The sequence below is a fragment of the Protopterus annectens genome, chromosome 8.part0, assembly GCF_019279795.1.
Source record: "Protopterus annectens isolate FY-2018-M chromosome 8.part0, PAN1.0, whole genome shotgun sequence".
Classification (NCBI taxonomy): domain Eukaryota; kingdom Metazoa; phylum Chordata; order Ceratodontiformes; family Protopteridae; genus Protopterus; species Protopterus annectens.
The window spans coordinates 1,274,391,048-1,274,463,136 of NC_056741.1; positions in this window are offsets into that span (position 1 = coordinate 1,274,391,048).

Below are 72,089 nucleotides of genomic sequence, written 5' to 3' on the forward strand. Positions count from 1 at the left end.
AATCACTCATCTGGCAAATGGTTTTATGTCTCTCACAAGAAGAGAATGCAACAAGCAATGTTGCAAACAGATTTGTAAAAAAAAGCTTATTTTGCTTAATGATATGAATGTAATCAAAAAAGCCATATTCTATTGAGTCACTACGGAATTTGCTGTTGGTTCAAGGCAAAGGTCAGATCCAGCTACAATGAGTTTTAAAGTTCTGTAATTTAGGATGTCTAGTCCTCAACAATGTGAAGCAGTTGCTAGGATACCAAGCAGACCTTGGAGACTTTTATCATCTCATGTTCTGGGATCTTTTTGTAGAGCTTGAAAAGAATTTTGTTATATGGTGATTTTTTTTTTGTTTTGTATTTATGCCTTGGTGAGTGCTGACATCAAGATAGTTAATTTGAGACAGCTCTACATTAAAAACAGTTCGGACATAATCAAATGAAAAAGATACATACAGACTAAGCATTGTAATAAAGTCAAAACTTAGATTTAAGATCAAACATCAGAAATACCCTGGTTTTATTTGTATTCCACCTAACTAGCACAAAATATATATGGTTCCCTATTGATATTTTGAAAACAATGTGAGCTTTGGATTAAAAAAAAAACTATATAACAACAAATATCAAGCATTCTCCTTTCAAAAAAATTTAAGTGCTACAAGCTTATGCCTCAATGCACCCCCACTGTCCTCTACTACTTGTATACACAAACTTCAAGTCTGCCATACCTTCTAAAACAGGAATACTCAAACAATGATATCAGACTTGAAATATGTAGTCCCTACATTTGCACATTCAGTGTCATTATTCCAGGGCTTGCTTTTAAGTTTCAGAATTGAAAACTGTTATGTATATCTATATATATATCTACTCCATAACATTGAAATTTCATAATGTTGAATTTCATAACACTGAGACCATAACATTGAAAATTCAAAACATTGAAAACTCAGAACACTGAAAGTGTGCTTTATAACACTGAAAACTGCATTGCACAAGTAAATAATATCACCTACACCTACAACACCTAACTAACAAACACACTTTCTTCTACATTTCTGCAGGGGGGGCAAGCCCCCACTTTTCATCATGCCCACTAATTTGAGTTCTATCATTGACTGGATTCTTGTTTCTAATCCTTACCTCTAGCACTACCCTGAATCTCTATCAGATTCTTTAAGTGACCACAGTCCAATTTGCATCCAAAGATTCTCCCCCGTTACTCTCGACCTCACAAATTTAAAGATGCCGTAAGCTAACTAACTTTGACCCCGTGACTTTTAACAACTCCCTCCTAGCTATAGATTGGTCCTACCTCTAGATGAAGCAGTACTTCAATTTAACTCCATCTTCTTTAACACACTTAACTCTCTTGCCCCGCCCAGAATGGTCAGAGTAAAATCTCAGTGCTCTCCTTGGCTCTCTAACTTTACTAGGTCTCTAATAAACAAAAGAGATAATGCATGGGAACGTTGGACCTCCTGATAACTTCCAAAAACATAGGGAACTTCTCAATCTGACTAAAACACATTATCAGTTACAAAAAGAACTTCTACTACACATGCCAAAGTATTACACCCAGAAACCCCAAAAAGTTTTGGAATACTGTCAGATTCTCCTCCCAGGTAATCCCTTTACACCCCACCCTTCCCCCAATAATACTCCCCTTGAAACTGCAATCATCTTTAATTCATTCTTCATTGATTACATCAGTTCTGTTATGTAGACTTCCAGAACACCTAATCTCTCACCCCCCTACCTCCCCACAGCGACACAACTCACCCTTTTCACTGAAACCACTTCCTACCAGTCACATCAAAAAACTTCTTCTTAAACTAAAACCATGTTCCCCATCAGCTGATAAATTGACACTTCTCTTCCTAAAGACTGCAGCCAAATATATAGCATACCCAGTCTCCATCCTCATAAATCACTCCATTAGGGAATCCACTGTCCCTACTATTTTGAAAAAATTTCACATAATACCAATCCATAAAGGAGGAAATTCCATAGAACTGTCTAATTTTTATCCTATAGCCATACTATCTCCTCTCTCTCCAAAATGCTTGAGCATTGTGTTCACAGACTATTAGCCTATCTTACTCATCAGAACCTGATCACCTCTACCCAACATGGCTTTTGCCTCCACCATAATACCACTACTCCTCTCATCTCCTTTGCTAACTCCATCTCCCTTGCCAGAGATAACAATAAATTAATGTCCTGTCTCATTTTAGACCTCTCTAAAGCCTTTGACACAGTTTACCACTCCATTCTTCCCTCCATATTGTCCCAACTTAACCTGTCTATACAAACTGTCCCTTGGTTTAACAGCTTCCTCAAAGACAGGCAGCAATCTGTCAAATGGCTGTCTGCACTCTCTCCCCTTCTTTCCATAAAAATGGGTGTCCCTCAGGGCTCACTTTTAGGTCCCCTTCTCTTTAACATCTTTACCAACAAACTGCACCAATCCTGCCCCCAGTCCTCACTCATTCAGTATGCAAATGGCTCCACTGTCATTTCCATTGCTGATAACCCTACTGACTTGCTCACCCTCACACAAAAATCCTTCAACCTCACTGAATCTTGGATGAGTAACAACCATCTTATACTCAACCCCAGAAAAAAACTCCCTCTCTTCCTCCCTAAATCCCACCACCTTCTTAAATTATCTTTTACCATCTCTTCATTGAATAACACTACCATCACTCCTGAAACTCACACAAAGCTCCTTGGTGTAACCATAGATGACCAACATACATTTAACCTGCATGTAAATCACTGTATTAAGAAAATGCACCAAAGCTTGGCCTACTATATAGAAACAAAGATTCCTCACCCCTGACTCTAGTACTTTACTTGCACAGGCTTATTTGCTGCCCAACCTTTTCTATGGTTCTCAAATTCTTACTAACTTACAATCTTTACTTCTTTCCAAATTAGAAATCACCTAACACAAAGTAGCCAGTTTCACTGCTAATCTGCCTTCAGAATCTCACCATTGCCATGCTCTGAGAACATTCAGATGGCTAGAGCTTCCTATCCAACTCTTACTTACTGAACTCATTATTATCCACTCTATCCTGAACAAACCCTTCTCCTGCCCTAGTATCTCTACACTTATCTCCCTGTATAACCCCCCCCCAATCCCTTAGAAGCTCTGACCAATGTTTATTACAGGTTCGTAAAACTAAAAAATTTATTGGACGAAATCTTTATAGCTATTCTCCTGCCACCCAATGGAACAAGCTTTCCATGTCTCTCAGAAATATTACCAATGTCCATGAATTCAAGAAAACACTCAAACAACATCTAAACATCACCTGGTTATGTCTCTGTGACAATACTTACCTGGACTCTGTCCCTTCTCCTTTACTACGTTCTCCCTTCTCGTTCTCCATTCCGCCATGCTCTCTGCCGTTTCTCAAATTTCTCTTCAGATATTGCTGTTTCCATTTTTTATCTACTGTTAACTATTATCCTCATTCTCTGTATATTTCTTTTCTCTAACTGTACATATGATCATTTTCTTGTTTCTGTTACAATATGTAGTTTTTCTAAGGTACATTATTTTTGCATGTAAATTATCTTTTATTGCTGTAATCTGAAGCTTTCCTCAACAGGCCTCTGCTGAAAAAGTGCATTTGCCAAGTCGGACCATCCTGGTCAACAAATGTCAAATAAATAAATAAATAAGTGTAAGTAGAAACTTGAGAGTTAAAACATTTACAAGCAGGGACCTGGAGAAGAACCATTTACAGGTTGCCTGTGTCTATATTAGAGACATTGTCAGTGGATGCTATGTAGGTGATAAACAATTGTGAGAATTTTCAAGTGAGTGCTTTTGCTGAATGGGCATTTGTGAAAAATACTCTGGGGACCCAAGTAGGAGAACATATATAAAACTACAAGAAGGGTAAACATAGAAGAAGAAAAAAGCATGTACCCATTTAACAGAGTTCTCTAACAGGAATGTCAGGTCATTTAATTTTTGAGCTTTTTTCTGAAAAGATTATTGGTAACTATAGCCCTAGTAGCAACATTTACTCATCAGCTTCAAAACAGCAAAAATCAAAGAAATTATTGAGAAAAGTAAAACATGTCCAAGAAATGGAAGCCACATAGAAGAAATTTTCCTGGGTCAGTCAAATAGTGACAAAGTTATATCCCTGAACTCAAAGCAAAATCTGAAATGGCAAAAAGAGAAAATGCACATTTTCTCACTTTAACTCTGTTCATAATCCTCTGTTGGCTCCTTAATGAAACTGAGATCAGTGATGTTTTGTAAACTGCACTGATGATGATCAGACTCTCAACCATGAGCACAGGTATCAGTGGCTTAGGCAGCAGACTTCTCCTGATTCTCTAAGACAAGACGGTTGTGAGTACTTTGCTCCCAGTTACTTGGATCTGCTTTCTTTTACTGACACTGCTACACTCGAGCACATCTTTCTTTGGTTGAGACTTTGATCCCATGTCCCATTTGCCAGTGTTGATGGTAGCTCAGATGGCTTTAAATGATCCTGCATTACTTAGTTAAAAGAGCAGGTGTTCTTTATTATAAGGGGAGTTTTCCCAGCACCTTGGTGAAATTTTCCTAGTCAGTATGAATGCATCTCCTGTCCCCCTGAAAAGAGGCATCTCAGTAATATTGTTATCTTGGTCATCATCACCATCAGCTCCCTTTTTTCCAATTTTTTCTACATGGGGTCAGGGTAGCGTGTTAACTGTCGCCAACTCTCTCGATTCAGTGCCACACTCCTGCCTTCTTCAATACTCATGCCTGACTGTCGCATATCTTTTTTCACACAATCCATCCACTTCTTTACTGGATGTCCTCACTTCCTCTTACCTTCTTCTTTTCTGTCCCAAATCTTCCTCAACAGATTGTCTTCTGCTTTTCAGCACGTGTCCAAACCACCGTAATCTGTTGTCTTTGATCTTTTCTGAAATTGGAGCTACCTTGGCTTCTGCTCTTATGTCCTCATTTATTTGTTTGTTCCACTGTGTGCATCCTACCACCCTTCTCAGGCACTTCATTTCCATCACCCCTAGCTTCTTCAATTGTTCTGCCTTTACTGCCCAAGTTTCTATACCATACAGTAGTACTGGTCACACCACTGCCTTGTATACCTTACTATTCAGCTTCTTTGGCATTCTTCTGTCATAGACTACACCAGACACTCTATGCCAGTTGGTTGCAGCCCCTCTGATTCTAGCTTTGACCTCTTCATTCAGATTTCCCTTCTCCTCAACCACCCCTCCCAGATACTTGAAGCTGTTTACCTGTTCCACTGTCTTCCCTTCTATCTCTATTCTCAGCTTCTTCTGATTTCCCCAGTTTGCTGCCATTACCGCTGTATTAGCTTTGCTTAGTTCTCCTATCCTTTGCTGAAGTTCTAGCTCAGAGTCTGCCTATTATGCCACATCGTCTGCATACAGCAAATTTGTTGATCTGCCCCTTCCGACCAGTTTGCTAATGTAGTCCATCACCAGTATGAACAGCAGTGAGCTCAGAGCTGAACCCTGGTGTACACACACTCCCACTGGGAATCCCTCTGTGAGGCCAAACACTGTTCATACTTGAGCCATTGGGTCCTTGTACATAGCCTGCACTAATTCTACCAATGTTTCTGGGACTTCAAACCACAGCAGTACTGCCCAGATCATCTTTCTTGGGACCTTGTCATATGCTTTCTCCAAGTCTAGGAATGCCCATTTGGACTCTCACCTCATCTCTAACTTCTTCTCAAGTCTCTGTCTCACTGCAAACATTGGGTCAATTGTGCTGCATCCTGACCTGAATGCAAACTGCTCATCTCCCATCTTACATTCTACTGCTCTGTGTATCCATTTATCAATCACACTCTCCAGAACTTTCATGCAATGTGATAGGAGTTTGATGCCTCTGTACTGCCCACAGTTGTAGATGCCCCCTTTGTTCTTGTACACTGGCATGAGTATGCTTATTTTCCAATCATCTGGGATACACCTTTCTCTCTACACTGCCATGACTATCCTCAGGAACAATTTTTCCCCTATCTCACCCAGCATCTTTATCATGTCTGCTGTGACCTTATCTGAGCCTGCTGCTTTTCCTGATTTCATCTTCCTTGGTGCTGTTCTTACTTCTTCTAGGGTGGGCTCCTCTTCTTCTCTCATCATAGGCTGTTTCTGGGGCAGTACAGCTTCTGTGGGGTTTTCTTCATTCAGAAGCTGATGGAAATACTCCTTCCATCTGCAGATTGTCGCTGGCATCCCTTATGAATGGTGTCTGACTATTTTCTTTATCTTTCAGTCTTTGCCTTGCAACCTGATATAGTTTATTTGTGCCACTTACTGAGTCACGTTCCAGAAGTTGGTAGAGTACCTCTGATGCCCTATTCTTTGCTATTGCAACTTCTTTCTTAGCTTCTTTGTTAGCCAACCAGTAGTCCTTCCAAGCCTGGTCAGTTTTTTCTATCTTCCACTTCTTCCTACACTCCTTCTTTCTTTTGATGACTTCCTGGACTTCTGCATTTCGCACCAGCTTTCCTTATGTACCTTATTTCCATACCTATCTTTTCTGTAGTCCTGACACATGCTGTTTTTAGGCACTGCCATTCTTGTTCAACTCCACCTGTTTCCTCCTCTTCTTGGGGTGCTAGAGCCCTGAGTAATTCCTTGAACTGTTGTACCTTCTCCACAGTCAACTTCCAGGTCTTCAGCCTGGTCTCTGTTGACCTTAGAACATTCTCTGACCACTGCTTGCAGCTGATTATGGCAACTAGTGGCTTATGCTGTGGCCCATATGTTTCATTGGGGATGATTTTGCAATCATGGATTCTACCCCAGCGCCTTTTCCTTACTAGGAGGAAGTCTACCTGAGTTGCATGTTGGCTACTCTTGTATGTGATCTTGTGACTCTCTCTCTTTCTGAACCATGTGCTGGCTACTATCAAGCTATTTGTCAGACAGAAGTCTAGAATGGCTTCTCCTTCTTTATTCCTGTTGCCCCACCCATGTGGACCCAGGCAGTCCTCACATCCTGTTTTGTCTGTATCAATATGTGCATTCAAGTCACCCATTATAAACATCAATTCATGTTGGTCAGCTTTATCTAGTAGGTCCTGCAACTGCTGTCTGAATGCATTCTTTTCCTCACTATCACACCCCTGCTGTGAGGCATAGGCTGAGATTATGAATAGTGCACCATCATTACACTGGAGTCTGACTGCCATGGGTTTGTAATTCTGATGATATCCTTCACTGCCTTCTGAAGCCTCTCTCTCTCACCACAATTCCTACACCATTTCTAGCCTGTCCCCCCTCCTGAGTAGTAGAGTCTGGATCCCAGGCCAAGTGGCTTTGCTGCACTGCCCTTCCTCATCTCTTGAATACATATGATGTCCAGCCTCAACCATAACATCATGTCATGCACTTCTAAGCTGCATCCTGTCAATGAACCTACATTAAGCATAGCAATTCTCAATTCATGTTTGGCAGGTTGGTTTTATGTCCAGTTTTCACTCAGTAGAGCTATCCCAGGTAACCCAAGCTGAGCAACTAGACACCGACCGGCAAATAGCTTACTGACTCAGGGCTGCTGGGCTTTATGGTAGGCACACACTGGCCAATAGGGACACATATACCCCTCCCACCATTAGCAAGGGTCCCTGGCATAGGTCAGAGTAAGCCTGGTCCTCAACCTACTTATCATTGGTAACTACCCTTGCCTTTTTTGGCGACATTAGTCAACATGACCCAATCACCTCGAGACATATTTTACACCATCGAGTGGCTAGGCCTGCCACAGTGCACAGTTTGTGATCTGTGATCTCCTATCTTGAGGATAATGTGCACCACAGTAGATGCCCATAGTGGTTGGTCTTGTACAACTCTTCCCCCAATAATGCACCATGCAGAGTCTGTACTGCTACCCACAGCTCCATTCATTGGTGAGTTTGAGATGGAAACACTCAGCATGTTTTTCGAACGTGGAAGAAACCCCACAGAGACACAGGGAGAACTTGCAAACTCCAAACAGGCATTGGTTGGAGGTCAGGATCGAACCTTGTACCTTCTGCATTGAAGGCAAAGACCTTAACCATTATGCCAACTGGTCTCTATTATCCTGGTCAACAAAACATAAATAAATAAAAATCACTTAGAGAGAGAAAGACAATCACCCCATACCCAAACTATTTATATATTTTATATAACTACAATATCAGTTATCTCAAGGAATAGTGAAATCCCTGAGACACAGCAACCTCCATCCTTAAGAATCCTGTTTTCCATATGTTAGTGATCCCACATAAGAGAGCCAATTACTAGTGTGGTTAACACAAAACTGATACCCCACCTGTTCTTTGTATTATGCAAAATGTTGACAACCCAAAATAAAGATGTAATAGGTCAACCAAGGTCATGGGCATTCGGAAGCAATGTTGCTAAAACATGCTCTTAAAGGGTAATTTGCATATATCCTATGAGCCTCTACGTTTTATGGTATTACACAGTGAAGACTCGAGCATTGCTGAGTCTTTCTTGTTTTTTACAAAATTGTTTCTCCATGCGACCTTTTTACCATTTGGTTTGGAAGATACAAAGTATAAGACAGAAAAAAAATGTCTATCTGCAACATTGTGTTGAAACATTTCCTCAGAATGTTGTTTTTCCAGCTAAGCTAAAATGGCAATACCCTACATAAGCCATTGTGAAATATAGTAAAATTCTTAAACATCGAATACGATGTGACTGCTGTTTGGATTGCAGATGTGCTTGTGTCATGATATAAAAGAGTTGACACAGACCAAAATTCAGTACCTGTGGACTATTTGGATACTAGATACCTGAAATGCTTTAAAAGGGTTATGAAGTTTTTATTTTGCTACATAATCACACATGAAATACAGTAGAGGAGTTATTTATTTATTTGTATTTGTTTACCGGGAAGATCCATTGGGCCGAGGTGAGGCCATTTTCAGTGGAGGCCCGGAGAGAAAAGCTCCACAAAGGTTAAGTAACAATCATAATATGAGCAATCACATGATATTAACAAAAAACAATACAGGAGTTTTCAGTGTGATGTAACCACTAGATAAGCTAAGCACACAACAGATTTTTACATTTATAACATAAACAATGAAGGGTATACAGTGTTATATAAACGCTAGTCTAAGACAGGCACACTAGATTACTTACATTTATGGTATTACACAGTTCATAAGAAGAGGATGGGTTGCAGATGAATTAGTACATATATAGCAAATACAATCATTATGCAGTAATTCATGCAGTCAGTATAGTTATTATGCAGTGTTTTTTTGCAGTACTGAGTGAACAAGTTCCTAATTCAAAAAGTCAATATAGTCATTATGCAGTGTTTTTGCAGTAGTGAGTGAGTAAATTCCTATAAACAGAATATTAATTTATTGATGTGCGAATTTTTATTAGGAGTAAACTGATAGATTTAGAAAGAAGTACAAGTGGTTAGTAGAGATGAGAAAGGCTAAGGAGTTATAATGGGGGGAAGTCAGGTTTTAGGGAGTGTTGATTTAGCACATGTGCAGAGTCAGAGAGAAGAAAGATATTGTTTAAGGGATGTTTTAGAGAACAGGATTACTGGTGGTTCTGACTGGTGAGGGAAGGGACTTCCATAGTTTAGAAACAGTAAAAGAGTAGAGCATTTGTCCAGGTGGAAGGTTTGGTTTATGACTCTCAGCATAAAGTGAGTTATTTTCTTCTGTATACAACTAAATCTCTGCATTAGTCTGGTAGGTGTACTGAAAGTGTAAAGTAACACACTGAGAGCTTTACTAATAGGCATACACCAGACTAATGACCACTAGGGCCCTAATAAGCCTAGCCTTGTAACCCAAATGTAACCCACAGATTTTATTTATACAGGAGAGATGTACTGACTGCATCTGTCCATCAGAGACATGGGCGCTAGACCAGGGGTGAATTTCCAATTATCTAGTCACTCGTCCACGTTGCACTTAAATAAGGTTAGAGAGAAGTCTGCTTTACATGAACAGGGAGCATGTTCCAGAGTATGTGAAATCTTTGAGAAACATATCTTTCTCTCCAAAATATCATATTTATGTCACTAGTAGTTCTGAAGTGCAGGGATGCCTTTAAGGATTAAGTGGTTGTCTTTAAATGAGAAAACTGCTACATTGTCTCGAGATGCCCATATCCACCAAGCTGGCTATAGAGAAGTTAGAAAACCACATATCCTTACTGTCTATCTCCTTTGACTGGGGAACTAGAAAAGGGGTAGTGTGTTGGGGTTAGAAGGATATTATTAAGTATGTTTTCCTGGAGAAGACTAATAGAGAGTGCTTTATTAGGGTAGAGTATGCTAAACTGTACTAAATTCTCCTAACGTTTACTGAAACATTAATCTATAGGTATTGGCACTCGATGCCCAACTAGCTGCTCTAAACTGATTGGCACACAAGGTATTTGCTTTATATTTACTGCTTTACAGGGTACAGTTTTATTGACCATTGTACAAGGAAAATCTGCTTTCTAGGTGTTTGCCACTGTACAGGGCACTGCTAACTGCTGCTGCACAGGAAAAATAAAACAGAAAAACTAACTAATGAGCTCTCTGGCCAGTAACATGAATATACAATGAGTCATTTTGTGTGTTTCCCAACTCAGATAGACCAAGCAAAAAACTCCTTCCACAGCATGAATAGACACAGTCCTCCTAATGTAAAAACACAGTAGGAGAGGCCAACAAATGCAATGCTACAACAAATCAGTTCAAGAATTAGCTGGAAATCCTTTGCTCAAGGCAATTTCAAAACAATCAGAGCAGAAACAGGGAGAAGTTTTGCTTTTTGTTTTGGTTTTTACAAAAATACAATGAAGTGCACAAATAAAAGCAGGAAACTCAAAAATAACTCAATCAAGCCTGTGGCACCCTTTATTCTTCCAGATGGCATCCATAGCTCTTCATGGCATCCAGGTATGTTAAGGTTCTTCTTCCTTAAGTAAGTGAGCCACTAATAATTATAGGCAGTATTAAAAAGTGCAAGATGTAATTAACAAAATGATACCAAGACTGTTGGCCACTGATGTTCTGCACTGGAGAAATTAACCACTGATTACCCACTGTTTTTAACATTTTCATATTTGTCTTCATATTTTCACAACTGAGACACCTACCTGTTATTGATGGGTATGATGTGAAAGAAGACTTTTTCCTGATAACATTACTGTTCATACCATGTTAATAGCTTTTATTATTCACCAAATATTTACATTCCTTTGTCTTAGTCTTCTTAAGTTGATTTTTAGAAAATGCTTTGGAATGTAAGGAAGTCTGTAGACTGCCAGATGCAGGACACTCCACAGCAGATAGGTATTAATGAGTTAAGCAAGTGCAATGAAGCAATCACAAGTGCTTAGCTTTGACTGGATAGCACTACATACAAGTAAAACACTTCCAGAACACAGATTAGGACACCAAGTTTTGCCATGATCTGGGAAAATGAGCAGGAAACAATTTGTAGTAAAGAAAGTTTACACAACAGCAATACTGATTTGCTGGGTGGGTACTCATTATGATGGATCTATGGAAAACAATAGGTGAGAAAAGTATTTAAATAGGTTATACAACAGACAATAGCATAGAAAAAAAGGGAAGGCAGAGACCCTCAGCCCATTATGGTAACCTGATTTCCAAAGACACAGCTAAAACTATAACAGGAAATAAGTGGTAGGGTTGGGAAAAAAATCAATGAGGAAACAGGCTAGCTAGAGAAGGATATCAAATAAAGCCACTATTGGAGTTATTTCAGAAACATTCATTTAACATCTCATATGAGGGTAGGGCAAGGCAGTGGCATGCAACTTTAAGCAGGTAAATGATAAGAATATAAAACTGTAGGAACAGAACTGGAATATCAACAACTGAAAAAGCACAGAAGCACAAATCCTTGAGCAGAAAAAAACACAGCACTCCCACTGCTATAATTCTACTACAGATTCAAGTGTCAGACTATGCAGAAACTTATCTAACACTGTTTATGTAAAAATGCAGTAATAAATGACATAAATGTCTTTCTCTGTGACAACTCTGGGAAATACTGTGAAATGATTGCATTCATTACCCTTGCCTGAGGGTTCAAATGCAAACAGGTTTCTATTGCAACATAACTTTAAATGTAAATTTTACAAGTTTAACCAAAGTATTTGATCTGCAATATATATCACTGAAAGAACACAGGGTGTAAGTAACATGCCCTCTGCAGGCTGCCTCAAGGCTCTATCCCTTTATTCTGTCTCCTACAGGCTGAGGTGAGATCTATGCATAGCCGGCTTTAGGCATAGGCCAACTAGGCGGCCGCCTAGGGCACCACTTTAGTAGGGGCACTTTTCCAGTATTTATTTGGTATAGGTATACCAGGATGGGGGCACTGGGTGGTGTGGTGGGGAGTGCCATGGGGCCCTTTTGCCTAGGGCACCAGTTGACCTAAGGCCGCTCCTGTATCTATGCCTGGCATACAAGGCATTGTCAGACACCACTCGGAGGGATCTCCAGCATATCCACAAAATAGTGCCAGAATTACCCATTCTCAAGACTTAAAACTTGCCTGCAATACAAATAGGACCTGCTGGAGGGACAGGTGTGTATCCCAGAGACTACCCCTTCAACTGGTTCTCCATCCACATGAAGAGATCCTCCATAACCCAATTCAAGTGTAACTTGGACAATTGGATGGGGAACAGGAAAATTATCCCTGGTTTGGCACTTATGTCTCTAATGGACACAGGCAGCCTGCAAAAGGTTCATCTTCCAGGCCCTTGCTTGTAAATGTTTCACCTCCCAAGCCCCTGCTCACACTTATCAAGGGTACCAGAACTTGTAAGAGATTTGCAATGCATGGCTAAGATTAAAAAGGCCCTTGTGCAGAGATTTGCAATGCATGGCTAAGATTAAAGGGACCCTTGTGGTTGTTAGCCTAGTAAACATCTAGGAACTGATCAATTAAATAAGGCTCAAATCACAGTAGTTCACAGTTCTGCCACTTCTGTGAATGAAACTTTAAGACTATGGCCCAGCAGGGTACTTATCAGAACTAGACACCCTGGCATACTGGGAAAGCATCCAACATTTTTAGCAGACCAACTTCTGTGCCACATACAATTAAGTCCATCATCTTATGTTCCTGCAAAATTGTCTTGTCATCCCTTTATCCCTGGTGAAAAGGGACTCAGTTCTGAATGTTACATACATCAAGGCCTCCACTGGAACATGTTAGAAGTACTCTTGTCTTTTGGTATGTTCTTATGTATCTATTTTGTTTAGCTACCATTTTTTTACAGATTTGTACTCATAGTAATAAGATGCTGATGTGACATTACAGATATGCATTCTATCCACATACCATTGCAAAACTGCATATGATACAAGTCAATCTGCAGCTCATTTACTAAACAGAAAAGGATCAGATTCTGTTTGTAAGAAAAAAGATTTAAGGTAAAAAGATATGCACTTTTGTAATAAATATAAAGGAGGGGTGACTATCAGCTGACCATTAACACAGCTGTTAGTCATTTCTTCACTGTGAACCAGAAGTCTAGTATGCCAGAGATCCAGAATCAACAAGTTCACGGTGATGAGGAACTCCAGAATCCAGTCACAGTGAACCAGATTTCACAGCAGTTTAGTATTTGTTTGTACATTCTACTTGTCTCTCTAGCTCTCTCTGTCTCATCTGATCAGATGCATTTTATTTTCTCATAAAGATAAGAATGAGCTGGCTTATAGTGACAATCAATGACAAATGCATATTATATAACTGACTCTGACCTCACCATCCCCAGGTTTCAGTAAAATCTATCAGCATCAGTGGCATACATGTAGCAAGGCCTGGCATTTGGTCAAAGGTCAGCAAATCTGGAAATGTAGCCAGCAAGGAAAAGCAAACCACTCAAAAAGTTTCCATGGTAACCACTGGTACAAAAATAAAACCTAGAAATGATAGAAAGACTGCACAATTCTTATTTAGTAGAAATAAAGAAAAAGTATATACAACTATTTGATGCACTTCTTCCATTCTGTGTCCGTTGCTGTTTAACTAGTAGGTCTGCTAGGGTAGGTGAACGTGAACCATGGTATCACCAAACACCTAAAAAGTACAGCTCAAAGCAATAGCCCTCATATTCACTCCAACAAAACTTTCTAATAAAAATCCAGTTCTAGTTTGACATACTCTGGCCCTGAGAGAGACATGAATAACTTATAAAGTGACCATAGTGGTTTAATGGCAATTTAAATCCATCAGTACTTGGTCATAGATTATGCCTTGTAAACACCAGTCTTCATTCAGGAATTACTCTGGAAATATCAGGCATGGTAAGGGGGGGGGGGGGGGGTTCTTTTCAACACATCTGTAGTACATGTAGTATTTTCAGGCATTTCCCGTTTCTAATGTCCACCGAGGTTAACAGTGCACTTACAGTACTTAAATATGTAGAGATGCTATAATTGGAGCACTGGTTCTATCTGTCTGAGCAAATCAGATTTTTTTTCAGCAGCTAGTCATTTTCTGTTGCTCTAATATAAGCCTTGAAATATTTCACTATGAATGGTGAGTGAGCATAAACTGATCTAATTGAAAGTACCTTCAGTTCAGGTGGTTATATGAAACGTGTTGCCATACTTTGCAAGCTCATTATTGATGAGTTTTACTTTAAGTAAGCAGGTTTGAGTTATGCCTCCTCTCACTCCAGAGCACTTAAAAAAACTAGATCTAGTACAAACTGTATCCTTCCATTCCCTAAGTCCCCCAAATGATGTCCACAAATTCAGTGGACCCACTCTGTGTCTGTTGCTTGCCCATGTCAAATTATTGTACCAGAAGCATACTTTACTCTGTTACATTATATTGGACAGTTATTGGGGTTCAAATGCTCTTTTTTTTCTTTTTAACCTCCCTTTGTAAGTGTGCAAACATATCTAAATAAGACTCTGCTTGTGTAAATAAACATTTCCATTCAGATATGAAGCCTTAAGCATTCACAAGCAGATAATGTTGATAAAGGAGTGGATAAGACAAAGTTAAAAATTAACATTTTGTTATTTAAATTTACAGTTATTTCCATTTTTGTCTTGAATTATCACACTAATGTGAGAAGCAATAAACATTTTAAAAATAAAACAAGACATACAGAAATGAAATGCAAGTCAATATTTCTCACTGGTTAATATGCACAGCGGCATATTTATTGTTGATGCAGACTGCATTGTTAAATACCATAGATATTTTGTTTTGCAGCTGATATCCTGAGGTGAAGACAAACAGATGAGAAACATTGCTTGTTATTGAGGTGCTCTTGCTGATGTGGCTTGGAGGGTCTGATGCTCATATGCTGCAAATTATCACAGTACTGTAGTATAAAGCACCAGTAGAAAAGAAACAAAAATACACGAGTGAAAAAGTTATTAACCCATCAGAATGCTTCAGCTGTTTCATTTCTTAACTTTTTTCCATGCTGCCCTCCACCTCTATTCTACGACCTATACCAGCCACTGCTGTCAGAAACTACACATTTGTTACCATATATGATTGTGTTGGGCATCTCTCTCTGATTTCCAGCTGTCAAAACAGTCCATTGAATAGGGAGATACCAGGGGAATCTCTTGTGCCAAAATAAAATACTAGATCTTTAAGATGATTATCTCCTTTGCTACACATGCAGTACTTTATTAATTGCATACTTCGCACAACATTCAGATTTTTGCCTCATGTTTTTGGTTGTTCCTCATAAATATTTTGGTTTTCTGAAAAATCACTGAGGATTAAAGTCACTAAATAATGACCAACATTTGAGTTTCAGACTTTATATCATTCAGAAAATGTATGCTAACATAAAACTTGTTATTCTAGCAACTTTATAAGTTTATAAGAGGAATAGTTAAATATGTCCATAGTTCTGGTCCTTTGTCCTTCCACTATTTTAGGCTTTGTCCAGATTTGTTCAGCTAAGAGGATGAAAGGGATGTGTTTGTCTACCTTCATTTGTGAAGTGCAGCATTACCATTGAGACAGTTATTTCTTGGGTTTTTAATGTTCTCATTTCTTGTTACCCCACCCCCCCCCCGAGTCTGGTCCCATCCTTAAAATGGCAACTGCACTGACCCAACATATTCAATTTCTTTTTCCGAACCTTGTCCTTACCACTGTCCTTGGAAGATCCTAGAATGCCAATACTCTGCTCTGAAGTCCTTTAAGGAAGTAAATATGTGATGCCCTTAGGGGCAAAATTATATACATTTGTCAATTCGCATGTATTTGATTACCACCTTACTCAAGCAGAGACATATCAGAATGTGCAAATAATATAACATACATGTATGTGTGCCTTTTGTCCCTCCACATCTACCCAACATCTTCATTCACAGTGGAATTATGTATTTGTTCTTAAAACTGTTTATATTTAGGCTATTTGTTAAGCAGCTATACTTTAACTCACAAACTCACAGTATGTTGAAAATCAAGAAACATTAGTGCAAAGAAATTAACTTCAAAATACTAACTCATAGTTCATTTGACCCAGTATGTCCCAAAGGGCTTTGTAGCAGATTTTAGAACTTGTTGTCGATATAAATTGGTAGCTACATCGGTCCAGTTACATATTACAGAAAGTGAAACACAAGCAAGCAAACCTGTGCAGCTTGTGGTGCAGTGTTCATGGTCAACTAACTCAAGCTACAGCACATTAAGTGCAGTCCGCCCAGCGGAAAGCCACAACTATACAAAGATGCCCATTCTCTGTTTTTAAAGTCTGAAAGGTGTCCTTTTTCCAAGGATATACCTCGACAGAGTAAGATGGTAAGAGAACACAGAGCATATGAAACAAAGAAATTGCTGGAGTATTATGGCATTACTAAGGAAGACTTGGTGGTGATACATGAGCTATTAGGGAGACCTTAAATGAAGACAGGTTTCAGATCATAGAGGTGCATGACTAGTCACCACAAACTACTGTGTAGCAAAGAAGAGAACCAGGGTCCAAACAGACTGCTGTATAATGAACCTAGCCTGACCATATGAACACCTATCTGAAAAAGCAGATGGTCTTGAAAAATGGAGTGAGACACAATAACCTTCATTTTCTAGGTCTTTTTAGAAGGCAGAAGAGACAAGTGACCCAAAAGGGTTCACAGCTACAACTTTAGGCAAGATTTTAATTCCCAAATAGCTTCTGCATTTAGATTGCACCATATTAGTACATATAATATGCTAGGCTAACTTTTGATTATACTAACAAACAGGCAGTGTTCAGAACCACCAAGTCCAGCAACTCAGATGTGGTTCTATCTCATTTGACACTGACCCTTCATAATAATTCACATACTCTGTATCAGAAGTATAAGCATTTTACTAAGAAAATGTATAACAAATGGATTTAAAGTCCAGCTGAGATCCCCTTTCAGCTCACACACACACACACACACACACACACACACACACACACACACACACACACACACACACACACACACACACAGCAGATTTTGCTTTCCTATTCCTTTTAGGAGGTTGTTTTTTTCTCTGATTCTGTTACCATGAGTGGACATAAGCAGCGATCAAGGTGCTTTTGTTTCAATGTACAGCCAGGTTGCAGATCCAAAAGTCCAAAACAAAGGTGGCTGTTTACCACACATCTTGATAGAGAGCTGATTATAATCTGCTTTTCAATTTGTGGGAGAGACAGAAGTCCAGTTTCTTGACATATCATGCCGTAACTCTGATGACTTAATCCTAGGGTCCAACCCATAGGACACTGATAACATACACTAGGCCATTTGCTTTAGTTTAATTTTTTTTTTTTTTTTTTAAGTAAGCAGCCTTAAGGGCTTCTCAACTAATTTAAGGAAACAGTACCAGAGGTAGAGAGAATAAGAATTCTGCACTTCAATTTGGAAAGGTTAAAGAGGGTTTAGATGAGAATAATAAAGTCAGAAGAAACAACAAGATTCATATTATAGGGCTTGAGAACTATTTGAATTGGAAATTTCAGATCAATTATGGCAACTGAGCAGTACAAGTGGTAGAGATTTGCAGGAAAAAAAAAACAAGGATAGGTGTGTGTGTGGGGGGGGGGGGGGCTAAAATGATCCAAGTTAAGTAATTCATAGAAATCAGATATAGGTATCAGGTTTTTGAGCAATTTAATACACATACACATTTCAATATATCTATAGATACATCCATATCTATAGATAGATAGATATGAGGCATGTGTCATTTGATTGAACTTATTTAGTTATTTATTGATTGACATTTGTTTATCAGGAAGGCCACACTGGGCCGTAAGTACCCATTTTCAGCAGAGGCCTGGGGATAAAAGCTCCAGATATATAAAAATATATCGTTTACTTTGTACAAAAACATCAGGTACATGTATGTGTAGCATGGCAAATACAATAGATTTAGAATTCATCATTACAGGATTGCAAACATTGTTTTATTGTCTTTGAAGACCATTAACTACAGTACAGTCAGGATTGTATTACTGCAATGCATAATTAGCAGTGCTAAGTAAAAGTAGAAAGGAAGATGAAAGAGTATACAGATGGCTTAAAGAGAGGGACAACTGTCAGAATATGGTCAGAAGTGAAGGAAGTGAAGAGGATTGGATGAGATGGAGGGTTTATGAACATATTAGCAACAGGAATGGTTTAGTAGTGAGTAATAGTCTGGGAATTAGGTTAGACGTAGATGGTGTGGGTAGATATTTTTCAAATAAGGAGTTTAACCTGGGTTAGTACATGAGCAAAGCCAGAATTTGAATAAGAATTCCTTAAGTGTGTGTTTGAAGTTTGATCTCATGCGTAGTTGTAAAGAATTCCAGCATTTAGCTACAGAGTAGGAATACAGGCTTTATCCTGATAATCTATTGGGTTTATGTAGTGTCAGAAAGTGTTCATCTTCTGATTGGAGATGTTTTGGGGAGACAGGGATTCAGAATGGAGCTGAAGGCAGGGCAGGCTGCAGATTTATGAATGATATTGTGGGTTGTAAAAGTCAAATGTAAGTCAGTTTCTGCGGAAGTTCAACCCACTTAAGTGAATGAAGAATAGTACAGTGATGGGTGTAATGTGATGCACTGGTTGGAAATTTAACAATTTTATTACAGCATGTTTCCAATTTTACTTTTAAAGGTTGGCAAGGATTGGGGATCCATATAAAAGAGAGGGTAAATGGCAGGTAATGGTAAGGGTAATTTTGGTAGAGTTGTTTAGAAAGTGTTATGTTTGTAAAATATTCTAAGTTTCAGATTGGTTTTCTTAATACTGTGTTGGATGTGAAGATCAAATTTAAGTTTCTCATCTATAGTCATACCTAGTAATGTGTGCAAGACTAATTCTCCTTCTGAATTGTTCAGAGAAAGGTTCTTCAACTTGGTTTTGTCTGGAACATAAAAGAAGCTTAGTTTTTTTTTTTTTGAGGATGAAGAAGAAGTTGAGCGTTATTAACCAGGTTTCAGTGGAAGTAAAGCTCCTGGTTTTATTTTTTGGAGGTGTGGGAGACAGTTTGATTTATTGTGGAGTCATCAGCATACTGAATAAGGGAACCTTGGCAAGCAGAAGTTTGGAGATTATAGATGAAAGTATTAAAAAGGAGAAGACCAAGAATAGAACCTTGAGGGACACGAGTAATGTTTGGCAGGTAGGGAGAACAGGAGCCTTGGCATTTTACTGTTTGTTGTTTGTGAGATAATCAGTGGAGAGTGGTAGATGATAGACCAAGTAAGGATAATTGATGTAGAACTTTAGAATGAGAGACACCATGAAAATCCTTGGACAGATCAAGAAATACTGCAGAGATAAGTTTGCCAGAATCGCTAGCTCTGTTTACAATTTCTGTTAAGGATAAGTGTGTGCAATGATAGCCATGCTATGCTGAAGTTAACAACTGATTGTGAAGGAGATAATTTAGAAGATGAATATAAATGCATTTTTCCAGAAGTTTTGAGAGGGGACAAAGTAGCAATGGGGACGAAAGCTTGATGTGTCCATTAGAGTTGTCTTCCTTGTACAAGGTAATGATGAAGGATCTTTTCCATAAAGGTGGGAACATAAGACTCCAGAATAGATGTGTTGATAAGAATACGAATGGGATAGGCTATAGCTTCTGTGGCTACTCAGGTATTTAGGAGGGACGTTATCTGCTGAAGGTGAGCAAGGTTTGAGTTTAAGTTTTTTTGTTTTATATATATATATATATATATATATATATATACATTCAAGGATAAAGGAAGGATTGTTGTTGGTGAAAACTTGGTTATAGAGTAGTAATAGCTGGTTGTTTTAGGTGTGGAGAAAGAGGTAGGAGATGGGTTAGAAGAGTTTTGGGGGAAGAGGTGGAATATTTTGTAATGATTTAAGTGATGCTGGTAATACTTTCTATAAAGTAAGTGTTAAACATGCTTGCTATTTGAGTAAAAGTGGAATTAGGATATAGGCTCGTCTCTTTTTGGATGCTCGTTAAGTAAAGAAGTTATAGAAGTCCAGAATTTTCTAGGGTTGTGTTTGTGTTTATTTTGTAGGAGAGAATAGTTTTGTTTTTTGTCCTTGAATATTTGTTTTTATAATGGGATTACAGAATTGACGGATTGGTTTTAGGTTTGTGTGGGTTTTATGCTTTTGACACTCATTCCATGCTTTGTCACTTTTAGTCATGAGATCTTTACATGATGTTGAGAGCCATTTACAGTGATTATTTTTAATTCTTTTTGTATACTGTGGGGCTAAGTTTTAAGGATGTCCAAAAATTGAGTTACAGTGATGTACAGCTTCATCTAAAGAGATTTTTTTAAATGTGGACTAATCTGTGACATATAATAAATCTTTGAATGATTGATGGTTAAATCCTGGCAGATTATGGGTTGTTTTAAAGATATATTCTGTGGGCACATGAGTAATGGCTCTATGGGTGTAAGCAGGCAAATGGTCAGTATAGGTGTAAGCAGGCAGATGGTCACTTTGACTTAATGGAAGTTTATTAGCTTTGGTAAAATTACTAGGATTAGAAACTAGTATCCAGTTGAGGATGAAACCTTGGTTGTTAGTGCTATTCTAGCTGGTTAGTTGTTTTATAAGTTGTGTGAATCCAAACAGGTTCATAATGGAAGCTGGGAAGTCAAAGTTTAAGTTATTTAAGTTGATGTTAATATTGCCTAAAAATAATAATTTCATTAGTTATTCTGCTGTATATCCAGGATAGTATATCTTTGAATAACAGAATGTTGTTCCCCAGAGGGATGTAAATTATGATAATACATACATTTTGGTCCTATTTGATTTAAGAAAGGAGATAAAGGTTTCTGAACTGACAAATTTAGGAATGGTATTTGAGTACAAGGTTAGACTGTAAGAGTTAAGTTAGAATAAGGCAATTCCACCAGATTTCTTTTGTAGTCTGTCAGCTCAGATTATATTATAGCTAGAAGGGGGAAATTCAGAGTCATGTATATAAGGTTTTAGCCAAATTTCAGGTGGTGGCTTAAATATCTGCTCTATAGAGAGTTATCCAGGCATGTAGGTCTGTAATTTTGATATGTATGCTTTAAAAGTTTACTGTTATAAGGTTTAGGCTTCTTGAAGGTATTGAATGGGTTAAAGGGAGAGTCAGTCCTGGATTTGCATGAGTATTACCACACTGAATGATATTGGAGTTAAACAAATCGTTAATGATGCCAAATTTAGTTATTATGACAATTATATTTATTCTGTTGTTAGGAGGGTGCGAGTTAAGTATTTTTGGTTTGAAGAGATGGAAGGGATTTATGTTAAATAGGCTAGATGTGATTTCATGGGAAGGATTGGTAGGAATTTTGCTAGTCAAGAGGATGTTATACATGTTTGATGTACTGTTATTGCTGAATTCTGCAAGGCTGCAATGTGTGTTAGGAGAGTTATGGTAAGGAAGGATGGTAGCAGCATAGTTATTGAGGAGGAGGTTGAATGTAGATGGCTAATCGTGGTCTGAAAGTATTTAGATGCTTTCAATTGTGGAGAAGGAGAGATGGATGGGTTTAAGGTGGCGTTAGGTGAGTACAGAGAGCAGAAGAGGGATTACAGTCATGAGAAGCAAATGATGTTAAGATAATGAAATGACACAGGGGATTGGTGGAAGGTAAGTTAGGGGTGGAGCTTTGTATATTTTAAAAGTAGATGTAGTGGGGCTGGATGGGACTTGGGGTGTTGGGTAGGGGTGTGCAATAAGCCTGAGCAGAGCAAGGATAAATGGATCTGGTCCAACTTATGCTCTGAGGCCAAAGAAAAATCAATAAAGTATGTGGCTTTTTGTTTGGGTCAATGCAACTTTGCTAAATAGGGAAATGCATAATATGGCTAGAACTGAAATTAACTTCAGTGTATAATTCATATTTCATTACCAAAACTTATTTCTTCTCATTAAATGAAGCTGTTTTCTAGACACTTAAATATGGGTTAATTCACCTGCACAATGTAGTTTAGGAGGAAAATATCTGTGTCAAAGAAATAGCAGTTAGATGAGAGAGGAAGGATAGTTTACAATAGGGAAACATCAAGACAAGAAGTGCTAACACACACATGCACACAGACACACACACACACACACACACACACACACACACACACACACACACACACACACACACACACACACACAGACACACACACACACACACATCTTTCTACTGAGTATAACATCAAAGATGTATTTAGAATACACCTACACTATGTTCCGCAAAGTCAAACCCAAATGGCTTGTTGATTAGCCTTGATGGCAGAGTGAGAATTGTGAGATCTTGCTTGAAAGTCAGGAGGTGATTTGGTCTAGCAGTTAAGAAGGTGACTGGAAATTTTTATGTTTGTGGTCCAAGACACTGGGAAGGAAATAAAGGAGAGAAGAAAGGAAGAATAAAGATCTATTTAGCTACTTAGGTCTGTATGGCATGCAAAAATCATTTAGTAAAACATCATTCTGCATAAAAATAGATAATATTTATTAGTTATAATGGCCTCCATTCCACACTTGAGGTGCAGCTATAGATAATTAAAATATAGTTGGCTCCCTTCCAATAATTCCCATGGCTCCGAGAGGCTTGTTGAAGACAAAACAGTTGCAGAACACCAGGATGGAATCTGGTCAATACGCCCATTTGCAGTATGTGTAGGAAGGTGTAACCACAGCTAAGCACTGAATTAGAAGTACCTATAGGTGTAACAACAGGCTTAACAAAATATCAGCATACAAATCACACATCCGTTTTTTTAGAGCAAATACTTTCTGTCCTGCTTTTCTGATTATACAAAATGTGTACTAAATTCCAGTTCTGTGTCTCTAACACCACATAAATACACGTTATTGTGATTATAATTCAGGTAATAATCAGTCTATTTCACATGTGATATTGCAGGCAAGAACCGATGTGGCTATGGTTATACTATTATGCTAGTTACATAGAGTTTAGCACCTTAGCATTTAAAATAAGATCTCTACTTCATGTTAAACAATGAAATCTGGACGAGCATCCAATCACTTTAATGGCATACAGTCTATATGTTCGTTGACGTGCTTTAAACTATTAAGCAATCTAAGGAGAGTTATTTAGGTGAGTGGTACAAGAAGAACATGGCAAGCGGAAACACATCTACATTGATATATTATATGGTCACTGGTTGTTACAAACAACCATTGTCAAGAAGAACAATTAGTTGGAAAAGTATAATTTCAGCACATGTACGATACCATCATGATTACCTTTGGTATGAAGTACAACATGGTGTGAGTATGACTGCGCTATGCTGTGCTGCTGTATCTCAGGGGACAGGGCTATGAACAGAGTTAAATTATGGGAATAAAGTATTTTTGTTTTACCAGAGTAACACTCCACTAAGGTATGCACATCCAACAACCCCTGTCCTATGCTCAGAGGCCAAAGTAAATCAATAGTATGTGTTTTTTTGTTCGGGTCAATGCAAATTAACTATGCAGGGAAATGCACAATATGGCTGGAACTGAAATTAACTTCACTGTGTAATTCTTATTTCCATTGCCAAAAACTTATTTCTTCTCATTAAATAGCTAAATGTATTTAAATTCACCTGTGCAATGTAGTCTAGTGGGTAAATATCTGTGCCATCAAAGAAATGGCAGTTAGATGAGAGGGGGAGGATTGGTTACCAGAGGGAAACCGCAAGGCAGAAAGCACTAAAACACACATGCAAAGGGCACATACCACTGTCTTTCTGCTGAGGATAACATTAAAGACTTATTTAAAATACACCTACACTATGTTCTGTACAATGAAACTCAATGGCTTGCTGATTAGCCATGATAGCAGAGTACAAAGTGTAAGAACTTGCTTGAAAATTAGGAGGTGATTTGCCCAAGCAGTTAAGATGGTGGTTGGAAATGGTCTAACCCATTTGATTTAAAAATCATTTGACTGAAAATTAATTTGGCTAAAAACTCATTTAATAGAAAAATAATGTCCTCCACCCTGGTAATCTTCCTACCCCCAACCCATTCCCTCTCAATATTGCCTCAGAGACTGCTGCTCTTTTAAATAATTATTTTATTGAAACAATCCAAAAACTAACTCCAAATAGCTCTACTGTCTCCTCTCTACCTTTACATCCCAGTCCTCCTTCCTCCAGTACATTCTCCCTACAACCATTTCCCATTGCTTTCATCAAATCCCAACTAAATAAATCTATGCCCTGCTATCCCTCTGTTGACAATCTACCTTCATACTTTCTTAAAATTGCTGCCAATGCTATCGCTTACCCTGTCTCTGTCCTTATTAATCATTCTATTATTGAATCTCTTGTTCCAGATGTATGGAAATCCTTCTACACAATCTCTCTTCACAAAGGAGGAAACTCCACTGAGCCATCCAACTATCATCCCATTGCTATACTATCCCCCCTTTCCAAAATTCTAGAAAACTGTGTGCACACTCAGCTACTTAAACACCTGCTATCTAATAACCTTCTTACTCCCACCCAACACGGCTTCAGACCCCACCACAGTACAGCTTCAGACCCCACCACAGTACATCAACAGCTCTACTCTCATTCACCCAAACAGTAGCAGAAGCCCATGACAACATTCCTTGACCTCCCCAAAGCATTTGATACTGTCCCTCACTCTAAACTGACAACTAAACTCTCTGATCTTCATCTCTCCACCCCATTTTTAAGCTGTTTTTCTAGCTACTTATCTAATAGAAAATAATCTATATGCTGGAACACTGTCACCCCCCCGTTTCTTCCTGTTTACACTGGTGTCCCCCAAGGTTTTATATTGGGTCCTCTCTTGTTCAATATTTTTACTAACAGTTTATGCTCTGCTACCAGCCTCTCCACACTTTTACAATATGCCGATGACTCGAGCCTTATTACCACTGCCCACAGCATCCCAGAACTCCTTGCTCTTACCCAAGACACGTTTACATCCATTGAAACCTGGTCACTGATAACTAATTCTAAATCCAAAAAAACTCAACTTCTACTTTTCCTTCCTAAAACACTGGCAACACACAAATCCACTTTCTCTATTACCTCCCTCAACAATACCACTATCAGACCAGAACCCCATACTAAATTACTTGGTATTATAATTGATGATGAATTAAAATTTGACATACATATTCATCATTGCATTAAAAAAAACACCAGAAACTTGGTCTCCTGTACCATAACCACAGACTGCTTTCACCCTCCACCAAACACTCCCTGGCCCTGTCTCTCCTATTACCCTGTCTTTTGTATGCAGCTCTAGTTTTTACTAACCTTCAGTTTTCACTTCTCTCTAAACTAGAGCAAACATACAATAAAATAGCTAGATTTGCCTCTAATCTCCCTTACAAATCCTACCACTGCCTCGCCCTTAAATCATTACAATGTCCTGAATTCCCTAAACAATTGTTTCTTCCTCAACTGCATATCACACACTTGGTTCTTTACAATCCCACTTCCAGTCCCTCCATCTCTAATATCGTATCTCTATTTAACCCCCGACATCAACTTCGTATATCTGACAAACATCTTCTTGATATTTACAAGCCATCAAAAAATATTGGTAAGTCCCTATATAAATACTCTGTAGCTCACACCTGGAACTCACTTCCACTTAAAATAAGAAGTATCCCCCATAAGTTCCATTTCAAACTACAACTCAAACACTGCCTTCTTAAGATATGGTCCTGCCCTTGCCAAGTTCCGACCTGATCTCTAACGGATTTCTTCCTAAATGCTACTTTTGATTACTCTAAGTTTTTCTCTTTATCTGCCTTTCTTTCTTGCTCTTCTTTGCAGTATATCTACAATCAGGTTTTGTAAATATTCCTACTCGGGGATTATCCTGCTGCTATTGTATTGGATTTTTTGAAATTTATATATAAATATATTGTCTTTATTGATTTTATTTTATGCAAATATTTATTGACAATATTACTATTGTAATGGTTAGTCTTTGTATTAGTTACTGTTTTTTGACATGTCTGTAATTGTAATTGGAGCTTTTCTCCCCGGGTCTCCACTGAAAATGGGCCTTTGGCTCAGCTGGACCAACCTGGTTAACAAATGACAATAAATAAAAAAAATAAATAAAATAAAATCTTCTCCACAGTAAATATATCATAAAATGTGTATATATAGGTCTATGTCATTTGATGGAATGCTCACTTAACTGAATCCCAAATGGTCGAACCCATTTGACTCAAAACTCATTTGAAAGTTAATTTGACCAAAAACTCATTTGATAGAAAAGCTTCTCCATAGCAAATATGTCCTTTACTTATATATATATATATATATACACACACACACACACACACACACACACACACACACACACACACACTAACCCCATGGTAGCATAAAACAGGGAGAAAAGAAAAAAAAAACTCCACACACCACAGTGAATCAGTGCTGGAGTACAAACACAAACATCTACAGATCTGGGGGTATAATATGATGTTGACCTTTGCAAACCACAGATACTCTGCTAAGCATACTTCCCTAATTACTTCTATGACAAGAAATTATACCATTATTTATTTTCTAAAGATTTATATTCTTCTGTCAAATGAGTTTTCAGTCAAATGGATTTGACCATTTACTTAAAAAACAGCTAAACATCAGAGCCTTCCAAGAAACTCTCTCCCCCGCAATGCCACTGGCCTGCTGATTGGAGCACTGCATATAGGGCTTAGAGGTACTAGGGTCCTTCTACTCAGGCTTCAGTTGTAGTGAAGTGGTATGTGGTGCTATCCTAGTCATTTAGTTAGTTACAGGTTACTTTAATGTTGCAGAGGCCTATAGATTTCAGGCTTCTTTGTCCACTGAGGGTCCGTGAGTGGTCATCTGATAAGTATTCCTGGTGGCAGGCAGGACTGAGTCAAGCTCTGGCTGGTCAAGCCATTCCTTTGGCTTTTAAGATGATGGGTACAGTGATGCTGGGGTTCATTAGTAGGCTAAATTCCTCTCCTCATGGGTCTGTGGGTGCAGTGATGCTGGAGTTAGTGGACTAAATTCCCTTCCTCATGCAAATTGATCCCAGAGCTTCAGCTACATGGATCTCCTTTAACCTCCTTCTGGAATCAGATTCTCCCTACTTTGATCCCACTTCTCTTGAGAAGGCATTTTGCTTCTGTCCTTGAATTAATCCATTCACAGGTGCATAACAGAAATCATGAAAACTTGGCAAGTATACAGTAGTACCGCACAAACTTACCTAAACCTGCACCCATTGTCAACCAGAAATATTAACCCCTAACAAATATACTTTTTTTTCCCTCTTGAAGGTATCATACATTATTGGTATAACAAGCAACTTTGCAAAATACATGCAATACTGATATAGCAAAAATCATTAAAACTCGACACACTAGTGATAGTTCACCCTATTAAGCATGGACTTCGTAATCTAATATGAATGTTTGTTAAACAACTTGTAAGGTATGCACCCCAAAATTTCACATTACATTTAGTAATTATTGCTTCAGCATCAGAAAGATACAATAAATAAGATATTAAAACATTCATGTTTGACACAAAGTAACAGTCAGATTTTTATTAAAATTCCACAACTTTCAAATCATTCCATTTTATCTGTAGTGTGGCTCTTAAATGTGCACTTCCATTTAAACATCACAATACATCTGATGAACTGCACAGGCTCAACAATTAAATAAATAAAATATAGCTGCCCAAGCTTTTAAGTGTAATGCTGTTTTGATTCATTTTGGTGCAGTTCAAACTAACAGCCATTACCCATAAATGTAGCAACTGAAAATCTAATGCATCAAAATGACCAAACACAACACCTCCTAAACACAGTCACTTTGGTTAATATTGCTAGGCTTCCTGATTCTGTTAATCTTGTTTGGTCTTTCTAATTTACTTATTGCTTCTGTGAGCAACTGGAAATATAATGCATCAAAACTACTGAACACAGCCTTTGCAAGGGGGTGTATATGCTGGAATTTACCAGAGATGCCAAAATACTAGCACTAGTCCTGCCTAAATTGCTTATTTCCAATTGGGGAAAAAGTGCGTTCATTTTCTTGTCCATACAAAGACAGTAGCTATGATCTGGTCTTCTAGTAACAGTACAAAACTACTGCGCTTTGCTTGGATTGACAACCTGCATTGTAGAAAGTATCAGCACTAACTGAATGCCTGGGCTGTATTCCAGCTGTAAAAAAAGTCACAGACAGACAGACAAACAATATACCATCTTTTCACTTTCTGCTACTATATATACTTGTGGTATCCGTCCATCTCTAATGAGATGGTATGGGCACAGAAAACCTTCTGGCTGGGGATAACCCATCCATCTCTAGTGAAATAGTAGGTTCTCAGAAAATCCATCTCTAGGAAGGTGGCATAAGCCCAGAAAATCCCTCTCTAGGGAGGTGGTACAGGCCCAGAAAATCCCTCTTTATGAAGGTAATATAGACGCAGAAAATCTATTTCTAATGAAATGGTATGGGTCCAGAAAATCCTTCTCTAAGGAGATGGTATGGAGACAGAAAGTCCATCTCTAGAAAGGTGGCATGGAGACAGAAAATCTTCTGGCCAAAGATACTTGTACTCTTCCCCCTCACTTTGAAAGGCTGTGTGCATAGTTTTGTTCTTATACTGTATCTTTTTGAGGTATAGGAACCTTCATCAAGCCCATCATGGGAGTAAATGATTGCAACATTCTGTTCCTCCAGTGGCTGTACATTCATGATTCCCCCTCCTGTAGAGGGGGTACCTACAGTGCTCCTGCCCTAACAGCAGTGGTAATCCCCATGCCCACAAACTGGGCACTTATTTTCAGTTTCAGAAGAGGGTGAGCTAGAGTGGTACTTACTGGTAAGAGGAGTGCCCTTACTGACTTGTATGTTGAGAAAGGGCTTACTTTTTTTGGTAACACATTACCTTAGCAACCATTGCACTAGGAAATGTATCGCTACTGGTCTTTTCCTACTGAATTAGTACCTGCATGATATTCATCTTAAAGGCGGGGTATTTATACAGCCCCTGTGCAATACAAATGGTGCTTACACTGACCCCATTTTGGGAAGTATCCCTTATGCTTTCTTATAAGTATAGAGCATCTGCATTGACCCCGCATGGAGGAAAATGGTGTCTGATCATCTTCTTTGCTTCCAAGAAGATATCAGCACTGCCCCTTTCTTATTTAAAGGGCAATACACCATCTCTCTCCTATGGTAATAGTACTTTCCAAGAAGATACCAGCACTGTCCCTTTCTTATTTAAAGGGCAATACACCATCTCTCTCCTATGGTAATGGTACCTTCCAAGAAGATACCAGCACTGTCCCTTTCTTATTTAAAGGCAATAAATCATTACTCTCCTATGGTAACGGTACCTTCCAAGATGATACCAGCACTGTTCCTTTCTTATTTAAAGGGCAATAAGCCATCTCTCTCCTATGGTAACGGTACCTTCCAAGAAGATACCAGCACTGTCCCTTTCTTATTTAAAGGCAATAAACCATTACTCTCCTATGGTAACGGTACCTTCCAAGAAGATAGCAGCACTGTCCCTTTCTTATTTAAAGGGCAATAAGCCATCTCTCTCCTATAGTAATGGTACGTTCCAAGAAGATACCAGCACTGTCACTTTCTTATTTAAAGGGCAATAAATCATCTCTCTCCTATGGTAATGGTACCTTCTGGGTAGATGGTGCCTGAATGTTTCTATCTTAGGAAAATATCTAAATGGCACCCCTCTTGGAGTGCAAGAGCTTTATCTGTACTGATCCTGGAGAAAACTACACATGCGGCATTCATCACCTCAGGAGACAAAGTGACAAAATCTGCAGTGCTCTCCGTCATCATCACCCACCTGCACCTCACAAAGTGAATAGTCCTTCTATAGGAGAGGATATTATCCATTATCTGTAACAAAACGGCAGTAGGTTCAAGGAGAGTGAGGCTTGGTGAGGGACTTTAAGTAACATGGGTAAAAAAATGTAAAACATTCAGCAAAACACACCTGTACCATTTAATATATTAGAATTAGCAGCAAAGCAGACTTGTGATAAATTTATTTATTTATTTATTTATTTATTTTACATTTGTTATGAAAGTTGATATGATTAGAAGTTAGGGAAACAGTAATTATTTACATAGCTGCTTCATTTTCTTCATATGTATAGATTTATTTACTTATTTATTTATTTGAACCTGGCTCAAACCCCAAGATTTATTGTTATGTTTTGTAGCATGTTTTTGTTTGTTTGACTGTTTGTTTAAGGTCTGAATCCTGTTACTGACTAATACTTTCTGCACAGGCACCACTAAAACACACGTATATATAAAAAAAAAAAGACATTCACCATAGCATTCATAGCCATACTTACACTTACTTCATTTTTAAAAATTAAAAAAATGTGTACAGTTAGCTTGACACATCTGTTGTGTAGCTCCAGTTGTTGATACCTTTTTTGGATCAAATTCTCAATCTCGGACACTTATATTACACTAAGCAGTACAAATGATACAGCTTGCCAGCAATTGTAATCATGCAGAACCTTGAAGGAATAATGTGCAGTGCCTTGGATTTTTTACATGGAAAAATGCTATTGTGCTATACTGCATACAGAGGCATTTTGAACAAACATGCATTAATACTGTTAGATTTCTGCATCCTGCATATGTCTCACAAAACTCAACCTGCTTTTAAGCTCACCACCATAAAAAGAAACCACCTTACCTTTTATAGCATGTAGATAGATGGGACTTGACCATCTCTCCTAATGTTTAATTTCATTTTCTTGCACATATGCATACACAAAATCAGAATCACTCCCAGGCAGTAGCCTGCTATGGGAATAATACGCAAATCATCACTGGTCATTTTACACAGCAGTTTCCTTCTCTTTCTTTGAGAACCAAATATCTTAAAGTCCTTAGTAACATCTCCTTTGGGGAATTTACCATTAGTTGGAATGCCTTACATAATTTAATGCATCAGGTAAGAGCATGGGGAGTTGGTAATTAGATCTCTCACTCTTATTTCTAAGTGGCCACTAGAAATACTTCAGCAAATGAGTGAACTCAAGTGAGAACAAGGTAATATTAGAATGTTGCCTTAACAGTCTACTCAGCTGTAATTAATTTACATAGTGCAGACCCTTTGTTTTGCAATCCTCCACCCAAGAAACACCTGTCCCTATACAAATAATATATCTAGATGGCATAATTTAATTTCTGAAAGTAAGACAGCAGTTACAGAAAAAAAGTATATTTACTCATTTTTCTGAATGCTTAGCTTCATATTTTAAAACAACCCCTTTACTATCATAGTTAGCTTCCCTGATTGTTCAAAAGTATGAATACTTCCATACTCCTTTTCAATAACTGCAGTTTAGGGTGAAAAAGAAATTATAAGATTCAATAAAAACTGAGTCTAGTATGACAGTTGGTGCAGAGGGTTAGGGCTATCAATTGTAGTTCCTGTAATATAGGATTCGACTTTCTCAAGCCTCATTTGACTACTGCATAACATCAAGCAAGTCTCTTAACCCGATAATACTCTCTGGTCACCCATGAAAAGGTATTCTATGTCCAGTGGGCCTACCTAGATAACAACTGTTACTAATCCTACAGAATGCCTCAGATACATTCTAAGTGATAAGTTTCTAGTTGAGATGAATGCATCATTATTACTTTTACTAGGTAATTGCTAGTTTCCAGTTTCATCTGGCAAACAAAAGCAGAAATCATATATTCAGATATATTTCTTCTCTCTTGGAAATGTGTTTAAAATTGTAAAACCTGTTTAAAAATAAAAGAGCATGATAGAAGAATAATAAGAGACTTTAGAGGATACACACACACACACACACACACACACACACACATATATATATATATATATATATATATATATATCAATCATAATGAAATGAGATCAGCATACTTTTGCAGAAAAGGATACCTACCCATTTATTATTCATTTTATTACATTACATTATGCATGCCAGATGTAATTATTGACATATCTGTCCATCCAGAGTATCCTTTTGATGTAAGGGCCACTATGCTGCAACCCCTCAACCTGTCATCCATGTTCTTCTACATCTAGTTCCAAGGTTCATTAGATCTGTAGTGCAGTGAATCCACAGACAGCCTATTCCATTCATTCCCCACTGTTCCTGTGAAGTTTTCCCTTATGTCTAGTCGTGAACTTGGTGTTTTCTGTCTATACTTGTATCCATCAGTCTCAGGCATTGATTTTCATGCTGACTCTCTCACACTGCTCAGTTATTATTTTATGTACCTATAGTATATTACCCTTATCATTTTCTCTGTCAGGGTGAAAAAAAATCCCTTTCCCATACCCTCTCTATTTCCCTTTAAGGGTAACACAGCTGGGTAGATTACCCCCCCCCCCACACACACACACACACACACACACACACACACACTAGTGACTTTTAGGGAGTGATAAATTACTGTACTACTGTTTTGGTTATGTAATTTCTGAATGTATCCAAGTATCTTGTTCAGTATCGTCTGGTCTTATGATGCAGTGACTAGGATTTCCAGATCATTTTCTTGCTCGATGGTTAAAAGTTTGTCCATCCCCAAGCTGATATTCAGCTCTGTTTCCTGGTCTATTGGTGCAAGACCATACACTTTGCAGCTTTGAACATCAGCTGTCATTTCTTAGCCCAGTTAGCTAATCTAGTATGATCCCTCTGTGGGTCTTCCCCCATCTAATTACATCCCCAGCTATCAGTGTCACCTGTTAATACTTTGCATTCTTAACACCACCAGTAATAATCAATACAAATATCACAGAGAGAGCTGGATCCAGGACTAAACCTGCAAGATCCACTAGCCATCTCTATGTCTGTGGATGTTTTTTTCCTCACCAGCACTTTCTGCTTCCTTTCTTTTGCCATGTCTAAATAATATATTCCGTTCTTAAATGGTCAATAAAATGTGCCTTTAATGCTGTCACTTTAAAGAAACTAAAAATAATAGAATAAATAAGAATAATTTTATGTAGACAGCACAAAGATTCACATCAAGGTTGACACAGAAAATGGCTGCAAAGGATGCCGGAATGTGGCAAGACTGGAAGTGGTTAAAATACTGCAATGTATGTCCAATAAACAAGGGTGTAGCCTGGAATTTACAAACTGTATATACAGCAGGCATACTGCAAACACCCCATAAGAAAATATGGGTCGTGCCATCACAGTGTGGTAGTCAGTACAGACATACTGTCCACCTCCCATAAAAGGTCTACTTCATGCCATGACACTATGGTAGACAATACACCCATATTGTTGCCCCCCATAAAAGGTATAGGTCATGCCATGACACTATGGTAGACAATACACCCATATTATTGTCCCCATAAAAGGTATAGTTCATGCCATGACAGTGTGGTAGACAGTACAGCCATATTGTCCCCTCATAAAATGTATAGGTTATACCATTACAGTGTGGTAGACAGTACAGACATATTGCTCACCCCATTAAAAGGTATAGGGCATATAACAGCAGTGTAGTATACTATACAGCAGACATTTCTTGATGAATACTACCTTTACAGTTGCAGTACATTAACTGCTTGGCCAAATCACACAGACTCTCTTTTGGTTATGGTGCAGCATTGCAAAAAGTCTCTATTATGGTCTCACCTGTCATGAGGAGAAGAAAGAGTGATCTAGTTGTTGCTGCAAATCTTGGTGAAGAGTGGGGCTTGTAGCACCCACTAAATATGTTAGGTGCCTGCCTGCTTGCATTGGTGGCACAGAGGGATAAAGCTTTGACTACAGCCCAGGAGACCCAGGTTTTATTAGTAGCTCAGGCACTTGATGGCACAGGCAGAGTGGAAGGATTTGACTCTCCTGGGAGTGAAAGCACCACACTAGACATATTATTATGGCTGGCATCCCTGGTGTAGATCGGGGTAAAAATGACATGTTTGTTGCCTGGGGGTCATTGGGCATCATGGCGATGGCAGCCCTTTGTGGAAGTGAGTGGCAAACCAACACTAATACTCACTGCACAGCCCCCACCCCCCAGAGTTTGTTACTTGATGGCATTGTCAGTGGGGAATTTGGAGAAAATTAAACCGTCAGTAGTAGAATTATCTTGCTCCAGCTACCACAATCCCTGAACATGGGTTGGCGTTAGTCCAGGGAAGACTAAAGTTGAGTTCTGGAGACCCAGTGGAATTGTAGAGGCCCTGTGAGCAGCTGGTGGCCAGCTGTCTGTGGGGAGCTAAAAATGTGCAAGAGAAAGTTCTGTATTATCCTAATTTTTTTTTTGCTTGATTGATTTAGATATATATTTGCTGGTTTCTGATCTATGCTGAAATTGCTGTTTTTTCTCCCACCCTTATTTCTGCAGTGTTATATAGTGGTCTAACAACTTGTATGTTCCCACCCTCCCTGCCTATTCGTATCTTCTTCTTATACTTGGTGGCTTTGCAATGCTCGCCCCTGCTGTATATTTGATCTGTGACACTCCTCCCAGTCTAGTGTCATTAGCTCATTCTACCTAATATAGAGGAGAAGAAAAAAAATGCACTTTATTCATCTGCTCTTACTGTATTTGTGTTTCTTCCTACTTTATTACATTATTTTGCTTTTGCCTCTTCTTGAAAGTACTCAATTATCCTTATTCTGCTGCATTTATTACTGCTTGGTAGTAGCCTGATTAAACTGGAACTGTTATTCTAAGCCTTTTGGTTTAAGCACCTGGGCTTCAGACCAGTTATTTTGCATTAAGAAGGTTTGTGGTCTGCACTGTTGTGGCAGGACAGGTAGTTTACATCTTTCTAAGTTGGGAATTACTGAATGAAGACTCACTGTCTGTTATTCTAAAAGTATATTAGTTCTGGTTTAAGTACTTGGGCTTCAGGCCAGTTATTTTACATTAAGAAGGTTTGTGGCACTCTTGTGGGAGGAGAGGCTAGATTCTGCCCTTCTGAGCTGGGAATTTCTGGTTAAAGGCTTATTGTGCAGCTTATTTGAACCAATTATTTCTGAAATTGGTGTGCCTTGTTTGCTGTAGCATAGACTAGATTCAGGCCTGCTGAATCTAGCTTTGTTTGTATAACTTGAGCACTGATCCAGGCCATCTTTTTTGGAGAATGTTTCCCTGCACCCTAGGGACAGGAGTGTGCAGTTATAACTTGTCTGATTAAAGATTGCTGAAACAGGGCTCAGTTTTGAGCTTTTTACTGGTTAAGTGGGTAATTTGTTTAAATAAGTTTGCTCATTTTCTATTGTTATATTAAAAAAAATTGCACATTATTCATCTGCTTTTACTGTATTTGTGTTTCTTCCTACTTTATTACTTTATTTTGCTTTTGCTTCCTGTTCTTAAAAGTACTTAATTGCATTTTTTCTGGTGCGTGTATTTCTGCTTGTTAGTAGTCTGATTAAATTTTAACTGTTATTCTAAGCCTTTGGTTTACACACTTGGGCCTCAAACCAGTTGTTTTACATTAAGAAGGTGTGGTCTGCACTATTGTGGGAGGAGAGGGTATATTCTGCCCTTCTGAGCTGGGAGTTTCTGGTTAGAGGCTTATTGTGCCTGCTTATTTGAACTGTTTCTTTCTGAAATTGGTACGCCTTGTTTACTGTGGCATAGACTAGATTCAGACCTGCTGAATCTAGCTTTGCTTGTATAACTTGAGCACTAATCTAGGCCATCTTTTTTGGAGATGGTTCCCCTGCACCCTACTGGCAGGAGTGTGTAGTTAGAACTTGTCTGATCAAAGACTGCTGGAACAGGGCTCAGTTTTTAGCTCTTATTGGTCAATTGGTTAATTTGTTTAAATCAGTTTGCTCATTTGCTACTGTTAAAAAAAATACACTTTATGCTTCGCCACTTAGTTAGGATTAAACTATTCCCAGTGCCATAAAATCTGCTCTTCAAATTTTCCCTTAGAACTAGTCAGTTTTTTTTAGTTTTAGCAGTCAGATCTGTTTCTTTGAGCTCAGCACTTGTTCAGAACTCTTTGTAAGCACTAAATAAGCTACTAATTACTACAGCACTCAACTTTCCTCACTTATCTAGAGGAAAACAGTTTTTAGTACTTAATAAATAAGCACCTATCCAGGCCTGTCTAAGGATCAGCTCCCGGTGTTTTCTCCTGTCTACCTGATAAATCTGGGCATCTTGGGGCAATGCAGATATTGCCTCATGTACACAGACAACCACCTCCTCCTACCACCCAACACTAAAACCTGTGTGAGATGCACTTATATAGCCAAACTGGTAGCAAACCTCTCTTCAGCCAAGACTGGACTAGACAGTAAAGTGGAGAAGGTAAACACTTGCACCACACCACACTCATCACATTGCCCTCAAAACATACACCACCAAAATCCACACATAGAAGCACAAAAACGTTCACAGAGACTCTTAATAATAATTTCCTCAAGCAACAGAGACCTCCAAAGCAAAAATGCAAGCAACCTCCACCGCCTAACACAACCCAAATGACAAATAGCCCACAGACTCAGTGTGCCAATCAACCACAGCCCATAAGCAAAACAACGTACCCAACACATGAGTAATAGGTGATTCTATAGTCAGGCACACTGATGTCCCACTCACCAGGCTAAACAAGGAGAAGTTTAGTGTCAGTTGCCTGTCGGGTGACAGGATCCTCCTCATAACCCATGTACTCAGGTCACTCCACAACAAGTACAAATATGACTCTGTCATTGTCCATGTTGGTGTGAACGACCTGAAACATACCTCCCTGGACTACATGAAAAGAGACATGGAAGAGCTCTCCAATCTTGTAGCCCAGACAGGTATGACCCTAGCCCTGAGTAGCATCTTGCCATCACCCAGAATGATACCGCAGTACAAGGACAAAATGATTGACTTCAACAATTGGCTAAGCATCTGGTGTCATTCTAAGGGGATCCAGTATCTGTCTGCCAGGGATGACATGATCGACAGACTACGATGCTTTGCCAGAGATGGCCTGCACCTGTCGCCCTTGGGATTCTGGATACTGGCTAAAGCTCTTGCCATCCCTATAGTGCCTTTTTTTAGGCAAGGTTCAAATGACAAATTTACCCCCCTAACACGTACAAACAAGCAAAATCTGAGGGTAATGCTACTTAATGCTAGAAGTCTAAACCTCAAAATGCACTCACTCAATGCACTCCTTAAAATGGAGAACATCGACATATGTGCAGTGTCAGAGGCCTGGTTCAAGGCTCCAGAGAGCACCCCTGCATTACCAGGCTATAATTCATACCACACCTTTTGGCAACCTAACCTGGACCGAAACACTAATGGTGGAGGCGTGTCCATATTCATTAAAGATATACACACCTCCAGGCAAGTTGCTCAGCATAATGCATCCGAGATTATTCAAGTGCAACTAACTCTGAGCAAGACCGCAATCCAAACTGTAGCTTGCTACAGATCCCCCACCATGCCCCAGGATTCCCACTCCTCATTTCTTGATACACTGGAAAATATTAGGGTACAACCCAACACCCTAATAATGGGTGATTTCAACTACCCCACCATTAACTGGGAAAACTACTCATGTACCAAATATTTTGCTCAACGTTTTTTGGAATTTATAAATTCCAATGCCTTGGATCAACTTATCCACACCCCCACCAGGGGCAGCAATATCCTAGACCTGGTCATTACCAACATGGGTGACCGGTGTTCCACACCAAAGTTCAATTCCTCGTTGGTCAGATCCGACCACAAGCTAATCACCCTAGACATCCACATCCTGCCCCCACCCCCCATTAGGGAAACTACCATAAAAACTTTCTCCAAAGCTAACTTCACGCTTCTTAAAACAGAAGTGGAAAACTTCATGACACCCTTGCAGATGGACAATAGAGATATGACTGCTGAATCATACACAATTGCACTTTATAAGCACTTACACGAGTGCATGGATCGTGCTATCCCTAACAGAACCAAGATGCTATCCTCCAAAAAAATAAAGCCAATCTGGTGGTCCCCTGCCATAAACAAACTCTACAACAGAAGAAAGAAACTGTTGCAAAAAAGAGTAAAATCCCATGATTGGAGGAACTCCTTGGTCAGCCTCAGTAAGAAGCTGAGAGCCCTCATAAAATCCTCCAAAGCTAGCTACTAAAACAAAATTGCCACTGATTCTAAAGACAACCACAAAGCATTGTATAGCTATGTCAAGAATCTCAATGGCAACACTCAGATCTGCTCTGAGTTACAGCACAATGGCACTAAATATACAGAACCAACTGACATTGCCAACATCCTAGCAGATAGATTCAGTGCTAACTTTACCCGCTCTCACCCCCTAAAGGGCCCATCTCTATACCAGAAGAATGCAAAGTTCCTGTACTCAAGGCTGCACAGGTAAAAACCACATTCTCCAAAGCCAAGACCACAGCATCCATGGGACCCGATAACATCCCAGGCTGTATTCTACATGGACTACAGAACGAACTGGCACCCCACCCAAGTACCATGTTTAATCATAGCCTCACCTTAGGCTTTGTGCCCACTGAATGGCACACAGCGACGGTCATCCCACTCCACCAAGGGGTATCCACCACGGACCCCGGGAACTTCTGCCCCATTAGCCTGATGAGCTTGGTCTGCAAAGCCATGGAACATACATCATGGAACTTATAAACAAAGACATAGGTAATCTCCAAACTCTGGAGTTTGGGTTTGTAAAATGCAGATCATGTCTCCTAAACCTGATAGACTTCTTTGAAGCAGTCACCAAAGCCGTTGATGAGGGTAAGGTGGTTCACACAGCCTATCTAGATCTCGCCAAGGCTTTTGACACCATCCCCCACTCTGGAATTATAGATAAACTCACTAAACTAGGTATAAATCCCTATGTCACAAGATGGGTTGCCAACTGGCTCACTGTCAGAACCCACACTGTGAAAGTAGCAGGCTCCAAATACGACTTGAGACCAGTGACAAGTGGAATACCACAAGATTCAGTCCTGGGTCCCCTCCTGTTTGGAATCTACTTCTCTGAAGTACAGGCTAACCCTGAAGGTCTTTGGCTAACGAAGTTTGCAGATTACTGAAAACTAGGAGCCATAATTGAAACTCCTAATGATGTGGACATCCTACAAAAGGGCCTCACTGAGACAGATGCCTGGCGTCAAAGCCATGACCTCAAGCTCAATGCCAAAAAGTGCATTGTCATCCCCTTTGGTAAAAACTCTGTACCCATGAACTACCACATAGGCGGTAGTAAACTTAACACCGAAAGTGTGATAAGAGACCTTGGGACACAGGTGGACAGTAGTCTCTCCTTTGATAATCACAGTAGTCAGGAAATCCTTCTACATGGCACACCTCATCAAAAAAGGTTTCTCATCCAGGAAAAAAGAAGTCATTGTTCCCCACTACTCATCACTCATTAGACCCATTATAGAGTACAATGCCCCTTTTGGTATGTACCTCACAAGACATCTACAACAACTGGAAAGGCCACAGAAATACCTCACAAAAAGGATTACCGGCCTCAAACAGATGCCCTATGCAGATCGTCTCAAAAACCTCCAGCTTTACTCCATCACATATCGCCTACTCAGAGGCAATCTCTGCCTAACATACAAAGCTATGTCAAACCCAGAGCTGTTGGACATGCTCCACTTAAAGAAATCCCAATCCAGAGCTACATGCTCTAGGGACTAAACCTTGTCACCACAATAAACACAACATGCTGGAGGGTAGATTCCTGTCCCAGGGACTTCCCATACTCTGGAACAAACTACCTATCTATATCAAACAAAGCTCCTCATTAGCACTCTTCAAGAAAAATCTTGATGATTGGATGGGAAATAAGAAATTCACCCCTGGGATCACTTCTGAGGCTCTGCTCAACAGTGGCACAGGAAAATAATTTTCCTGGGTGGCATATAGTCCCTAGGGCCAATAGCCTAGTACCTACCTATGAACCTATGAAAAAAAAACATGTTGACTGCACACCAGCAGATGCCTGCAGGAGCCAATTATTGATGTTCTTGCAGATTGTGTGCTAGAGGGTAGGATTAAGGGCAGGGAATACACAGCAGCAGGACGATACTGCACTGGGATGCCTCAATATTTTACATTGCAATATAGTTCTGTGGCAAGCCACAGTCACATCACAGTAGTCAGTCCCACATAGGTCTGTTCACATCAATGCTAATAAGTGGTGCTTACAAGCATCATGCAAAAACATAGCAGATGGTCCCATGGCAGCTGATTCATAATCAACATCCATTCTTTGCCCTTAGGCAGGCTGGAAAAGTAGAAACAGTGAACTCACTTTCTGCATTAATATTCATTCTCTAGAGCCAGCCAAGCTGGGAAGCACAGATGGCGTATCCCCATACTCTACCGCAGCCAGAGTAACAATTACCATAATGGCATGCCCAGTTCATTTTTCCATACTTAAAACAATGAATAACAACCTACAAACCATAGCCAAAGAAGACAACAATTACACTTGTTACAAGACTGCATTTTTCAGGAAGCATAACATTTTACTGAGCAAAGGTACTGGTTAATCTTCATAGCACTCTGGTTTAAAGTTATACATATCAATGGTAAATAATTTAAACTTTGACTGCTGAAGATGCCAAACTCAGAAAAGTATATCCTGCAGCCAATAAAATTCTAAACGGCATGTCTGATTATTCCTGAAGATTACTACACACATAGATATATACATACTTAACATACAAGTATTTCAAGCACAGGCAATAATGGCCTTCTAGCCTGCCAGTGTATCAGAACAGTCATTCCCATAATAAGTGTTGAGGTTGTTCTGAAAAATATCTAAACTAGTGCTTGCTTTAATGTTATTTGGTAGTGTATTCCATGTATCAGCTACTTTGTCCGAGGACCAATTAATAAACCTTTAATTCCTATATAATCTTCTACACAGGTTATCTGATAATTCTCTACTACTTTTTGGTAACTCCAAACATTCCTAGAAGTAGTTGTTTGTAAATGCACTAAATACCTGAATAAGGTCTTTTACATACCTATATGAGACACTGTATAAGTTCAGATATGCTTGTTTTCTTATAAGGTTTAAATATTGTAATTCCATGCTCTAGTTTGGGTCTAGTGTGACTTATAAATAATGATTTTATAATATCTGATTTCCTAGACCTTATAAATCTTTTTATGCAACATATAGTTTTATAACTATAATTAACTAATTGCTTGATATAATCAGAAAAACTATGTGCTAGATCTACCCATATAACTAGGTCCTCAAATGAATCTACAGTTTCAATCACTGTGTGCTGTATTAAATAATCACCTTTCAATTTATGTCTCCCAAATCTCATATGCTTAGTTTTGGATGTACTTATCAGTATATTATTCTCCTGTGCCCAAATGGTCAATTTTAGTCAAATTCTTTTGTAGGCATGCCCTACATGTAACACAGTTTTATAAGTTTGCCCATGTCAAGTCATCTGTAGCACACCTAATAGCTCTGAAAGATACAACCTAAGTATCTACCTAAGACAAAACCCTGTGGGACACTCTGAATGTAACCTAGAATTTCACCTGTCCAGTTGCTGTATGATACTTGTCATGTCCTATCTGTAAGCTGTGCAGCTATCCATTTATCAAGATTACTTTGATAACTAGTTTTTTATTGATCAGTGTTTTTATATGACCCTATCAAATGTTGAAGTTAAGTCTGTATAAGTTACATCACCATTTTTGTTTATAGCTGTTTATTATATTGCTATAGAACATCATGTTAGAAGTGGTTATAGATCTACAACTCCCAACCTTTCCATTTCTGGCAATAATTTATCCAAAATAGCCTTCTCCTTTATTTTTACACAGCAAGAAAATAAGCGTATGGGTCGGTATTACTCTGGGTTTGTCCTAGTACAGTTTCCTTAAAGAAAGGTTTAACAAGTGTATGTGCCCAATGTTGACAAATCTTTCCATACATACATGACCTAGAGAATAATAGATATAATGGTACTGTAAGTTCATACTGAAGTGTTCTCATGTCACTCTTCTATACTTCACTTATCTGACTATTATTGAATACAATACTGTGTTTTTACCCTTGAAAACCTACCTGAAACAACTATAAAAGCTAAAGCATTTCCTGACTAGAAAAATCTTAGGACTGAAAAATTAATTATTTAAAAAGACTTTTCAAATCATCATTATACTGTTTCTTATGGGCTACTTAGATGTGACTGGGTTATGAAACAATCAAGGTTCTTGAAGAGGACCAGATAATGTGCTTGACAGTTAAACCTATGAACATAGTGCCTATACATGTGTGTGTTATCAGTCAAAGAACACCAAGCTCAACATGAAATATGTGGTCAGAACTTTTATTGTTCTAACCATGACCAACAGCAGTAAGCAACTCTTTCAAGCCTAATATTAAATGTGCTACCTAAGGGGTGGACACTAAAAAAAAAAACATCATTACAAAAGACAAAGTAATGCTGTTTCCAAGATACAAAGTAGGAAGTCCAATAATATAGTCATTCAGTGGGAGAATAACAGTAACTGTCCTAATTACAGTACACTGTTACCCCATAGAACATCTTAGCAGCCATCACAATTGAAGTAAAGAAAACCTTGTGATGGGAGTGATTTAAGCCTCCTCAACCACAGTCTATTATTCCTTTGAGGATGTAACATAGCAAACAGCTCCTTTATATGCAAGTGCGCTGTTCAAGGTATAATTGCATGTGTACAGCTCCGTCCATTTACAACATACTGTATGTTATCTACTTTCCACACTCAGGGCCATCCTTAGCAGCACTAAATTCAGTTTTCAGGCCTGCTATGTACCTGAGCTGCAAAGGTTCGGAACATTACAGTCTGGTGGGGCACCAATCCATATGTAAAGAGTACAAAACCAAACACATAGTTTCTTAGAGAGCCTATTATAGGATTTGTGTATCTTTCTTCCCTCCATACTTATGTCTAATAAGACCTAATTTATCTATACATTGTAGTGGCTTTAGAGGCACAATCAAGAGGACAAAGCATTTTTAAATTCTTGTGGCCCTCAGATAGGGATATAAGGCTGGCTTTGGTGTAGTCCTTGAATGGAGTTGAAATTATGTGCAGTTTTTACCAGTTCTGAGAGAAAAGGTCACAGCCTTATGGTCAGATTTTATCAAGGAGGGGATAATATTAGTAGGTGCACAGGCAAAGGCAGACTTCATATTTGAAATGACAAGGTCATGTATATTTCTCTCTTGTGCTGGAACCTGGGACAATTTGATATAGTGTGTTAGTATTAATGAAACACAGGATATTGGCTATTGTAAAAGATTCCCATATGTTGAATGTTTAAGTGAAGTCACCATGAATTGGGGTTTTGGAATTATTAGATATGGAATCTAGCCTGACAAAGTACGAAATGTGGACCTTATATAACACTGAGGAGATCTATACTTAGCAATAATTTGGTAAATGACTTTATCAAAACTGACTAAAATGTCAAGGAGCTTGAATTCAGGATATTGAAGCATTTGTCATTAGTTAATAACTGAATAAAGAGAAACAGTTACCCCCAGGTGCTTTGAAATACTGATTGGTGGTGTATACAGTTATAGATTGTTAGTAGTATACTAAAGCCAAGTTTCTTTCACAACCCATGTATGAATGTGCCCTCAAATTAAAAAATTTATTATTCACAACCAATACTAAGCAGTCACCTTAATGCAGCTGTGATTAGAATATGCTAAGTTGGAATTTCTAAGAAATTAGATTGCATAAACAGGCACTATGAGTGCAGAATATGCAGAAACCATGGAAAAAGAGGTGAAGGTCATCCCTGACAAAGCTGGGCAACATGACAATCATGAAGTCCCATAATGACACACATTAGAAATTTCTGCAATGATACCAATTAAAAGTCAGTTTTTCAAATCAGTCTTTATTTTTATTTTATTTCAATTTTCAGCTATAACCCAGGCTATGAGTGAGCAACATAGGTAATTATAAACAATTAGAGGTGTAAAATGTTGATAATAAGCAACATTGATATTTATGCACAGTTACAGACATAATACAACATTGAGAATCATAAAAAATAAGTCTAATATAAACAGGTGCGATTTTTTGCAGGAAACTTCTTCTTCTTTCGGCTTTTTCCCGGTTAGGGGTCGCCACAGTGGATCACCTGTCCGCTCATAATTGGCACTGGAGTTTTACAGTGCCAAGGTGCCAGCCTGGCACCCAACCTTCCACAGAAGGCAAACAAATGCACACCTAGGGCCAATTTGGAGTGTGCCTTCCACCTACAGCATGTCTTAGGGATGTGGGAGGAAACCGGAGCACCTGGAGGAAACCCATGCGACCACAGGGAGGACATGCAGACTCCACACAGAAGGCACACCAGCCGAGAATTGAACCGGAGAACCTCTTGCTGTGAGGCGGCAATGCTAACAGCTGCACCACCATGGCCACCCAAACTGTAACAAAGTATAAAGATAATTACATAAAAACATTACTTATAAAGTTGACTTGGAGTGATTCAAAGACAGTCACGTGGCCTATCATCAATGAACAGAGATAAGCCGATAATGGTGCGTTCGTATGAAAATTATACATTTACAAAAAGACTTAGAAATCAGGTATTAATTTGTTCACATTTTCAACTAGAAATTCCTTAGTCTGAATGAAAAGTGAACAACAGATTTCTAAGGCAGTTCATTGTGTAGCACTTTTAGCCATTCTCGTTAAAGCAGTTATAGGTGTTACACTTTACTAGATGCTCTTACAATAATGTTTTTTGTTTAATGTAGATTGTTTTTTGATTTAATTTGGAAGGTGATGTGATTTCAGAGAAAGCTTTTTTCTTTTACCTTTTTTTTCAGAAAAGGAGGCCTATACAGTGAGAATGAATCATGCTGGCTGTCCCTCGGGGAATAAGAAAGTTCTGTAATGGCAAGTAAGGATTTAAGTAGAAGACAGTACTAGAGATTGAGAAGTCTATGGAGAAGTATACTTAACAGGTATGTGTTAATCAGAAAGACAGTAACATTTCTAATAGCTCACAATGGTGAGCCTGGGGAACTACCAAAAGGGCAAAAATTGCATATGTTGTTTACAATTAATAGGTAAAATATGTATGTTAAGTTCATGAGTGAAATACTATAAAGGGAAGGATGCATCCCAGTTTAGGGATAAGGACATTTCCTGCTAAAGCCTGCTGACTTAAGGTGTTAGAAGGTATGATATTTTATAGTACAGCCTTAGCTGGGCTAGTACCTTATTTAAAGTTTGTTATGCATTTTATTTAAAAGTTAAGGAAGAATTACATGTCAGGATTAGATACCTCTTTTGTGTAACATTTGGAAGGGTGTTGTTCCATGGACTTTTGATTATGAGAGGAGAATGGTTAACGCCTCTTTTGCACAACCAATGGAAGAAAGTTAATATGGATGTTTTATTATAAGAAAAGGAATTTTAGCAGGTTTTCAGGGTGTAAAACATGTTACAATTGCAGATAAACCTAAGTTAATCATATGTCTGTTAATGGTTACCCATTCAATTTTCTAAGGTTTTACTGTAATTTTTCTTTGAGATTGTTGAAAATTCACTTAGACTGCAGGAGACATATTTCATCTGCATATGGTAAAGTACAGATTGAGCATTGGAAGATTGTATGTAATATCATTCAAAAAGGGGAAAAAGTGGCACAGATACCAAGCCTTAGAGAGCACCACAGGTGAAGCATCATCCAACCATCCAACCACAACCTCGTTTTCTCAGTTTTGCACATGCTGTCAGGGTGTCACTTCAACAGTGACAAAAATCTAGAGCCAAAGTTAATACCACTGGATGGCTAGCTCTGCAATGGTAGTTCTTCCACACCACACACACACACACACACACACACACACACACACACACACACACACACACACATCTATGGCCAATTTAGAGTGCCCAATCCACCTACTGCATGTCTTTGGAATGTGGAAGTAAACTGGAGCACCTGGATGAAATCCATGTGAACACAGAGAGGGCATGCAGACTATGCACAGAGGGCACCCCAGCCAAGAGTCGAAACAGAGAACCTCTTGCTGTGAGGCAATAACTCTATCTGCTGTGCCACTGTGCTGCCCATATACCTGAAAAAATAAGAATTTGAGTACACTTATAAAGTTATACCAGAAAATAGCAATGGTACAGTGTTTTCCCCAAGATTAAATTATTCTAGCTTTTTTATAAGTAGGGGATGGCTAAGACTCTCAAATGCCCTTGTCATCTCAACAAAGATATCAGTTATGACTATAAGAGAAGAATAGCATATTTTTTCACCCATTAAATCAATTTTAAAGGAAGTAGTATTACATATGACATCTGTGGATGACATCTTTCCTCACATTGAGTACAACAGTGGATCAGCTATATGAATTTAGTGCACATTTAACAGAAACTATCAGATTTTTAAGTTTTAATATGGCAGCTTCAGGTAGAAGCATACTTTTTCTAGTTATTTCTGTTGAGAGATCCTTAGATGGTACAACTGTCACTGTGGCTTAAAAAAAGACAATAAGAATGAATACATATTTACAGAGAACTAATATTTACCTCGGGTTTATGTTTTGCAATATTCTGAAAGGCGGAAGACAGAAACAGACAGACTATACACATATTTATTTATTTATTTATTTATTTAGTGCCGTTTGTTAACTGGGTTGGTCAAACTGAGCCAAAGGCCCGTTTTCAGAGGAGACCCGAGGAGAAAAGCTCCAATTACAATTACAGACATGCCAAAAAAAAAAAAAAAAAAACAGTAATTAATACATAGACTAAAAATTAGAATATTAATATTGACAAGAAACATTTACATAAAATGAAATCAACATAGACAATATATTTATATATAAGTTTCAAAAAAATCCAATACAATAGCAGCAGGATAATCCCTGAGCAGGAATATTTACAAAAACCTGATTTACATATAGTGATAGTAAGAATATACAGCTTGATGAGTTCAGCTTTTGAGAAAAAAGACTTCACTCTGTTGTCCATAACTAGTCTAATGAATAAAGGACATCATGAATCAGTCAGATTAGAGACAGAAAGAGCTTTAGAGTTGTGGGTGGAGATTTCCCAGAGCAGTTGGAAAGATTAAAGATGGATCTCAAATGGAGTCTAGGAGAAAGAGAATTGAAGACAAGAAGACAAAACTCAGAGTAGAGGGCAACCACTGAGAAGAACATAAAAGTGTTGCAGAGGAGAGGGACATTGAGAATAGAGATGAAAAACGAGTAGTTACAGTGCCTGAAGTCAGAGAGGCAGTGGATGGAAGATAATAGGATACTAAGACAATAGTAAGTTGTGAGGGAGATTTATTATACTAATAATGAAACAGTAATAAAAGCCTTGCCAGGTAGGTTAAGGCAGCAGACAGTAGAAAGAACTATTTTTCAAAGCTGTAAGGAAGGACTGTAGATGTCAGAGTTCAAAGGAGGGAATATTGGTGACTATTATAATTATCTTTATAGGACAGAAACAAAAGAAGAGGAAAAACAAAGGCAATTTTTAATCATTTAAGTTTACTAGCTCTTCTTTCTTTATCAAAGGAACAACAAGCAGAACTTACAGCTAAAATAAGATAGAAGGAGATAATGCAAGCAATGGATAAGGTCCCTTCAGGAAAGACACCTAGTTCAGATAGTCTCCCAATAGAAATATGAAGGTTGGGGAGTAAAGTTAATATCCAGTTGGGAATGGCTATTTAACAAAGTATTTCCTAAAAATGCTTCCCAATTTCCTAGATGAAAGGTGTAATAGTAATGATTTTGAAAGAGGGGAAAGACCCTTTGATTCCTGGCTCATGTTCTCCAGTGTCAGTCTTAAATCATGAGTATAGTGTCTTCATAGCTATTATAGAATGAAGATTAGGTAAACTGGTTCCTGTCCTATATGCATAGATCGGTACGGGTTCATAGAAGAAAGGTAAACATTTGGCAATATTATTAGAACAAACTGATCCTTTAGGATGCTGAAAAGGCATGAGGAAACCTCTTCTGATTTTGAAACTTGATGCAGAAAAGGCCTTCAACCATGTTGAATGGTTCTTTCTCTTTAGGGTATTTATTACATCTGACCTGTCAAGGGAATTAGTGGATTTTCTTAAGGAGACCTAATTGGGGGGGGGGGTCACAGGAATAAAGTTAGGAGAATTTCTATCAGGTAGGTCTGACATATCTAGAGGAATAAGGCAAGGCTGCCCTCTGTTCCCTATTTTTGTGCGTGTTTGTGTGTGTGCGTGCATGCGTGTGTTTGTGTGTGTGTGTGTGTGTGTGTGTGTGTGTGTGTGTGTGTGTGTGTGTGTGTTATACATGGGACCTTTAAAAGTCAAAATTAGGAGATCACCAATTAGAGGATAACAATGGGGACTTGAAAATACCCTTATACACCCCAACATTATTCTCTCTCCTTGTTAAATCAGGGAATGGATTTGGGCAAAGTATTCACCAGACTAGAAAAAAATGGAAATATGGTGGAGTACAAGGTTAATTTGGATAAAATTAATGCAGTTGCCCTCATTCTGTCAGAGAAATATTTGATTCAGGAAATATTTCCACATTTTTATGAGAAGGATAGGCTAAAATATTTATGTTTTTGGTTAGTGAACTTCTTTGAAGTCTAAAAGAGATTTTTGTTTCAAGAAAGTATGTAGAAAATTAAAGCTAATATAGCAACGTGGAAGTAGATAAATCTAAAGTTGGATCAGAGGATCCAAGTGATGCATTGGTATATGACCCCATTAGTATTATATCTGTGACAGACATTTGGGGTCACATGTGACAGAGGTGTGACTGTCACTTTAAATAACTGGATGAGAAGCTTTTTCAGTGGACCACAGCCTTAGAGTTGCATGAGAAAAAGTAATATTACCAAAAATAAAGGGTGGGTTGGCAGCTTTTGATATAGATAAGTAAGTAAAGGTGATACAGTTAAACTTTTTGGAAAGGTTCTAACAGAAACCACAACTGAATGCTGTAGGAGGATATGCTATGGATAAAAAAATTATTGGTTTGGCACTATTGACCCATTTGATCTTTTTATGTGGTAGGGGGGAGGAGAAGGATATCAGGACCCTTATGGTGAAACCTTTGAAAAAAGGGATGACAGAAATATTTCACCAAAACCATGAGAAATGGTGGATAAACTTTTTCATCCAACTGGTAGCAGTCTGGGAGAGGCTATAAAAGATGCTATATAAAGTAGATGGCATAGAAAAAAGATAAGGCTGTGTTACTGGGAACAAATCTGGGGAGAACTAGGTTGGAAGACATGGAAGTAAAGTAGCTTAGAGTTCTTCGTAGAACAAAAGGAGAGAGAAGATTATCTGAAACTGTTAGAGGAGTACAAGACCTTTAAATGGGCTACAGACCTAAGGAGCAGAGACCAAAATTGCTAATTTAGGTAGTAAATATTAGAATAACAGGACACACTGTACAAGGGAGCACTCTGATAGCAATGTCTGTGTGTGGGTCGAGCAGCAGGGGATAGAGTGAGGGAATACTGGAAGATATTATTTTCTTATAATTTTATGGCTAAACAATGGAAACAAATATGCTTACTATCCAGTAAAGTTCTTTGTAGCAGGAAGTTTAGAATATATGCATGGAAGTGTTTATACAAATATTTATTATACAACTGCTAGGTTAAGGAGAATAGTTTCAGGGTTAAGTAGGAAGATGCCACCAACCTGAAGTAGGTTTTTAGAAAAGTGTTTTTTAGTATTGCAGGGAATTATTTAAACAAGGGATACAATACATACTTAAGAAGGTAATACTTGCCCTTTGAAAGGTGGACGGATTAAACATCAATCCTTTTTTGTTAAACTACTGAGAAGAGAATGTCTTTTGTGCCCACAAGAGACAATTACTGGCCATTTTGACACCAGCAGCAAAATAAAAAAAAAAGTGGTTAATAAGAAATTGAATCAAAATAAAAGACCTGTGTTAAAATGTTTAATACAAGTGATGGAGAAGAGAAGAATCAGATTGATCAAATTATAAAAAGTGAAAGCAAAGAAGATGATCACCATGGTTACAATTCTTAGAGGGCAAAATAGAGAAGACTCTAGAGAGTTCATAGGGTAGGAAGATGAGTAAAGAGCATGGGGTAATGGAAAGAGGTTACTTGGTAATAGTAGAGTTCTTATTGGAAAATAGAAAAAATAGAGAAAGAAAAAGACTGGCTGGAATTTTTTTCTTAAATAGCAACATTGAATATAGCATAGGAAAAGTTATAGACAGCTGAGAAAATGTCACATGGCATTTGAGAAGGACTTCTTTATATTCTTGCCAGCATGTTCCTTTGTAAGCATATATAAACTTGTTTTGTGTTTACTCTGCTTGTTCAACTTAGTTATGATCAATAACGTTGTTGCATAGAAAAAATATTTTATCCCTGTTTAAGAAAAAAATCCATATTTTACTTGAGGATTTGATTTCCAATCCCAAAGTAAAGGAGTCAGTGTTCCTCCTTACCCTGAAAACCTGAACACTGTAGTTTAACTTATGAAATTATAAATAGTATTCTGGATATGTTTAACCATGTAATTGCAGCATTTTATAAACAGAAGTTCGGGTATTTATAACCATGTACTTGCAACATTTCCCTGTTTTAACTAACAATGGACTTTCCTAATCCTTTACTACCACCAAATCATTTTCTCATCCCACACCAATACATGAGGTGGTTGTGTTTTTCCTATTAAATTTATCTTAATTAATATTGGGCTCTTCTTGATTTCTCTTCTTTCTATTGTGTCCAGATACATGGCAGACATCTCTTTCCTAGCAAACCTAGTCCAAGTAATTATAATATGTGTGTCCCGCAAAGCTCTTTCATGGGTCAAAATGAGTTTACTCTAAAATGTACTAAGAAAAAGCACTTAAGCAGTTTTAATACTCTCATAAGAACCCTATAGGCAGGTGAAAAATTATTTCACAAATCATTTCTGGCCCACAGTTCTGCCCTATATGTTACCAATGGGTAGGTCTTTACTTTAAGCACCTTTATGAAAGGAGGTATGGTTTTACAGCCTAAACTGATATTTACCTTCCAACGAGCAAGTATTACAGTCTCTATTTTTCTTTGAATATATTTCTTGTATATATTACAGTGTTCATTTTTAGAAAATATTACCTCTGGAATAGGAAAGTATTAGACATTTCAACCTCCTAATCACATATTTTAATTATTATTTTACTATCTCTGACTCAATATGGCATCAACGTTGTTTATTTCCCATTGTCAAGTCCCTCTGTCATGTGATTCTCTGAGCCCACAATCAAATGGTTTAGCAGTTGTATGGACAGCAGAACCCAATGCATAAAATAGCAATCTCCTTTCAACCTACCTACCAGTTACAATTGGAGCCTTACAAGCTCAATCCTATGTACCTTACTATTTCTAAATAACCTACATTCTGGCTCTCATCACTCTGCCCTTACTTGGTACATTGATGATTCCACTCTCATCTGCTCAGTCACAACCATAACAGAAGTTTAATCCCTTGCTCAACAATAGTTTTAAACATAGAACAATGCTTTGACAACTCTCAGCTACTACTAAATCCCCAAAAACTAAACTATTGCTATTTACTTAAAAACCTTAAAATCCAGGTAAACATTCCCTCACAGTCACACAGGGAACACACTCAGTCCAAGGTCCAGATTTCTCTGTCTCCCTCCAGGTCTTAAATACCATTATATTATAATTAAATTGTGACAATGTGAGGTATTGCCAGCTATGCCAGGAGAAGTAGGGTAGTGGATATGTAACATATGCCAGTATAACTAGCTGGAGTTTTGTAAAGAATTATATGTCATTTGTATATCAAACTGATTTGCACAGATGCTTGTACTGAAAAATGTATTTGTAAAGCTGCTTGTGTTAAAAATGTACCAACAATGTGCCCTGCTGGACAGAAAAAGAAATATGTATGTATTATTGTAACTGATGAAATGTAGATGTTGTAACAAGGGATACTGGAAGAGAAGAGGTCAATCACAGCCCAACTGCAGCTAACTTTGAAAAAATGTTCTGAAATTAAATTACTGAGACTAGGCCATAAAGATATTATCATACAGTGTCCAGTGCAGCTAGAGATAAAAAAAAGTCTGTACTAGGACACATTCTGCAGGCTGTTTTTGGAATCTGACAGAAAAGGACCCCTCATCTACTTCATCTTGCCTTGCTCTAGTAAGTGAACCACTGAATATTAATTCCTTAGAGCAGTCAAGAAAATATAGTGAGATTAGTTGAGTCCTGTTTTTCTCTATCTGTGTGAATCCATTAGTCTTTGTTCTTTTAATATTTCCTGTGATTAAAACTCTGGTGCTTACTGTAAATAGATATTTAGTATTTTCATGTTCTTTTATTATTTATTATTAAATATATTTAAACTTTTCATTGTGGCTGGTCTTTTGCAGAATATTTTACTCTCTGTGAGTACTTATATATAGTTTATGACAGTTCTGGCCACTCCTGAAAGCTTTGCTGTTGGTCAAACTACCATTTGTATCAATATTAAATTCACTCAGTATAATTGGGTACTCTTGCAAGATCCTTAGAGTAACTGGCTTTGGAATGTCTGGTGGCAGTGTAACCATCTTATAGTCTGGGCAGAAGGAGGCATAGCTAATAAATCTGTGCCAGCCTTTCCCAGGTGTGTGTGTGTGTGTGTGTGTGTGTGTGTGTGTGTGTGTGTGTGTGTGTGTGTGTGTGTGTGTGTGTGTGTGTGTGTGTGTGTGTAAATCAAATCTGCAAGAGTGTGCATGTCAACTGCTTGGAGTAGGGACACAAAGCATTTGTTTTACAGAGGGGGTGCTGGAAGACTTTGGCTTGGACCTATAGCTGTGTCACTGGAGAGTTCTACTGGTGACCTGAAGGGAGACAGATAGAGAAATCTGGACCCCTGACTGAATGCGTTCCATGTGCTCTTAAGGATAATTATGCTTCATGCAGAAATCTGCATCTGAAAATACTGGGTGTATCCATTTTTGTTCCAAGTGAAAGTCCCTTTCCAGTACCAGTGGGGAGGATCCAGGCTCTTTGATTACTGTCCCAGAGAGGGAACATTACAAAAATCATCAAATTTGTAACAAATCTTCCTAATCAAAATCATCATTGTGGTCCCCCTGAAAACTCTCATGGATGGAACTTCCCAATCTGCTTAAAGTTTCTCAGCTAAAATGGCACACAGTTTGACTAGCAACCCAATCTCTGTTACAGTGATACACCCCATTATGAACCTAAAGACTTTTAGTTAGTCTAATGCTATATACACATTTCCATGGTAAGCTTGAGAGCTGTCTGTAGAGCATCCATGTCAGTCTGATGTGCATTCATATTACTTTGGCATGTGTTCATAATTGGAGGAAAAACAAAATTCATTGATACATCTCAGGACACATTTGCATCCTACTTCAATTCATAGAGATTAATTTAAATTGCATATAGCAGATGTAAATGGCCTGAATTTTCGCCAATATTTTTAGCATTGTCATATTAATTTATATTCAAGCTAGGTGGCAAAAGCATTAGGACACCACAGATACCACAGATTTATTACAATAACGAAATAATTTAAAAGATATTCTAATTTAATAAGAAACATTTTAAAATATTATTTCACTATTGAATTAAAGGTCATATTTAATGAATTTATATACATGATGTGCATGTTATGATAGCAGTGACTTATTGCTGGATTTGTGTCATTTGGAAATTGGGTTTCATGTCAGCAGCAGTAGAAATGGTTACTGATGACAGAAAATAACCATTACTGTAGTATAATTTACTAATTGTGCATACATGGGTGGAAATGTAGTAATTTACTTCTGAAGTTTCTCCCAAATTTTATTAAGCTCCATAACAGCACTTCTGCAGTGCTAAGGATATCAACTGGCATATGTGATGAATTGGAGATTTTTGGAGTGACAATGATAAATAAACAAATGTCAGTATTATGAGTACATGACAATGGCAGAGGATAGATCAAGGATGTTTTGTGTAACAAAGGTAATTACATATATTACCTGAATAAACTGTAAGTAATATAGTGTAATTTTCCATGGCTATATTGAAATGTCTGTACGTAATTATATGGTTTGTGTTAAATAATATTTTTTATTTAATGTGGATGGCAGGAAGACTTAGTCAGTGTTTTTTACTTTAAAACCTGATTACATCAAAACAGTATCGTCACACTTTCTGACTGTGGCCCTGTTTTGTACATGATGGAAAATAAGGGATCAAAGCAGAAAAAAACATAACTTCAGCCATAAGGAAAATCATGTCCACATGGCAGCACTTAGGACACATGGGAATCTTCTTTTTGGTAAAGGTTGGCCCAGACAAGCTAAGAGGAACAAGGCTTGAAATCAAGTAGTTGTTGAAATGAATGCAGTGGGTGGCACAGTGCACGAAAAGGGTAAATGATATGGTAGCACATGCTTAAAGCAAGGCTGGACAAAATTCAATTTCCTGTACCACCACGGGGGAACAGAATCTTACTCAATTACCACCAGATGAGGAATATCTTTTATCCAGCCATGGGGATGACTGTGACACAGAAGATTGTGGAACAGAAATAATTAGAGGTGATGTGAAAACTATTCCATCTTACCAACGTAAGAATTGCAGAGTGCAAATAGTAATGCTACAGGAGACACATTGCAAGGAATTGAGCATGTGAATTTGATAAAGAAAGGATTTCAGGTGGAATATTCATCATAGTATCAAGGACAAAGGAGGAATGGTGAGGATGCAGGGAGCAGAGGTGGCAAAGTTGGATGAGTTTAAATACTTGGGATCAACAGTTCAGAGTAATGGTGAGTGTGGAAGAGAGATAAAGAAGAGAGTACAGGCAGGATGGAGTGGGTGGAGAAGAGGTGATTTGTGACAGACGAGTACAAGTAAGAGTGAAAGGGAAGGTCTACAAGAGGGTAGTGAGACCAGCTATGTTATATGGGTTGGAGACAGTGGCATTGACAAAAAGGCAGGAATCAGAGCTTGACGTGGCAGAGTTGAAGATGTTACGATTTGCACTGGGTGTGACGAGGATGGACAGGATTAGGAATAAGTATATTAGAGGGTCAGCCCAGGTTGGAAGGTTTGGAGACAAAGCCAGAGAGACAAGATTACATTGGTTTGGACATGTGCTGAGGAGGGATGCACAATATATTGGGAAAAAGATGCTAAGGATGAAGCTGCCAGGTAACAGGAAAAGAGGAAGGCCTAAGATAAGGTTTATGGATGTGGTGAGAGAGGACATGGTGTGACAGAGCAAGATGCAGAGGACAGGAAGAAATGGAAACAGTTGATCTGCTGTGGTGACCCCTAATGGGAGCAGCCAAAAGAAGAAAAAGAATATCAAGGACAAAGGAAAAGGGAAATACTTATAGTAATTGTTAGAGAACACCAACAGTGATAGAAGAGGGGAAAAATACAGTAATGGTAGATTTGTGGTAGTAAGGGGCTACTGGCAATGGAGGAGGATTATAGTGGCATGTATTTATATTCCACCAAAAACTGCTATAATAGAGCTGAAGAAAAGTTTGGGAGAAATGACCAGTTTTCAGCAGGGAATGTTAATTATTGGTGGGGACTGGAATTTGATTTGCAACAGCGAGGATGTATCTGGGGGACCTAGAAGGAAAAATATAACAAAACAAGTTAGATTTCTGCTGAAATTTATGCAAATATTTGGCATGGAAGATATAAATTCAGTACTAGGAACTTGAAAAGAGAATTTACATATTATTCTCCAAGGTATAATAACTTGGCTAGACTAGACAGAAACCAGAGATCCTGTAGATGTATTGGAGATATTTCAGAAATTATATGAAAATCTGTATAAAGCAGAGAAATGTAAAAATCAAGAATTAGCACAAATTGAAATATTTGTGGAAGACTTCATTATGCTAAGGTTAGAGGTAGATGAGGCTTAAAAAGTAACAGTTAAGATAGGAGTAGATGAGATAAATATAGTAATTTACAATCAATCTACAGGAAAGTCTCCAGGAATAGATGGCATTTCTGTGGATGTTTGGAAACTAGGAGGGACAAAAGTGATAAAGATCTGGAAGATTTTGTTTAACCGTATTGTAAAAGGAAGGGAAGCAGCAGCATACAGGAAGAAAACTGTGGTGGCTGCAATAACTCCAGACAGGAAAGGCAAATCAGACCCAGCTTCATATAGACCCATTTCAATTTTAAAACTTGATCATAAAGTGTTTATGTCTATAATAGCTAAAAAAAATGGCAAAGGTACTTTCAAAATTGATAAAGAATGATCAATGCGGTTTTGAGGAGATAAGACAAATATATGACAACATTAATAGAACAATGATGATCTAGTGGGAAGCAGAATATAAGAACATACCTCTGCTGTTGTTGGGTCTTGATGCAGAGAAAGCATTCAACAGTGTAAATTGGGATTTTTATGATCAGGGTAATGGAAATGTTTGAAATTCTTTGATACAATAATAAGGGTAAATAGGAGGATATATGAGTGATCAGAGGAAAAATTAAAGTGGCAGTGTTACTTACTGACAAGTTGTGTCTAAACAGAGGAACTGGCAGGGATGCCCTCTTTCTCCTTTATTATTTTCTTTATATTTAGAGCCATTGACAGAGAAAATAAGAGACTTGGAAATTCAAGGATATAATAGGTATTGTAATCAAAAAAGTTGGCATTATTTTCAGATGATATTATTTTGTACTTGATAAAACCAGAGAAGTCTAATCCTCTTCAACAGATAATTACTTAGTGATGACAGCAACTATGATGACATCAGTAAACATATCTGAGTCCTTTTGCCATGGCCAGCTTGACCACCTAGTCCCCCAGTTCCCTACTGGCCAATATATTCATTCTCCCTGTCCTACCCATTGTAGCACCAGATGTCATGTTGCAGTAGATCCCTTAGTTTCCCAAAGGGGATATACTTTCTGAAAGTCAAAATCTAAGTGATAAGTGTCTGTCATCCATAACTAATAAAGGCATTGTATTTTTGCTCCTGTTCCCACATACAGTCATGTATGTTGGGTGTGCAGGGCACACAAGTGACAACACTGGTAGAGCTTCCACACATTTGATGCTATCTTGTAGTATGCTGTCTTCAGGTAGAGCCAGACATCTCTTGTACACTTGCTGCTAGGCTTTTGACATCATTAGATACTTCCCATACCGTGTAAAATTTCACACATGAATTAGGAAAGATGGCCACTGGTCGCTCATTACTGCCTGTTAGTCCTGGCCAGCTTCTCCAGTATTAGGCCTACTACTCAAACCCTCAGCACCTATGTTGTAATACTACAACCTCTGTGCCAGTGAAGCTGGCTATGAACTTGTAAATCTGCTAGTGCTGAAATGCAGGCTTAAGGAGATATTTGGATCACTACTAAATATCAGTGGACAGACCAGTACAATAACTATGCAGGTTTACAAATTAAAACAATGAGTGGAACAGCTCATAAATGTTAAGAAAATAAGAAAACAGATATGTGCAGTGCTGATATATATCTATATATATATATATATATATATATATATATATATATATATATATATGTAGGCCTACATTGAACATTGAATCAACAAAATTACATTTCTCCGAAATGTAATTTCACAAACCCGTTTTACTGAAAGTGCATGCATCCAAAAATGCACTTTTGTGAAAAACCATTTCAACGAAAAGCAAAAAAAAAAAACAGAACAATACTTAACAGATTTATGTAGGGGGGCAAGCCTGCCAGCACACCCCACACCCCCACTACTTATATAAATATTCTAACTCTGAGATTGCACTAAAGTGGGGAAAAGGGAATATTCCCTTATCCCCATAGTGCCACGATCTACAACAGCAACCTCGCTTGCTCTTCATTGAAATGGTTTCTCGCGAAAGTACATTTTCGGATGAATGCACTTTTTGGAAAAACGAGCTTGTAGACCCATGGCATATATATATATATATATATATATATATATATATATATATATATATCTATATATATATATATATATATATATATATATATATATATATATGGGTCTACTTCTTTTGACCAACTCCCATTTGCCCGACACTCATTTGCCTGAGACCAAATGGCTGAATTCACAATTGCCTGAAACTTCAATTGCCTGACACTTCATTTGACTGACAAGTATTAGCAATTAAATGGAATATGCCCCCTTTCCCACTGTAGTGCGACCCTGGAGTTAAAATATATAGTTAGGGGGGGTGTGGTGGGCACAGCCCCCCACAAGGGGGGGTGTGGGGAGCGAAGCCCCCCACTTCATTTCATATGATATTGTTAACTTTTGATGTAATATTGCTTAGTAAAAGGAAAAGTAAGTGGGGCTTACCCCCACCCCCCACTTGTGGGGCTGTGCTCCCACCCCTAACTATATATTCTAACTCCAGGGTCGCACTACAGTGGGGAAGGGGCCATATTCCATTTTCTTGCTAATAATACTTGTCAGTCAAATGAAGTGCCAGGCAAATGAAGTTTCAGGCAACTGACATTTCAGTCATTTGGTCTCAGGCAAATGAGTGTCGGGCAAATGGGAGTTGGTCAAAAGAAGTAGACCCATATATATATATATATATATATATATATATATATATTTATATATATATATATATATATATATATATATATATATATATATATATATATATAAAACTGTTGTTCCAGAACTATGGACAAGCCCAAATCTGCAATGTTTTGGAAAACATCATTATAAAGCACAACGCTTTGCAAATGGAGCCTGGTATTGCATTACTAATTTTAGTGCAAGTTATTAATAGTTTTTATATTGAAGTTATGAAACAATGCATGAACAGATGTCTCTGGTAACTGCAAAATTACAGCTAAAAACCTTTTCAGCATAAATTATTATTATGATGAACTTTATGCTGAAACCTTAAGTCGAATATGATGAACAAGTACATAGCCACAACTAGGGCAAGGCAAAGGACACAAGCTGTAGTGACGCTGTATGAGGATATTGTTGCTTAAATGACTGCCAATACTGCATGACTGAAACTATGATGCACCCAGTGTGTGGTGATTTAACTGTAACAAGCTGATTGTTACATTTGTAAGGAAGCAGCTTGTTTCAGCTTCACAATAGTTTAGTTTCAAAGTGTTCAAAGTGTGGAATAGTTTCCAAGCTTGAGAAGGGCTTTTTTGTTTGTTTGTTTTTGTTTTGCTCCTCATCTTTGAATGAATTGATGGCATTACAGATCGGTGAACTGCACAGAGCACCAGATGATGTAACTCTTGTTTTGGACACATATACACATTACATCTTTATGCAGTACAAGGAGGTGACCCAAGTTTTTTTCAACAGGGCCTATGGCATGATCTTACATGTCTGCATACCTTGACTCCAGGGGAATATAAGAGAAATAAAAGGCTAGTGCAGTTAGAGCAGTACAAAAATGACATTCAGGAAGGGTAGTCAGAGACCTAAATTTTATGAAAAAGTTAAAATATGGCAGTTTATAAAGACAAAGCCCTGTCCCTTCAAACCAAAGCTGAGTGATGACGTGGATATTCTAATGAAGACAACAAGTCTGTCTAAAGAGGACAGCACTGAAAAAGCAATCCCTGTTGTGCCAGAGACCACAGAAGATGAATCAACAAGAATTTTCCAAGATGTTTAACAGTAAACCGAGTGGTGTAGTAGTAGTACACATGGTGATAAAAAGGATTAGATTATGACTGTGGTGCCTTTAAACTCAAGCAAGGCACCACTGCTGTGGTGGGGGGGATCCATTGCTGGTAAGCAGCAACTTAAGGGAAACAAGGGTAAAAGGTAAAAGGAAGGAGAGGTGAGTGTGGTGTAGTGCTGAGCAATCTCAAAAGTCTATGTTCGTGGACAGAGGCAATGAAACTGTACCTATAACAAAACCATGAGTTACCACAGGTAATAACTGAGATATGTTGGCACATGGATTAATGGGTTTAGGAAGATCAGGGAAGGACCTGATGAATGTCAGTAAAGTGAACATATGCATAGCATAGGACAGTAAGGAAAATGAGGATCTGAGAGAGACGCTGCCATTAAAGAAAAAAGAAAGGCAAGGATCTCCTGGATGGTGGCTAGATAGACAGAGAACCTGAAATAATAATAATAATAATAATAATAATAATAATAATAATAATAATAATAATAATAATAATAATAATAACAAAATAAATGAAGGTTAAAGTATACAAAATCCAGAGTAACAGAGGACTTTGTCTTGTAGCAATAAAATGTAATGTGTCTCTTTCCAGAATAAGGAAGTCAATTAAGGTATTAGAAAGTTTGGTGAAGACAGGTTTAGGCAGAAGGTAAGGGGATGGGATTTCCTTCACTTATGTGGCAGAAATGCATAGATGGAATAGGAAACAATACTCGACAAATGTCAATAACACAGTACAGATTCCTTCATTAAGGACATGAAAGACAAGAGCATCATGTGGAATTCGGAAGGGAATGAGGAAAGGCTTGCAGCACAGAAATGTGTAAATCAGAAGAAAGAATGGGAAGGAAGACCTCTGACAACTCTCCTTTCTCTGAGGTACAGCCATCTGAGAGTTAGGATGCATAAACAGCAAGGGTGTTAAGGAGCAGCAGATGAGCATTAACTAGTTTTAATTTTGATAGCTGTATTGTGCCTCAATGGTTTGTAATCATATTTCTGAGTTTCCATCACACGATTATAATGTTTCTGATATGCAGCCACACTGGATAGTGCAGTAATGTTAGGCAGAGTTCAACAGTGGAGGACTTCGGTCAATCAATCAGAAATTTCTATCTACTGCCCAGAGACCCTTATTGCAGTTAGATGAATGCTATTTCCAAGACAGAATGGTAGTTCTGCACCAGCAATAGATAGTTAATGATTTACCAAGAATAGTAGAAAACCATTCCAGCAGATACCTGGCAATCAGTACACAAAATCATTTTTCATGTCATAACTGTCTTATATATTTTCTTTGATTCAGCAACGCCTGTCTGACAATAAACATAAATATATATATATATATATATATATATATATATATATATATAAATATATATATAGATTCACTTTATATCCTTGAAATACTGAAATGTCGATATTCAGTATTTCGAGGCTATAAAGTCGAAACCTGAAAACAACAAACACTCAGAAGCGCGAAACTCAAAATCTCGCACACTGTAGATTTTGAATTACCACTTCTACTCCTCACACACACACACACCTTCCTCCCCACACACAAACACAAGGTCTCTACTACATAAAAGCAGGGGGACAAGCATCCCTGCCCCCACATCCCCCCTACTTAAATATTCTAACTCTGAGGTCGCACTACATACAAACACACACAAAAACACCACCACACAAGCTACATTCTCCTCGCACACACACATCACAGCAACAAAACACACTAACACATACCACAGCCCCTACCCAAAACCCTTAACAAATAAACACTTACCTGAATCCACAACCACAGTGAAACACCGGAAGCACTAATTCAAAATCTCCTGTGAGCGAGATTTTGAATTTCGCCCTTCTGATGTTTCGATCTTTTCAGGATTCCACTTTATGGGCTCGAAATACTGAATTTCAATATTTTAGTATTTCAAGCTTCTAAAGTGAATCCATAGATATAGATATATAAATATAAAACAGCTACTTCTGACTGAAATCATAATTACTAGAAAATTAAATATCCAGAGTAAAAGCAAAATCCAAAGGTGGCAGCTCAACAGGGATAACGGTCCCCAAAGGATGTAAAAAAGTGGCAATAAAACAAACAAAATACTAAAACTCATCCACAGGACCACCACGGCACTCTGGTTACTTATATGAAATATCACAATATAAAATCACAACTCCTTCATCCTACATAGAAGGTTACAAGTATACAAAAATAGATGAAGGAGTTGTGATTTTATATTGTGATATTTCATAGGCTAGTTATCTTTATTATTTTCACTTTTATACTTGTATAGAAAATCCAAAACAATCATAGTCTGTATATATTTTATTTATAATATGTATATGTATAGCCTGTAGTAATACTTGAGATGATGGATCTCTTATATATAATGAATTGGACATTACATTCAAGTATTTACATCGAGCCAGAGTTTTACGCACTTTATATGTATTCTAGGTTTGTTATTGATGTTCAAGTATTTTGCTTTAAATGTCATATTGCAGGAAATGATGTAATGAATTTTAATGAGCATGAGGGTATTTAAATTGTGTTTTCTACTGTGTTTTTTAAAGTCTGATGAAGCCCCAGTGGTGAAAGCGCTTACTGTGCATAATAAAATTTGCTTAAGCCGAAGTTACGCTTATTATTTCGCTAAGTAACTAATGGACTTGTAATTGCTGAGACTGGTATAAGTAACCAGAGTGCCGTGGTGGTCCCGTGGATGAGTTTTAGTATTTTGTTTAAATATCCAGAGTGTTGTAAATATCTGGAACAGGCAGTGAGAGTTGAATGAATATTTGTCTTAAGTCTAACAAACTTTATAGTTACACAGCTCATACAGGACAGTATATGAGTACTATTAGTTCTCCTTCATGTTCTGTGGTTTAGGTAATAGTAGAAGCAGTAGCAGATGAGAATTCAGACATATTTTTTGTCACTAGTGAGGAATATAGAGGTACTACTATTTTATCATCTGTCTAGTTTAAGTGCATCCAGTGAGTTTTTTTAACTGCATTAAGGAAGAAAATATAAACAAAAACATAAAATTAGCTATCTTTCTGTCTATCTAGCTATCTCTAAGCTGTATAGAGTATAGGTTCTTCACTGTGGTCTGTTGATCTGTAGGACAGGAACTGGACACCATAAATAATGTTTATACAATCACCTTAACAAGTAAATCAATATACTGTGGAGGTTGCATCATCTTATGGCTTCCCCAAACCCTATCACCTAGGATGGGAGATGCAGATGACAAAACAAGTAACAAATTACAGCAGCGTAGCAAAGTGAGCATCTACCCCAGGTGCAAGCTGTTAGAGGGTGCAATCTGAGTGCCACTCCTGCAGTTTTTTGTGCTGTTGCTGTTAGGGAGAAGACATTTCAGACTGCCATGAGCAGTCTATTGGAACGGTTCTTTTTTTTTTTCTTGCTCTGTCAGTGAAGAGCTGGTAGGGAGGGGTTGTGTTCTTCAGACTGCCATGGTCTTCGCTATAACCAAAGGACTTTCACAAGGTACTGGGTGCTGGGTGACCCAGCTACACCTCTGACAATTTAGACAATGACTGAGTGACAAGTGACTGAACACTTCTGACAAATCTGGATTTAGAGTTATTGCAAATATCCAATCTGTAGTGTGCAGCCCAAATGGCTACTGTATAAATATACTGGATGAATATCCTGCTCAGTCTTGTGTGCTGGAGAAAATACTCTTTTGAAGGTACAGTAAAAATGTGATGGATATGGGTATGGATATGGATATGGATATGGATATGGATATGGATATGGGTATGGGTATGGATAAGCATAGGGATAAGCTAAGTCACAGCCTCATTCCTAGAGATTCAGACTGCAATGCTTACCTGAGCTGTTGAGTGAAATTTTTTATGCTATAGCTAGAATGATTAGGTTGTCTATTTATTTATTGTTTTTATTTTTTTCCAGCTCTATGATGAGGATTTCATGTCTTGGCAAGTACCACCAAATCAGATGTGTCATTCTGTGTTGGGAATGGTAGTAATTAGTGTACTGTGATTTATGAAGAAATGCAGGAATAAATAAATAATGCCATTCTATATATGACTCCTATATTAAGAGTTAAAAAGAAGGAAGACTTTGATAATACTACAGAAGGTTCACTTTTTTTTTTCCTGTCTAAATATAGCGCTGTGAAGATCACCACTTTGCTGGTTACCCTGTGTATATTAGTTTCCATCATCAATTGAAAGGAAACCTGTGCTAAGTTTTCTGTCAGAATTATCTGGTTCCATAGCGCTACCAGTTTTGTCTTATAGAAAAAAAGTTACAGCTACTTATGAAGTTAGAAATTAGGATGACAATTTGCGAGGTACCTGTCTATTCCCCTAGTATTTCTAGAGTGGCTGCTCAGAGTCCCAGGGAAAAGGTTGACAAACCCTTCTTTATCCCACCATAGTTGAGAAAGAGAAATTCTACTGGGATGAAAGTAGATCCTGGTATGTTATCATCTTCTGTTCTTAGTTCTATACCTTTGTTGACACCCACGCTATGCAGAACTGGGGAGTGCGTTACATGACATGCACCATGGGATTATGGATAAAATAGAAAAAACACTAATAGCTGCCTAAATGATCATCAGTCTCAGGTAGCTTTGCCTTGGTGGTGGGGGAAGGAATGGCCAATCAGCCAAGAAGGGAATGACAAAGGGAATGACAGCAAGAGATACAAAGTGGCAAAAAAGAGAGAATTTAAGCACAAACATAGGAAATATATATGATTTTGAAAACGTGGTTTAGTGAAGTATTTAACTAGGAGTATATATCTATAGCTACATATAAATATAAATATATGTGTGTGTGTGTGTGTGTGTGTGTGTGTGTGTGTGTGTGTGTGTGTGTGTGTGTGTGTGTGTGTGTGTGTGTGTGTGTATGTTCTGTGTGTTTGGTCGACAATATATTGGTTGGCAGTTGAAAGTGCAGGGTTGTTTGAACATCTGATTTCTGGTTTATCAAAAAGACATCTGATCAGATATTTGCTTAGCAGAACCAGGTAAGTGGGATGTTTACTGGTGTGTGCATGTGTCTGTGTATGTTTGTGTGAATGTGTGCGGGTTAGAGATAGAGTAAGGCTAAAGTAAGGGGATAAATTAGCTGTGTGTGTGAGATTTTGAATGTTTAGGGTAAGGGTAAGAGGTAAGTTAGGGCAGAATTGTAGCTAGGGTGGGAAAAGGAGGTAACTGCCCCAGCCACAAAGTGTTAGGGAGCATGGTCATCTGATCCCAATCTCTTTAATGCATACTGGCTTTTAAAAGCCGGTATTGTATTTTTGGTCAAACCTGAGTGCTGTAGCTCTCCCTGTTTTGGTCTAAACTGTAGCAATTGCTTGGTACATTGTAGGAAGCAGGTTACTACAACTTAAAAAGTTATTTTTTTATTAGCAAACATGTGAGGAAGGAAGATGGTTGTGGCAGTATCATCGGTTAGGATTCATTATGCTAATTTTTTGCCACCTGCTTTACCTGACTTGATCTGTGTTCCCCTGTAGTTAAGGCATGTGGTAACTCAGTGGGTCTGAGGTTCAGAATTGACCTCAAATTTTGGCACTTTTGTTGTGAGACGTTGCTGTGGGACTGTGAGGTGGCACTTGTTAACATCAGGTTTGCTTAGTCTGGTAGGCTAGCCTATCATGAGTTACTCTCTGTTTTTTCTCATTGCTGTGCATGAATTTGTCATTTATGATTTACGATCCTGTGTTTTCATTAAGCATATATTTAATTTTCTGCAGGTAAAACTGTCATTGGAAAGCTCATCTGATTAAGTCCAATTGGTGGATGAAAGTGCTTATCATAAATAAAGCTGTGCTATTCTGGTGACTAAGTTTACTTGAAACTTTCTTTTTACTTTTATAGAACAGGCGTTAACACCTGATGTTTGGAGTATTTATTACCATTGCTTTTAATTCTAAGTTTAAGAGGTTTTATTTCTCATTTTTCTCAAATAACAAGGAAGTGAAGTTAGTCTGCTGTTTTCTCAATGGGGGCAATTTATCTCCTCTCTAGTCACTCATGGGAGATAATTGTACAACTTCATATCGCAGTGATCTGAGCCATGGGCCACATTCATATAATGTTCAACGTCACTGCAGTTGTACACACCCCACAGTGTATACAAAGGCAAATAAGATTCACGGACAGATAAATGGGAAGTGTATATCACTGTATGTAATCGGCAAAGGGACATGAGAGTAGTATGCAAATGAACCTAACAACAAGGTAGTATAAAATACTGTGACTCATAAAGCACAAGATGTGTGCAGAATGACATACAGAGAAGCACACAAAATTATACATTTATGAATCAAGATCTGCAGACATCAGTATATAAACTGAAGAAGAAATGGATAATTTGCTATTTATTATATGCCATATGCTAGCTTCCTATGCTGCCAGTACATCAGAGGCACCACAACATCCCAGTAAATGGCATTGCCATACCCAGAGGTGCTTTCAGCTGCAGATTCTGCACAGTGGTCTGACAAGACAGGAGCAGGTGGGCAGGTTGTATATGAATAGCCAGCTACAGGACAAGTTGTGCTAACTATGTCAGTCAGTGTAAATGCCAAGCAGAGGAGGTACACTTATAACTGTACAAATCAGGGTTATAACTGCTGTAATCATCCAAGGCATAGGCACATTCTAAAGTCCTAAGAGGGATCCAATAGGAATATCTCAGGCATCTGCAAGCTGTATCCTGGAACAGTTTCTGTACTGCCTGTTGCCACATGTAGCCCAGTACATAAGGGTCCAAGATACACAGGAGAAAATAATCCAGATAATATGAGACATCCTCTCAGTATGCCTGCAGCAGATGACACACACACACATCACCAGCTACAGATGATGCACATCCTTACCTCAGTGGAGATGCAGACTTCTCACTTAAATACCAGGTGATATGTGATCACATTAGCTGCATCATGAATGGGACAGGTTATAATCCAGGGGTAATCAATATGGCAAAATCTGGCATTCTAGAACCATGTGCCATGCATTGCAGTCAGCTCAGATACCCCATGAAAATCTATTCGGTGATGACAGATACTCACTGAAGCCATGGCTGCTTACACTTATATGATCACCACAGACACTTCACAGAAAGCCTATAGTCATGTCCATTGTTGTGGATGTAACATTACAGAATGTCCTTTTGGCCAAGTGAAGATGTGTTTTCTTTGTCTGCACAACTCTTAATTGTATACCCTAGCTCACACTTGCAAAGGCTGGAGATACACTAGTATCCTGCTGCAACCTGCACAATACGACACTTGGAAACCTAGAGACACTCTCAGAGTACAATGTGAAGGAATGATGCACCAATGTGAAGTATGATCAACCATCGCCACCCCTGTACATCTAGAATGTGCAGAGGTAGCATGCTAATGACAATCCCAGCAAATAATAATGCTTAAACTCCAGGTCTTAAGATAAAGGTAGGTCAGGAAACCTGAAAGAAATAAACAAAATATCTATTAAAAAACATAGTACTGTAGTTAAATTATATGGTACAGCAGAATAGGTCTAACATGTAAAGCAATGCAGGTGGTAGCAAGGAATGAGAGCGTAGTATCATCATTTCCAAAGCTGCAGTCATGAATCAGGCTCTAACAGGACCCACGGACACAGAGTCTCCATGACTTCAATGTCTTTCACATGATTTACTACCCCATAAGACTCTACCCCAGCATCTACCAGACATGAAGGGTTCTGGCCATATTCCCTGCCTCTACAATGCATGCATGTTGGTGTAGTACCCCCTTGTACTCAACTGGCATGCAGAGGTGTAGCTAGGATTTTCGAATTTGTACTCACAGATCTCTCACTCCTGCACTCCCTCCCCCAACCAAGCTACAGCTTCATATAAATTACTTTCTCTTTTTTTTCAATTGGCACCAACTAACTATTAAGCCATCCCCTGTTGATATGATGACTTATTTATTCCTTCGTATCCAGCTTATGGGGGGGCTGTCCTGGATTTTACACTTAGCAGAGAAGTGAGGTAGGGTCTAGGAGTGGTGCCATCATCCTAGATGGTCATTTTCCCCTAGTCTTAAGACCCTCTCTTAAATGCCTACATCAGTTTTAGGCTGGGCAGGCAATGTTAAGTAGCCTGAGGGTGTGCCCTGCCCCAGGTTTATCAAGTGGCCTTGCCTACTGCTGTGCTCCTACCCACCCCAGCTTGGAATCTTTTCAATGAGATCTATCGTCTCCTAGAGAGACACTTAACAATGTCCATTCTCTCCAAGACAGGTGTGCTCATCCCTCTTGCCAACCCCATCAAGCACATAAATTGCTTAAACTTGGGTCACCTTGGCCACAGTCAGGACTTTTGTGACTTAAATAGAACATGCTGGACAGACAGATGTGTGCCCCAGAGACTGCCTCTCCTATGGAACAGGCTTCCCATCCATGTGAAGCCACGTTTGTCTATTAGCCAGTGTAAGAGTAACCTAGACCAGTGGATGGAGAATAGGAAATTTACACCTGGCCTGGAACCCATGTCCCTTATGGACAGAGGTAGCTTATAATTGCCTGATCCTCAGTGTTCTATTTGGATAAAAGACAACATTATTCTTTGGGGAAAACTTGGCTAGCCTTACAAAGGCCCATTATCCCCAGGTCATTAGCCTAGTAACACTCTATGAATCTATAAATCTATGAATGCTTTGGTCCCTTGCTCCTAAAATGCATGGTTTGTTGCTAGTCATTGGTGACTGAAGTCACTAAATAATGACATACATTTGAGTTTCAAACTTTATTTCCTTAGAAAATTCATGCTAACACAAATACTGTTATTTAAGCAACTTTGTCATTTTATAAGAGCAATATTTAAAATCTGTTGCTATTTTTGAGCCTTTGTTCCCCCGTTATTTTAGGCTTTATCCAGATTTCTTGAACTAACAGGTGGAGAGGTATACAGACTTCGTTACCGCTGCTGCCAGTGGTCAATTGATCTCACTCTCTCTCTCTCACACACATACACACTTGCATTTCAGAAAATGCATGATAGCATAAATCCTATTATTCAAGCAACTTTGGTGTTTCATGACAGCGATATTTAAAATATGTTCTTATTTTGAACCTTTGTTTCCCCTTTACTTTTGGCTTCGTGCAGATCTCTTGAGCAAAGTGGTCAAGCGGTATGCAAACCTCTTAACTTTTGCTGCTGCTGCTACTGCTTTATCTCTCTCACACACACACACACACACACACACACACACACACACACACACACACACACACACACACACACACACACACACATTCTCACACACACACACACACACACACACACACACACACACACACACACACACACACACACACACACACACACATACCTACTCTCTCACACACAGCAACACACACACACACACTTTCTGTCACACAGCAACAACACATAACTCATAACTGTCCATATTTTCACAGAATGTACAGATTTTTGCCTCATATTTTATGGACTGTTCCTCAAAGTTATGGTTTTCTGGCAAATCACTAGGAAGCTATGAGGACTGAAGTCAATAAATAATGAAATGTATTTGAGTTTCAGACCATATCTTTCAGAAAATGCATGTTATCACAAATGCTATTATTCTAGAAACTAAGTTTATGAGCAATATTTAAAATCTGTCATTTTTGTCCCCCCATTATGTCAGACTTTGTCGAGATTTCTTGCACTTAAGAGGTTGAGAGGTATGCACACACTCCCCTAATCTCTCACACAGCAATACACACACACGCACTTTATCTTGCATATGAACAGAACAGCTAGTTTTCATACACACATACATGCACATACACACACTTTAACTCTCACACAAAAACAAATGGAACTGCTAATTTAAATTATATATACATACACACACCTACTTTCTCACATAGCAACACAAACACACCTTCTCTCTCATACAGCAACACACACACACACACACACACACACACACACACACACACACACACACACACACACACACACACACACACACACACACACTATCTTGCATACGAGCCGAGCAGCTCGCTAAAATTACATAAAAATACACATGCATGTGCACACTTTCTGTCTCATACAGAAACAAAAAGAACCACTAGTTTAAATTACACACACACACACACACACACACACACACACACACACACACACACACACACAAACACACACACCTTCTCAGAATGGCTAGTTTAAATTCCGTGCACGAGTGTGAAATGTTTTTATATCCGTGTTGGCTTGGGAAGCATCACACATGGTTCTGCTTAAAGGAGAAGATGCTGTTACCACATTGTTAAAGAAGTACTGATTTTTTTTAAGCCTCCTGGCCAGAAGGGACACATTGCCTAGTACTGGTACTACCCCCTCTTCCAAAGAAGTTGTACTGAAATCAGTACAGTGCATATACCTCGTGATATCCTTGTTGGCATGTGCATCCACTCCTAGTGTGTGACTTGATCACTACATGGATACAGCAATATACTTCATCAGCTGGGGAGAGGGTGTACCTGCAGTGAGTGTGGCCACCCACTTATGAGGGAAGGCACTGTTGTGTGTGACTGGATTAGCACAGGCATACAATATGCATGGTGTGATTGTATAGCCATCCATTGCTAAGAGGAGTAAACATGAGAGTGCTCTGCCTGGGCAGGATAATACAGCTGCTGCACCAAGGCATTCAATGACTGGTTGTAATTATAGCTCTCCAGCAGCATAGCCTGATTAGCCTACTAGCACACCACATCAACTGCTGTGCTTAGCAATGGCTAATATAAGGAGCTCATATACCATGGCAGTGACTAGTCTAAGGAGCTCATGTACCATGGCAATGACTAATCTAAGGAGCTCATCTACCATGACAATGGCTAATCTAAGGAGCTCGTACCATGGCAGTGACTAGTCTAAGGAGCTCATGTACCATGGCAATGACTAATCTAAGGAGCTCATGTACCATGGCAGTGACTAGTCTAAGGAGCTCATGTACCATGACAATGACTAATCTAAGGAGCTCATGTATCATGGCAGTGTCTAATCTAAAGAGCTCGTTGTCCTTGCTGCCATGAGCTGCATATGTGACATGCTGCTTTGTGTAGTCCATGACATGCCTTTTCTTCACTATGCAAGACTGTACCTGCAGACTGTACTGTAGTAGCAGTGCATTATGGTCTAGAAATGATGTGGCACAGTATTCCCAGCCCTGGCCTGTATTACTCCATGTGGGTGATGCTGCTTTGAAGGCACCACAGCAGCTTCACTCCCAGGGCATTCACTGTGATACTGGTATATTACTCAAACCACTGCCATTGGACATGGAAGTTACACTAATGCGCGATGAAGACACTGTAGAGCAGGGGCGTCCACCATGACCCACATGTGCTGAGCCCCCTACAGATATGGCAGTGTCATCTGTGAAAGATGCAAGGTAGGAGATTCCACTGCAGGTCATGTTTTATGCATTGTTATCTTCTCTGGAGGCAGACCTATTGATACCATGTACAGCAGGGAAAGACACCAGCAGTGCTTGCACCTCTGTGGCCTCAGCAGCGCTAACTGCATGAACAAAAGCTCAGGCTTTGCTGTCATGACCTGTACTATAGTACACATATCAGTGTCCATCTATCTATTCTCCCAACCACAGAAGCATGTCATGGTAAATGATACATATGAATCAGTTCAGGCAGACCATCACTTCACAGTGGCATGGCAGCTGTTGGTTTGAGTAGATGTTCTCACACTGTTTTCCCCTGTAATGTAACAAAGGAATATTGGTACAGAGCAGAAATACACATGTACTGTGAGTTTGTAATAGTGCTGGGAT